At 51.2% G+C, this 72,089-nt stretch overlaps 1 long non-coding RNA gene across 2 annotated transcripts; it reads right to left on the reverse strand.

The window, feature by feature from the left end:
• Positions 1-36,974: 36,974 nt before the first annotated feature.
• Positions 36,975-58,689, reverse strand: LOC144740854 (uncharacterized). 2 transcript variants are annotated; one of them, XR_013589801.1, is made up of 5 exons: positions 58,232-58,689; positions 51,171-51,243; positions 46,562-47,749; positions 44,949-45,021; positions 36,975-39,232 (listed from the first exon to the last, which is right to left on the reverse strand). It is a non-coding gene; the product is annotated as an uncharacterized LOC144740854 (long non-coding RNA). The 2 variants fall into 2 exon arrangements; XR_013589800.1 differs by lacking the exon at positions 58,232-58,689 and adding an exon at positions 57,422-57,600.
• Between the last annotated feature and the right edge of the window lie 13,400 nt (positions 58,690-72,089).

Genomic DNA, 72,089 nt, shown 5'->3' on the forward strand with positions numbered 1-72,089 from the left:
TGTCTCTCTCTCTCCCCGTGTCTCTCACTCCCTGGTCTCTCTCACTCCCCGTGTCTCTCTCACTCCCTGTGTCTCTCTCTCCCCGTGTCTCACTCCCCGTGTCTCTCTCCCCGTGTCTCACTCCCCGTGTCTCACTCCCCGTGTCTCTCCTCCCCGTGTCTCTCTCACTCCCCGTGTCTCTCTCACCGTGTCTCTCTCACTCCCCGTGTCTCTCTCCCCGTGTCTCACAGGGGGACTAGACAATCCAAAGATATGTGCTCTGTACATCATCCGTGGCCAGCTTGAAGGTTCGTAGACTTACCACACAGAGACCCACAGACTCACCCACCAGAGACCCACAGACTCACCACAGAGAGACCCACAGACTCATCACATAGCGACCCACAGCCTCACCACACAGACCCACAGACTCCCCACATAGAGACCCACAGACTCACCCACAGAGACCCCCAGACTCACCCCACAGCGACCCCCAGACCACCACACAGAGACCCCCAGACTCCCCACAGAGCGACCCCACAGACCACCACACAGAGACCCACAGACTCACCACCGAGAGACCCCCAGACTCATCCCATAGAGCCCCACAGCACCACACGAGACCCACAGACTCACCCACAGAGACCCACAGCCTCACCCAGAGAGACCCACAGACTCATCACAAGAGACCCACAGCCTCACCCACAGAGACCCACAGACTCACCACACCGAGACCCCCGACACCCCCGAGGACCCACAGATCTCACACAGAGACCCACAGACTCACCCACACAGAGACTCACAGACTCACCACAGAGACCCACAGACTCACCACACAGAGACCCACAGACCTCACACAGAGACCCACAGACTCACCCACGAGACCCCCAGCCACACCAAGAGACCCACCGACCACCACACAGAGACCCACAGACTCACCCACAGAGACCCCACCGCTCCACACAGAGACCCACAGATCACCACACCAGACCCACAGACTCCACCACAGAGACCCACAGACTCACCACCACAGACCCACAGACTCCCCACCCCAGCGCCCCACAGCACCTCACCCCACACCCCAGACCCACAGACTCACCACACAGAGACCCACAGACTCACCACACAGACCCCAGCCACCACACAGAGCCCCCCGACTCACCACACAGAGACCCACAGACTCACCACACACAGACCCACAGACTCACCACACAGAGACCCACAGACTCACCACACAGACACACAGACTCACCACACAGAGACCCACAGATTCACCACACAGAGACCCACAGACTCACCACACAGAGATCCACAGACTCACCACACACAGACCCACAGACTCACCACAGAGAGACCCACAGACTCATCACACAGACCCACAGACTCACCACACAGAGACCCACAGACTCACCACACACAGACCCACAGACTCACCACACAGAGACCCACAGACTCACCACGCAGAGACCCATAGACTCACCACGCAGAGACCCATAGACTCACCACAGAGACCCACAGACTCACCACAGAGAGACCCACAGACTCACCATGCAGAGACCCACAGACTCACCACACAGAGACCCACAGACTCACCACACAGAGACCCACAGACTCACCACACAGAGACCCACAGACTCACCACACAGAGACCCACAGACTCATCACACAGAGACCCATAGACTCACCACACAGACCCACAGACTCACCACACAGAGACCCATAGACTCACCACACACAGACCCACAGACTCACCACACAGAGACCCACAGACTCATCACACACAGACCCACAGACTCACCACAGAGAGACCCACAGACTCACCACACACAGACCCACAGACTCACCACACAGAGACCCACAGACTCATCACACAGACCCACAGACTCACCACACAGAGACCCACAGACTCACCACACAGAGACCCACAGACTCACCACACACAGACCCACAGACTCACCACAGAGAGACCCACAGACTCATCACACAGACCCACAGACTCACCACACAGAGACCCACAGACTCACCACGCAGAGACCCATAGACTCACCCACAGACTCACCACACAGAGACCCACAGACTCACCACACAGAGACCCACAGACTCACCACACAGAGACCCACAGACTCACCACACAGAGACCCACAGACTCACCACACAGAGACCCACAGACTCACCACACAGAACACACTCACCACACAGAGACCCACAGACTCACCACACAGAGACCCACAGACTCACCACACAGAGACCCACAGACTCACCACACAGAGACCCACAGACTCACCACACAGAGACCCACAGACTCATCACATAGAGACCCATAGACTCACCACACATACCCACAGACTCACCACACAGAGACCCATAGACTCACCACACACAGACCCACAGACTCACCACACAGAGACCCACAGACTCACCACGCAGAGACCCATAGACTCACCCACAGACTCACCACACAGAGACCCACAGACTCACCACACAGACCCACAGACTCACCACACAGAGACCCACAGACTCACCACAGAGAGACCCACAGACTCATCACACAGACCCACAGACTCACCACACAGAGACCCACAGACTCACCACGCAGAGACCCATAGACTCACCCACAGACTCACCACACAGAGACCCACAGACTCACCACACAGAGACCCACAGACTCACCACACAGAGACCCACAGACTCACCACACAGAGACCCACAGACTCACCACACAGAGACCCATAGACTCACCACACAGAGACCCACAGACTCACCACACAGAGACCCATAGACTCACCACACAGAGACCCACAGACTCACCACAGAGACCCACAGACTCACCACACAGAGACCCACAGACTCATCACACAGACCCACAGACTCACCACACACAGACCCACAGACTCACCACACAGACCCACAGACTCACCACAGAGAGACCCACAGACTCACCACGCAGAGACCCATAGACTCACCCACAGACTCACCACACAGAGACCCACAGACTCACCACACAGAGACCCACAGACTCACCACACAGAGACCCACAGACTCACCACAGAGAGACCCACAGACTCACCACACAGAGACCCACAGACTCACCACACAGAACACACTCACCACACAGAGACCCACAGACTCACCACACAGAGACCCACAGACTCACCACACAGAGACCCACAGACTCACCACGCAGAGACCCACAGACTCATCACACAGAGACCCATAGACTCACCACACAGACCCACAGACTCACCACACAGAGACCCATAGACTCACCACACACAGACCCACAGACTCACCACACAGAGACCCACAGACTCACCACGCAGAGACCCATAGACTCACCCACAGACTCACCACACAGACTCACCACACAGAGACCCACAGACTCACCACACAGAGACCCACAGACTCACCACAGAGTGACCCACAGACTCATCACACAGACCCACAGACTCACCACACAGAGACCCACAGACTCACCACGCAGATACCCATAGACTCACCCACAGACTCACCACACAGAGACCCACAGACTCACCACACAGAGACCCACAGACTCACCACAGAGAGACCCACAGACTCACCACACAGAGACCCACAGACTCACCACACAGAACACACTCACCACACAGAGACCCACAGACTCACCACACAGAGACCCACAGACTCACCACACAGAGACCCACAGACTCACCACACAGAGACCCACAGACTCACCACACAGAGACCCACAGACTCACCACACAGAGACCCACAGACTCACCACACAGAGACCCATAGACTCACCACACACAGACCCACAGACTCACCACACAGAGACCCACAGACTCACCACACAGAGACCCACAGACTCACCACACAGAACACACTCACCACACAGAGACCCACAGACTCACCACACAGAGACCCATAGACTCACCACACAGAGACCCACAGACTCACCACACAGAGACCCATAGACTCACCACACAGAGACCCACAGACTCACCACAGAGACCCACAGACTCACCACACAGAGACCCACAGACTCATCACACAGACCTACAGACTCACCACACAGAGACCCACAGACTCACCACACAGAGACCCACAGACTCACCACACACAGACCCACAGACTCACCACAGAGAGACCCACAGACTCATCACACAGACCCACAGACTCACCACACAGAGACCCACAGACTCACCACGCAGAGACCCATAGACTCACCCACAGACTCACCACACAGAGACCCACAGACTCACCACACAGAGACCCACAGACTCACCACAGAGAGACCCACAGACTCACCACACAGAGACCCACAGACTCACCACACAGAACACACTCACCACACAGAGACCCACAGACTCACCACACAGAGACCCACAGACTCACCACACAGAGACCCACAGACTCACCACACAGAGACCCACAGACTCACCACACAGAGACCCACAGACTCACCACAGAGAGACCCACAGACTCATCACACAGACCCACAGACTCACCACACAGAGACCCACAGACTCACCACGCAGAGACCCATAGACTCACCCACAGACTCACCACACAGAGACCCACAGACTCACCACACAGAGACCCACAGACTCACCACAGAGAGACCCACAGACTCACCACACAGAGACCCACAGACTCACCACACAGAACACACTCACCACACAGAGACCCACAGACTCACCACACAGAGACCCACAGACTCACCACACACAGACCCACAGACTCACCACACAGAGACCCACAGACTCACCACACAGAGACCCATAGACTCACCACACACAGACCCACAGACTCGCCACGCAGAGACCCACAGACTCACCACACAGAGACCCACAGACTCACCACACAGAACACACTCACCACACAGAGACCCACAGACTCACCACACAGAGACCCATAGACTCACCACACAGAGACCCACAGACTCACCACACAGAGACCCATAGACTCACCACACAGAGACCCACAGACTCACCACAGAGACCCACAGACTCACCACACAGAGACCCACAGACTCATCACACAGACCCACAGACTCACCACACAGAGACCCACAGACTCACCACACAGAGACCCACAGACTCACCACACACAGACCCACAGACTCACCACAGAGAGACCCACAGACTCATCACACAGACCCACAGACTCACCACACAGAGACCCACAGACTCACCACGCAGAGACCCATAGACTCACCCACAGACTCACCACACAGAGACCCACAGACTCACCACACAGAGACCCACAGACTCACCACAGAGAGACCCACAGACTCACCACACAGAGACCCACAGACTCACCACACAGAACACACTCACCACACAGAGACCCACAGACTCACCACACAGAGACCCACAGACTCACCACACAGAGACCCACAGACTCACCACACAGAGACCCATAGACTCACCACACAGAGACCCACAGACTCACCACACAGAGACCCACAGACTCACCACACAGAGACCCACAGACTCACCACACAGAGACCCACAGACTCACCACACAGAGACCCACAGACTCACCACACAGAGACCCATAGACTCACCACACAGAGACCCACAGATTCACCACACAGAGACCCACAGACTCACCACAGAGACCCATAGACTCACCACACAGAGACCCACAGACTCACCAATCCTAGCCACTGTGGTGTCAGGGTCCGGGGTGTAACCCACGACCTCCTGTAGACCAGGCGAGGTAGTCAACATCTCCTAGCCACAGTGGTGACCTGTATACCAGGCGAGGTAGTCAACATCTCCTAGCCACAGTGGTGACCTCCTGTAGACCAGGCGAGGTAGTCAACATCTCCTAGCCACTGTGGTGACCTGTAGACCAGGCGAGGTAGTCAACATCTCCTAGCCACTGTGGTGTCCTCCTGTAGACCAGGCGAGGTAGTCAACATCTCCTAGCCACTGTGGTGACCTGTAGACCAGGCGAGGTAGTCAACATCTCCTAGCCACAGTGGTGACCTCCTGTAGACCAGGCGAGGTAGTCAACATCTCCTAGCCACTGTGGTGTCCTCCTGTAGACCAGGCGAGGTAGTCAACATCTCCTAGCCACTGTGGTGACCTCCTGTAGACCAGGCGAGGTAGTCAACATCTCCTAGCCACAGTGGTGTCCTCCTGTAGACCAGGCGAGGTAGTCAACATCTCCTAGCCACCGTGGTGTCCTCCTGTAGACCAGGCGAGGTAGTCAACATCTCCTAGCCACTGTGGTGTCCTCCTGTAGACCAGGCGAGGTAGTCAACATCTCCTAGCCACTGTGTTGACCTCCTGTAGACCAGGCGAGGTAGTCAACATCTCCTAGCCACTGTGGTGACCTCCTGTAGACCAGGCGAGGTAGTCAACATCTCCTAGCCACAGTGGTGACCTCCTGTAGACCAGGCGAGGTAGTCAACATCTCCTAGCCACTGTGGTGACCTCCTGTAGACCAGGCGAGGTAGTCAACATCTCCTAGCCACTGTGGTGTCCTCCTGTAGACCAGGCGAGGTATTCAACATCTCCTAGCCACATTGGTGTCCTCCTGTAGACCAGGCGAGGTAGTCAACATCTCCTAGCCACTGTGGTGTCCTCCTGTAGACCAGGCGAGGTAGTCAACATCTCCTAGCCACTGTGGTGACCTCCTGTAGACCAGGCGAGGTAGTCAACATCTCCTAGCCACAGTGGTGACCTCCTGTAGACCAGGCGAGGTAGTCAACATCTCCCAGCCACTGTGGTGACCTCCTGTAGACCAGGCGAGGTAGTCAACATCTCCTAGCCACAGTGGTGACCTCCTGTAGACCAGGCGAGGTAGTCAACATCTCCTAGCCACTGTGGTGACCTCCTGTAGACCAGGCGAGGTAGTCAACATCTCCTAGCCACTGTGGTGTCCTCCTGTAGACCAGGCGAGGTATTCAACATCTCCTAGCCACAGTGGTGTCCTCCTGTAGACCAGGCGAGGTAGTCAACATCTCCTAGCCACTGTGGTGACCTCCTGTAGACCAGGCGAGGTAGTCAACATCTCCTAGCCACTGTGGTGTCCTCCTGTAGACCAGGCGAAGTAGTCAACATCTCCTAGCCACTGTGGTGACCTCCTGTAGACCAGGCGAGGTAGTCAACATCTCCTAGCCACTGTGGTGTCCTCCTGTAGACCAGGCGAGGTAGTCAACATCTCCTAGCCACTGTGGTGACCTCCTGTAGACCAGGCGAGGTAGTCAACATCTCCTAGCCACAGTGGTGACCTCCTGTAGACCAGGCGAGGTAGTCAACATCTCCTAGCCACTGTGGTGACCTCCTGTAGACCAGGCGAGGTAGTCAATATCTCCTAGCCACTGTGGTGACCTCCTGTAGACCAGGCGAGGTAGTCAACATCTCCTAGCCACTGTGGTGTCCTCCTGTAGACCAGGCGAGGTAGTCAACATCTCCTAGCCACTGTGGTGACCTCCTGTAGACCAGGCGAGGTAGTCAACATCTCCTAGCCACAGTGGTGACCTCCTGTAGACCAGGCGAGGTAGTCAACATCTCCTAGCCACTGTGGTGACCTCCTGTAGACCAGGCGAGGTAGTCAACATCTCCTAGCCACTGTGGTGACCTCCTGTAGACCAGGCGAGGTAGTCAACATCTCCTAGCCACTGTGGTGACCTCCTGTAGACCAGGCGAGGTAGTCAACATCTCCTAGCCACTGTGGTGACTTCCTGTAGACCAGGCGAGGTAGTCAACATCTCCTAGCCACTGTGGTGACTTCCTGTAGACCAGGCGAGGTAGTCAACATCTCCTAGCCACTGTGGTGACCTCCTGTAGACCAGGCGAGGTAGTCAACATCTCCTAGCCACTGTGGTGACCTCCTGTAGACCAGGCGAGGTAGTCAACATCTCGTCATCCCGCCCCCCCCCAGACGTCCCGCAACTGCCCCCTCACCCCGGTCTGCGCCCGCCCTCAAAACCGAACGAGGAGGAGGACATTGAAGAGGAGGAGGAGGAGGACGAGGACGAGGAGGAGGGGGGGGAGGAGGGGGGGGAGGAGGAGGAGCGCCGTGAGGAGGAGGAGGCGGAGGATGGAGGAGGAGGAGGGGGGGGGAGGGGGGCAGGAGGAGCTGGTTGACGGCAGGAAGTCGACGGCGGGGAGGAGGAAGAAGAGGGGGGGTGGGGAGGGGAAGGCGGAGGGGGGGCGAGGTGGGGGGGGAGGGGGGGGAGGGGGAGTGGGGGGGGGTGACCGGCAGAGACTCAAGTCGGGCCCGCGGGTGCCCGACCCGTACGCCGCGGACAACTCGAGCCTCATGTTCCCCATCCTGGTCGCCTTCGGGGTCTTCATCCCCACACTCTTCTGCCTCTGCAGGCTCTGAGGGCGGGGGCAGTGGCGGGGGTGATGGTGGTGTAGGAGGTGGTGGTGATGGTGGAGGTGGTGGTGGTAAAGGAGGTGATGGAGGTGATGGTGGAGGAGGTGTAGGAGGTGGAGGTGGTGGAGATGGTGGTGGTGAAGGAGAGGGAGGAGGAGGTGGTGTGGAGGAGGTGGTGGAGGTGGTGAAGGAGGTGATGGTGGTGATGGTGGAGGAGGTGGTGGTGGTGGTGGTGGTAGAGTAGGAGGAGGTGATGATGGTGGAGGTGGTGTAGGAGGTGGTGATGATGGTGGATTTATAATGAAATGTGCTGTCTGCCATCTTAGGCGCACGTCTTTGCAGCCTCCGTGGCTGGGACGTTGGTGGTTGTTTGTGGTGGTGCTGGTGACGATGATGGTGGTGGTGGTGGTTGTTTGTGGTGGTGGTGGTGGTGACGATGATGGTGGTGGTTGTTTGTGGTGGTGGTGCTGGTGACGATGATCTGTATATTATGATTACATAGGTAACACTGTGCGTGCGTGTGTGCGCGTGTCATTTGTACACAATCGTGTACACTCTGTGTGTGTGTACGCACCTGTGTGTGTGTACCTGTGTGTGTGTGTACGCACCCTGTGTGTGTGTACCCTGTGTGTGTACCTGTGTGTGTGTGTACTTGTGTGTACACACGTGTGCACCTGTGTGTGTGTAGGAGTCTGTGTGTGTGTCTGGGGTGTGTGTGTGTCTGTGTGTGTGTGTATCTCTGTGTGTAGGAGTCTGGGTGTTTCTGTGTGTGTGAGTACACACCTCTGTCTGTGTGTGTGTGTGTACACACATCTGTGTGTGTTTACATACCTGTGTGTGTAGGAGTCTGGGTGTGTGTGTGTGTGTGTACACACCTGTCTGTGTGTGTACACACACCTGTCTGTGTGTGTGTGTGTAGGAGTCTGTCTGGGTGTGTGTGTGTGTACACACCTGTCTGTGTGTGTGTGTAGGAGTCTGTCTGGGTGTGTGTGTGTGTGTGTACACACCTGTCTGTGTGTGTGTGTAGGAGTCTGTCTGGGTGTGTGTGTGTGGTACACACCTGTCTGTGTGTGTGTGTAGGAGTCTGTCTGGGTGTGTGTGTGTGTACACACCTGTCTGTGTGTGTGTGTAGGAGTCTGTCTGGGTGTGTGTGTGTAGGAGTCTGTCTGGGTGTGTGTGTGTACACACCTGTCTGTGTGTGTGTGTAGGAGTCTGTCTGGGTGTGTGTGTGTGTGTACACACCTGTCTGTGTGTGTGTGTAGGAGTCTGTCTGGGTGTGTGTGTGTGTGTGTACACACCTGTCTGTGTGTGTGTGTAGGAGTCTGTCTGTGTGTGTGTGTACACACCTGTCTGTGTGTGTGTAGGAGTCTGTCTGGGTGTGTGTGTGTGTGTGTACACACCTGTCTGTGTGTGTGTGTAGGAGTCTGTCTGGGTGTGTGTGTGTGGTACACACCTGTCTGTGTGTGTGTGTAGGAGTCTGTCTGGGTGTGTGTGTGTGTGTACACACCTGTCTGTGTGTGTGTGTAGGAGTCTGTCTGGGTGTGTGTGTGTGTGTACACACCTGTCTGTGTGTGTGTGTGTAGGAGTCTGTCTGGGTGTGTGTGTGTACACACCTGTCTGGGTGTGTGTGTGTGTGTGTGAGAGAAGCCGCGTAAGTACCTGGCTGTGAGTACTCGCAATCGAAAGCGGCGGCGGTGGGGGCGGTGGGGTGATTGGCGCGGGGAGTTAAATCAAAATGGCGGACGCGTTCTCTTGTGGCCTCTTGAGATTTGAGATTAAAATGTGTCCCTGGAGTGGCCCCCCGAGTCTCTCTCTCCCAGACAGCGGTGCCGTGTCCGTGTCGTGTCCGTGCCGTGTTCCTACACCCGTCTGACGCGAGCTGGTCCAGCATCTCACCACGCAGAGACCCACAGACTCACCACACAGAGACCCACAGACTCACCACACAGAGACCCACAGACTCATCACAGAGAGACCCACAGACTCACCACACAGAGACCCACAGACTCACCACACAGAGACCCACAGACTCACCACAGAGAGACCCACAGACTCACCACACAGAGACCCACAGACTCACCACACAGAGACCCACAGACTCACCACACAGAGACCCACAGACTCACCACACAGACTCACCACACAGAGACCCACAGACTCACCACTCAGATACCCACAGACTCACCCAATTTTCAGACTCAAAGCAAAATTTTGTAAGAAAAAGTTAATTCCTCTTTGTTTAGCATCGCTATGCTATAGATTACGATAAAGGTTTCACATTTCACGATGACATTTTGACGTTCCAAAAAGAAAAACGGAATACCTTTTTTTTGCCCAAAAAAAATCGGCATTCTAAGCCATACCGTTTTTGGCCAAAATTGGGTTAGGGATAGGGGTTAGGGTCAGTAGATAGGGTTAGGGGTTAGGAGTTCGGGTTAGGGCTTAAGGTTAGGGGTTAGCCGTAGGGCTTTAGAGTTCGCGGTTTGGGTTAGGGGCATACTAAACCTATGCCGGTTTTGGCCAAAGTTTCACAGCTATTTATTACGTGAAAAAGTAAAAAAAAATGTGCATACTAACCTAGGCCGTTTTTGTCCAAAATTGGGCAAACTTTCACAGCTTTATTTTTCGACTAAAGTTAATTCCTCCATTGTATTTAGCCTTAGTATGCTATGTATTAGATTAAAAGTGGAACATTTCACTATGAAATGTCCAAACATAAAATCGGCATACTAAACCTACGTCGTTTTTTGGCCAAATTGTCGCAATTTTCAAAGCTTTACTTTTCAACAAGAAGTGCATTGCCTGGTTGTGTTTAGCCTTAGTACAGTATATGCTATTTGTTACATTACAAGCTCCACATTTTACGATTACATTTTCACGTCTCAACAAGAAATCTGCATACCAACCTATGCAGTTCTTTTGTCAAATGCGCCAAATTTCCATAGATTTATTTTTCAACAGCAAGTTGTGCATTCCTGCATTGTGTTTGCTGGAGTATGCTACATTCTACTTACAACATTGAACATTTCATGATGAAATGTTCACCTCAGGAAGACAATCGGCACGCCTTCTTTGGCCAAAAAGCAAATTGGCATACTCCCCTATGCCGTCCTTGGACAAAATTGTGTTAGAGTTAGGGGTTAGAGTTAGGGTTAGGGGTTAGGATTAAGGGTTAGGGGTAGGATTAGTGGTTAGGGGTAGGATTAGGGGTTAGGGTTACGGGTTAGGATTAGGGGTTAGGATTAAGGGTTAAGGGTAGGATTAGGGGTTAGGGTTAAGGGTTAAGGGTAGGATTAGGGGTTAGGGTTAAGGGTTAAGGGTAGGATTAGGGGTTAGGGTTAAGGGTTGGGGTTACGGGTTAGGGGTAGGATTATGGGTTAGGGTTAAGGGGTAGGATTAGGGGTTAGGGTTAAGCGTTGGGTTAGGATTAAGGGGTAGGGGTATGATTAGGGGTTAAGGGTTGGGGTTACGGGTTAGGATTAGGGGTTAAGGGTTGGGGTAGGATTATGGATTAGGGTTTGGGGTTAGGGCTCGATTATTCTGACCCTCTCTGGCACATCTGGCAGGCGTCATGACGGGTCCTGCAAAACGCGACCTTGTCTGCCCAGCGCTCACCGAAATGCGTTGGCTTCCTGTTACCCAACTCATCCATTAGAAGGTTGCACTCATTACAGACAAAGCGCACTTGCCACACATGAACCCCAATACCTTGCTGGTATCATCACAGAGCATCAACCATCACGCAAACTCTGGTCATTTTCGCAGCAGCTTGTGCCAAGTCATCGAATGAAGACGGTCTCTGCATTGCACGCGTTCAGATGCACTTGTGAGCCGTCTGGAATGTTCTTCCGATATTAGGAAGTCACTGGAGCAACACATTATTTATTTATTTACATTGAAAATACTTTGTCTCTGGAACTGCTTTTTGTGCTGAGTTTGTTGTCCTTCCCCCGCACCTCCGATGCGCTTGGTTGGCTCTGTATGGTGTGAAAGAAGTTCAACACACACACCAACATGGACACTCGCTAAATGACCTAACCAACATGGACACTCGCTAAATAACCTAACCAACATGGACACTCGCTAAATAACCTAACCAACATGGACACTCACTAAATGACCTAACCAACATGGACACTCGCTAAATGACCTAACCAACATGGACACTCGCTAAATAACCTAACCAACATGGACACTCGATAAATAACCTAACCAACATGGACACTCGCTAAATGACCTAACCAACATGGACACTCGCTAAATAACCTAACCAACATGGACACTCGCTAAATGACCTAACCAACATGGACACTCGCTAAATAACCTAACCAACATGGACACTCGCTAAATGACCTAACCAACATGGACACTCGCTAAATGACCTAACCAACATGGACACTCGCTAAATAACCTAACCAACATGGACACTCGCTAAATAACCTAACCAACATGGACACTCGCTAAATGACCTAACCAACATGGACACTTGCTAAATAACCTAACCAACATGGACACTCACTAAATGACCTAACCAACATGGACACTCGCTAAATGACCTAACCAACATGGACACTCGCTAAATAACCTAACCAACATGGACACTCGCTAAATAACCTAACCAACATGGACACTCGCTAAATAACCTAACCAACATGGACACTCACTAAATGACCTAACCAACATGGACACTCGCTAAATGACCTAACCAACATGGACACTCGCTAAATAACCTAACCAACATGGACACTCGCTAAATAACTTAACCAACATGGACACTCGCTAAATGACCTAACCATCATGGACACTCGCTAAATAACATAACCAACATGGACACTCGCTAAATAACCTAACCAACATGGACACTCGCTAAATAACATAACCAACATGGACACTCGCTAAATAACCTAACCAACATGGACACTCGCTAAATAACCTAACCAACATGGACACTCGCTAAATATACGCACCAACATGGACACTCGCTAAATAACCTAACCATCATGGACACTCGCTAAATAACCTAACCAACATGGACACTCGCTAAATAACCTAACCAACATGGACACTCGCTAAATAACCTAACCAACATGGACACTCGCTAAATAACCTAACCAACATGGACACTCGCTAAATATACGAACCAACATGGACACTCGCTAAATAACCTAACCAACATGGACACTCGCTAAATAACCTAACCATCATGGACACTCGCTAAATATACGAACCAACATGGACACTCGCTAAATAACCTAACCAACATGGACACTCGCTAAATAACCTAACCAACATGGACACTCGCTAAATATACGAACCATCATGGACACTCGCTAAATATACGAACCAACATGGACACTCGCTAAATAACCTAACCATCATGGACACTCGCTAAATAACCTAACCAACATGGACACTCGCTAAATAACCTAACCAACATGGACACTCGCTAAATAACCTAACCAACATGGACACTCGCTAAATAACCTAACCATCATGGACACTCGCTAAACAACTTAACCAACATGGACACTCGCTAAATGACCTAACCAACATGGACACTCGCTAAACAACTTAACCAACATGGACACTCGCTAAATGACCTAACCATCATGGACACTCGCTAAACAACTTAACCAACATGGACACTCGCTAAATGACCTAACCATCATGGACACTCGCTAAACAACTTAACCAACATGGACACTCGCTAAATGACCTAACCAACATGGACACTCGCTAAACAACTTAACCAACATGGACACTCGCTAAATGACCTAACCAACATGGACACTCGCTAAACAACTTAACCAACATGGACACTCGCTAAATGACCTAACCATCATGGACACTCGCTAAACAACTTAACCAACATGGACACTCGCTAAATGACCTAACCATCATGGACACTCGCTAAATAACCTAACCAACATGGACACTCGCTAAATAACCTAACCAACATGGACACTCGCTAAATAACCTAACCATCATGGACACTCGCTAAACAACTTAACCAACATGGACACTCGCTAAATGACCTAACCAACATGGACACTCGCTAAACAACTTAACCAACATGGACACTCGCTAAATGACCTAACCATCATGGACACTCGCTAAACAACTTAACCAACATGGACACTCGCTAAATGACCTAACCATCATGGACACTCGCTAAACAACTTAACCAACATGGACACTCGCTAAATGACCTAACCAACATGGACACTCGCTAAACAACTTAACCAACATGGACACTCGCTAAATGACCTAACCAACATGGACACTCGCTAAACAACTTAACCAACATGGACACTCGCTAAATGACCTAACCATCATGGACACTCGCTAAACAACTTAACCAACATGGACACTCGCTAAATGACCTAACCAACATGGACACTCGCTAAACAACTTAACCAACATGGACACTCGCTAAATGACCTAACCAACATGGACACTCGCTAAACAACTTAACCAACATGGACACTCGCTAAATGACCTAACCATCATGGACACTCGCTAAACAACTTAACCAACATGGTGCTGTAGCGCCACCGTGTGGTCACGTGGTACCACTGCAGCGCCTGGCGCGTTGACAGCAGCAGTGGCGCTGTGCGGCGTCTTCACGGCTTCATCGCCGCCAACCCGCTTGGGACTCACGCCAGGACGCAGCAGCAGCAGCGACTCACAACTGCGGGAACGCGCGGGGTGACGCCTGACAGCGGCAACTGCTGGCGAACTGTGTTGGCCTACACTGCACATGTCCACCACATAGCAGACTTCACCACGAATTGAATGCTTGTGGTAGTAAATCTTGACTTGTGGTACTGCACTTGTCCACCAGATGGCAAACGTAACACGTCAAGCGCCGGGAAAAAAACTAAACTCTGCGGCCGATTTGCATTGCAATTCTTTATTTCTTCACCGATTTTCAAGTAACAAACTACTGCATTAACATCCCAAGCTGTCCCATACGTTTACACCGTTGCATATTTGGTGAACATCGGTGCTGAAATAGTGAAACACACTGCATTCCCAAACAGTGCGCTTCAAATCGGCAACAATCACAGCCATCATTGACTTCAATGCAAAATGCCGCCCCGGTTCCACAAGTCACACAACAAGCAAGTGGCGTGTGCCCTTCGACTCTACCCGACAGAGTCGCGCCATATACAATTCAACCATCTCGCTGAGACGCGTTTAAAGGCATATCAATTGGGGTTTGGGATTAGTCTTCTTGGTTCTTTCGGTAAAGTCACGTAGAAGGGAAGTAATAAAATAAGAAAAATAAAACATAATAAAACAATTCTCACGACGTTTCGGCCACAACAGCAAGCAGCCGGCGACAGCGTCATTCAGACGTCATTCAGACGCTGTCGCCTCGACAGACCTGGTTTCACCTGAGGACGGCTGCTTGCGTTGTGGCCGAAACGTCGTGAGAATTGTTTTATTATGTTTTATTTATATTATTTTATTACTTCCCTTCTACGTGACTTTACCGAAAGAACCAAGAAGATGAATCCCTGCAGTCACGAAAGCTTTAAATCGAAAGTTTGGGATTAGGTTTAGGAATTAGGTTAGGGGTTAGAATTAGGGTTACGGGTTAGGGTTATGATTAGGGTGTGGGTTAGAGTTATGGTTAGGGGTTTAGGGTAGGGTTAGGGGTTCAGTTTAGGGTTAGGGGCTAGAGTTTAGGAGTTAGGGTTAGGGTTGGGGTAGTAAGGATTAGGGCACCTATGCAGTTTTATGCCAAAATCATCCAAATTTTCATAGCTACATTTTCCAAGAAAAAGTGAATTCCTCCCTTTTGTTTAGCATTAGTATGCTATATATTGCATTAAAAGTAGGATATTTCACCGTGAACATTTCATGTAAAAAAGAACCAAATCGGCATACTAACCTATGCCGTTTTTGGCCAATATTGGCCACATTTTTACAGCTTTCTTTTTCAACAAAAGTGAATTCCTCCCTTTTGTTTAGCATTAGTATGCTATATATTGCATTAAAAGTAGGATATTTCACCGTGAACATTTCATGTAAAAAAGAACCAAATCGGCATACTAACCTATGCCGTTTTTGGCCAATATTGGCCACATTTTTACAGCTTTCTTTTTCAACAAAAGTGAATTCCTCCCTTTTGTTTAGCATTAGTATGCTATATATTGCATTAAAAGTAGGATATTTCACCGTGAACATTTCATGTAAAAAAGAACCAAATCGGCATACTAACCTATGCCGTTTTTGGCCAATATTGGCCACATTTTTACAGCTTTCTTTTTCAACAAAAGTGAATTCCTCCCTTTTGTTTAGCATTAGTATGCTATATATTGCATTAAAAGTAGGATATTTCACCATGAACATTTCATGTAAACAAGTATAACCCGTAAAAACAAAGTTTTTCACTATAAATCCTTTATATGCGTGGCGGCTAGAGTCCTCTCGTCCTCTGGCTTGAGATGGCTGCCACCTATGGGTCAGATGATCGCATGGTAGCATTAAGCAATTGGTCATTAAATATAATATTTTTGTCCTAAGAAATGTAACATTTTGGAAAATTTATTTCACGATAATTAATTGTCACGCACAACGAGTCTGTGTGGAAAATGTCAGCTCGATTGGATCACGAGAAGTGGGTTGAAAAACGACCGAAATATTTGCACAGTCGTAAGCGCACAAGCAAGCAAGCGTACTTGAAATAAAGGATTTAAAATATATATTCGCCTGTGGAGGACGCGGGGATCGATCCCGCAACCTTTGGCATGGGAAGCGAGGGTGCTACCAACTGCGCTACTCCACCAGGGCCTGTGGAGGTGTCACGCTCTGGGCTCCTAAACTGTGACGTTCAGCCAAAGCCATGAATGAGTTCTATTTGAATAAATGTAAAATAAAAAAATTTTGCCTAAAAAGTGTAAAATTTTGGGATTTTTTTTCACGAACATTAATTGTCACGTACAACGAGTCTGTGTGGAAAATGTCAGCTCGATTGGATCACGGGAAGGGGGTTAAAAAACGACCGCAAGATTTACACGGTCCAAAGCAAGCAAGTGAACATAATATAAAGGATTTAAAAAGAAGCAAATCGGCATACTAACCTATGCCGTTTTTGGCCAATATTGGCCACATTTTTACAGCTTTCTTTTTCAACAAAAGTGCAATCCTCGGAGTTGTTTAGCCTTATATATCCGATATATTACGTACAAAAGTTGGAAATTTCACCATGAAATTTTCAAGTAAAAAAAAGAAAATCGGCATACTAATCTACGCCGTTTTTGGCCAATAGTGGCCAAACTTTCACAGCTTCATTTTTGGACAATAGTTCATTCCTCTATTGTATTTATCCTTATTATGCTATGTATTAGATTAAAAGGGGAACATTTCACGATGAAATGTTTACGTCCCACAAACAGAAAATCGGCATACTAACCTATGCCGTTTTTGGCCAATATTGGCCAAATTTGTACAGTTTTATTTTTGGACAAAAGTTCATTCATCCATTGTATTTACCCTTAGTATGCTATGCATTAGATTAAAAGTGGAACATTTTAGGACTAAATGTTCACGTCCCAAAAAAAACGACATACTAACCTCTGCTGTTTATGGCCAAAATGAGCCAAATTCCCATAGCTTTATTTTACAACAACAAGTGCATTCCTCCATTGTGTTTAGTGTTAGGGGTTAGGGTTAGGGGTTATGGTTATGGGTTAGGGTTAGGGTATGTACGGTATATACGGTGTGAAAGAAGTTCAACATACACACGAACATGGACACTCGTTAAATAACCTAACCATCATGGACACTCGCTAAATAACCTAACCATCATGGACACTCACTAAATAACCTAACCATCATGGACACTCACTAAATAACCTAACCAACATGGACACTCGCTAAATAACCTAACCAACATGGACACTCGCTAAATAACCTAACCATCATGGACACTCGCTAAATAACCTAACTATCATGGACACTCGCTAAATAACCTAACCAACATGGACACTCGCTAAATAACCTAACCATCATGGACACTCGCTAAATGACCTAACCATCATGATTTAAAGATTTCGTGACTGCAGGGATTCATCTTCTTGGTTCTTTCGGTAAAGTCACGTAGAAGGGAAATCATAAAATAATAAAAATTAAACATAATAAAATACAATTCTCAGGACGTTTCGGCCACGACGCAAACAGCCGTCCTCAGGTGAAGAACAGGTCTGTCGGAAAGACAGCGTCTGAATGAGCACCACCAGGCTTGGCAGCGTATATTTAAGCTGGGTTGGAGGGGGAAGGGCGCCTTGACAAATAAATTTGCATATCAAGAGGAATTTAGCATATTTATTGGAAATGCAGATATGGGATTAGTCACTACTTGTGGAATGCGTAGGTGGGGGGGGGTCAAAGTCATATTATGCCCGTGCATTATGCAGTATGCAGGATTAGCAGCAACAAAGGGAGGGAGTAGGGGTAGCATTAATAAAGGGAAGGAATGTTAATAGTATGGAGCTGCAGCAGCTAAACCACCACGTAAAAAAAACTAAAATATAAACTACATCAGTATCATCAATACACTAATTATACTCTCCAATAAGCTGAGCTACTAACAGTAAGTCATACATTACAATTGTATGTCGCAAAAAATATAATATGCCTCCAGCTAAACGTTTTTCTCTTACATCACACGGGTCTACCCCGTACTATATACTGCCATAGACAAACCCAACATTAAATTATATACTGTATTACTATACACCACCTTAGACTATACCTTGTAATATTACACTATGTATTATTCTACCTACCCTACTGTATACCACACTGCTGTATATTCACTATACAATTACGATACTATATATTACTTTATACATTGTATAAAACATTACACTTTTATACTATTTATTATTATACAATCTGTTATACACTATACCATTGACCGTCGCGTGAAAGGTACTAAGAGGAAACAACGAAATATGTCAATGGGAGGACATCCTCCACGGAACTCAATAACAAAATACAAACGTGGACGTCCACTTTTCTGATGTTATCTTCAAACAGGCCCTCATCCTCCTTCACGACAAACTGCACTCCATTGCTGGGAAATACTTCACGTCTATGGGACCACCAACACCCTACAGGGACAACCTGCATGCCCTTGCTCAAGAGATACTACGTGAAATATGCTATTATGCTTGACAGATTCTTACATTTATTTAGGAAAATTAACCAAAGCTGATGGATGCACAAATAGAAGCCTACACGGAAATCTTGGAAGACATTGAGACTACAAATCGAGTCATTTCTATCCTTGATGCACCTGCCAGTACTGGGAAGACCTTTGTTTTAAAACTGCTCCTCGCAAAGGCTCGCCAGAGAGAGAGAATTGCTCTAGCTGTGGCATCATCGGGGATTGCTGTGTAAGTCGATGTGTGAGTCGATGTGTGTCAGTCGCTGTGTGTGTGTGTCTATGTGTGTCAGTTGATGTGTGTATGTGTAGTATTCTTGAATGAGGCAGAGACTTCGTAGAGGCCACACGCTTTTATTCCAATAACACTAGTCCTCCGGACTCACTGGGGGAACAGCCCAACCACACAACCTAGGGAGGTACAGCCTCCGGCTCTCTTCTCCTTACTCCCCTTCCCTAGCCTACAGCTACCCAGTTACTCTCCTTCCCTAGCCTATAGCTACTCAGCCCACTCAGTCCCAGCGGGGCGGCATCCTCGAGGCTTGGGGTCCAGGATCTCCGGCCGCACCTCCTTCAGCTTCTCCTGAGATTGACCCCCTCCGCTCTCCGGGAGCCGTCTTATATCTCCTCCCTCTGAGGGGCGGGGGTGTCTCGGGGCCCTGGCTCTCGCCAGCCCCCTCCCCTCAGAGCGGTTCCAACCACCTCTCGTCCCTGCCGGTCCGGACCGGTCCAGACCAGTACGTACCTCTCCCCTAGCTTGTGTGACCTGTGTGACCTGTGTCAACCTTGGTGTCAACCTTGACCACGACATCACCCCCCCCTACACAGCACGCAGCCGTCCCGGCTGCATCACTATCCACATCCCAACCCTAACTCGCGAACCAGGAATTCTGAACACGACAAGAACAATGCGTGAGCCTCAACACAACAGTAACAACAACAGAACAGCAACCACAACCGTCCCCAATAATTTACCCCAACCCCCCTGTACACAAGAACACCGCGGACACACCACACCAACGAACAAGGTGACTCGAACACCCAGGCTCCGCGAGGAGGCAGTGTGTCTGCGACAGGTCTCAGGAGAGCCTGAGACCCTTCGAACGAGTCCGTGTGGCGGGTCCATCGCCAGAGGCCAGCGTTCCTTGCGGAGGGTCAGGAGGGCCCAAATGACGGGCGTCCGGCACGTCCCGAGGCCCCGGGGACAAAGCCCGCGAGCCGTCTTCCTGCTGGACAGGCGGCCGGCTCGCTTCCCACTCCTCCGGTGAGGCCACCCTAGGTGGACTCACACCTGCAGCATCCGAAAGAGTGGCAGGGGGTGTCGGAACAACAAGGGGGTCGCGAGGCCCTTCCCCCAACCTGCCGGACACGTCACGCGGCCGGCCCCTGCGAGATGAAGATGTGTGAGTGCGTGGTGTGACATAGGGCTTCAGGCGCGAGGGGTGCACGTACCAAGAACGCCGTCCGCACGCGACCCTAACACACTGGTCCCGAACGACCCGAATAATGTCGACCGGCCCCCGCCAGGGCCGCAGCAATTTCGATGACGTTGACAGCGGCACCTGCGGGCAGTGCAGCCACGCCTTATCCCCTACCGCCCATTTATACCCCGTAACCCGGCGATCATACAGACGCTCATTGGCCCGTTGCCTTGCCCTGGAATTTTCCTGCGCGGCCACCCTCGCCTCGACCAACTTCCGAATATTGAACTGAGCGTGTTCGGACAGTTTCGAGCGAGACGCCGCCGACTGGACCCGCAATTGCACCTCCATGGGGGGGTCGACATCCCTGCCGTACATTAAGTAGAAGGGCGAATAGCCCGTGGCCGCGTGAGGCGCCAACCTATATGCGGCCAGAACTCCGGGAATCCTCAGGTCCCAATCCAACTGTGTGTCGTCTACCTGATGACACAACATAGAGGTAATGGTCCGGTGTAGACGTTCGACCATACCATCGGTCTGCGGGTGGTAGGGGGAAGTCCGGACCTTCTGCGTGCACAAAAGGTCACAAACCTCCCGCAGAAGATTGGACGAAAAGTTCTTTCCCTGGTCGGTTAGCAGCCGTTCCGGGGCGCCCTTATCCAGGACGTAGCCCTGGAGAAACGCCTCCGCAATGGCTGCCGCCGACTGGTTGGGGAGGGGCCAGGCCATAGGCCAACGGGTGAAATATTCAACCCCAACCAGCAGGTACTTATTACCCCGAGCGGTGACAGGGAAGGGACCCAGAATGTCAAGGGCCACCAGCTCGTTAACCCGGGACACCTGAATGGACTGAAGGGGTGGGCAAGCCGCCCTAGCCGGGTGTTTCCGCCGCGCACACTGCGTGCAACTATTCAAAAGGTCGGCGACATCGCGCGCCATTCCCGGCCAAAAAAAATCCAATTGCAGTGTAGCGAGCGTTTTGTGAATACCCAAATGCAGGATGCGTTCGTGCGCCGCCCACACGGCCCTGCCCCGCAGAGCGGTGGGGACGACGATTTTGTAACGCCCCGAGCTGGCGTCCCATGACATGAGGAGACCCTCCCGCAAGCTGACAGTACCTACCTTTCCCTGACAATCTCCCCCTCTCTCCGCACGACGGCGTAACCTGAGGAGGGAATTGTCTTCCATCTGGAACCGTCCCCATTCGTCCAGAGGCAGATCGAGGAGCGAGTCGCGAGCGACCAACACCTGTGAGTCCCCCTCGGTGACAGGTTCCCCATCGACCACCCCTGCTGCCGCCGCCAAGGGGGAAGCCGGAGCGGTACTCGTGGCCGATTTGCATCTCCCCGAACCCATAAAACACGCGCACCCATCACCCGGAGGGAGGCGTGACAAGCCATCCGCGTTTGAATGTTGTGTCCCCTTCCGGTACACCACCGTGAACGTGTAGTCCTGTAGGACCTCAAGCCAACGTGACAGCTGGCCGGACGGCTGGTCTATTTTCAACGCATACTGTAGCGCGGCGTGATCTGAACGAACCGTAAAATGCCTACCGTATAGGTACGGTCGATATTGTTGAACAAACACGACAATCGCGAGCAGTTCACGGCGGGTGACGCAATAACGTTGTTCTGCCGGAGACAGGACTCTACTGCCGTAGGCAACGACCCGTTCGACCCCGTTGACCACCTGCGAAAGCACCGCGCCGATGCCGGTATTGCTGGCATCGGTGTCCAGGATGAAGGGCAATGTGAAATCGGGATAGCATAAGGGAGGAGCTCGGACAAGGGCATCGCGAAGCGCCCTGAACGCCCTGTCTTCCTCTTCCCCCCAATGGAATTTAGCCCCCTTAGCCGTCAGAGCATGAAGGGGTTTGGCGATCGTCGCAAACCCCTCAACAAACCGGCGGTAATAGGACGCAAAGCCTATAAAGCTGCGGACTTCCCCCACAGACGTGGGCGTGGGCCACGTTCTTACACAGTCAGTTTTAGCAGGATCGGTGGCTATACCCGTAGAACTGACAACGTGGCCGAGGTACCGCACCGATTCACGCAACAGAAAACATTTCTGAGGCTTAAATTTAAGGTTAGCCGATCGCACTCTGAGAAATACAGCCCGCAGTCTGTCCAGATGTTCCTCAAACGTACGGCTGAAAATAATCACGTCGTCCAGATATATAAGACAAGAGTCCCACTGCAGGCCAGCGAGGACCAGTTCCATCAATCTCTGGAACGTCGCTGGAGCTGAGTGCAATCCCATGGGCAACCGATTGAACTGATAAAGGCCCTGTGGCGTACGAAACGCGGTCTTAGGTTTGGAAGCGTCATCCAAGGGCAGTTGCCAAAACCCCGACAAAAGGTCCAAGGTTGAAAAATACCGTGCCCCCGCCAAGGCATCGAGCGACTCGTCCATGCGAGGGAGCGGATACGCGTCCGCCAGCGAAACCTTGTTAAGCTTCCGAAAATCCACACAAAACCTCAAACTGCCATCATGTTTTTTAACAAGCACAATCGGCGCACCCCATGGGCTGTTGGAGGGAGCCACAATGTCAGCGGCAAGCATGTCATTCACTGCCAACCGGACATGTTCCTTCTCTGCCGGACTCAATCGGAACGGATTTTGCCGAATGGGAGCGGAATCTCCCGTATCAATGTGGTGTTTCAATAGATTAGTGCACCCAACATCGAATTTGTGTTTGCTAAAAACATCGGGAAATTCACGAAGCAACATGCGCAGCTTTAATCTTTGTGACTCTGAAAGATTTTCAGCCCCTGAACAGAGAGAATCCATCCATGCCTCATCGACACCCACCTGCGTCCCGAACGCCGGTGCCTCACCGACATGAGCCGCGACGGAGTCAGTGTGCAGCGGCAGCGACGCATGTGCAATGACAGCCCCTCGGTGCACGACCTTCGTCCGCAACCCCGCATTCAGCACCTGAATGAAGGGCTGTCCATCTCTAGGCACAAGCGTTTGTGCACCCACCAGGTCCAACCCTCGCTCGGTCGTATTGGAAGGAGACAACAAAACCCCCGACGTAGCGTCTGCCTCCAGTGGTTTGCGTAACTGAAGCGGTATTAGCATCTGCGCACCCGGCGGAATCCGCACGGTTTCAGACGCCATAGCCGGAACAGTCGTGCAAGCTGTGCGCAGCCGGTTTGGTGAGGGCAGAAACGCCATCCGGCGGCCCGAAGGAAGCTCGATGCAGCCTTTGTCAATTAAAATTTTGATGGGCATCCTCCCCAAGAAGTCCGTACCCAACAAACAGGGAACGGCCAAGGCATCGGAAACCAAAACGGGACCAGATAATTTAATGTCGCCAATACAAATTTGTGCAGTTATTTGGCCAATAATCCCCAGGGAACCCCCATTCGCCGCAAAGCAAGGGACGGAGAACGGGGTGAGTGCCTGACATCTCTTTGGTAACACGTTGTATATGAGGTCTGAAATTATAGTAGCCGAAGCTCCCGTATCGACCAGCAATCGAAATTGAATTCCCTCAATATCCCCGAGAATAACCGACGAGCCCGTCGCCGCGGCCACGACCCTGTGGGCCAACTCGGACCACTGAACAGCGCGAAGTGGCCCCCGAACATCAGCCGCGTTCCGCTCCCCCCCCCTCAACGCAACGCGATTTAGTGGCGCGCCGATTGGCGGTGTATGCGGTGTATGAGATGCGGGCAGGGACCGTGTGCGTGAGGTGTCGCGACATGCCTGGGGTTCTTGTGGAGCGGCCGGTGGACGGGCGGACGATGGTGGACGACCCGGAGCTCGGCGCCGGGGTGCTGGGCAACCCGATGCCAGGTGACCCAGCTGGCCACAGTTGTAGCACGTGACGCGAGCCCACGCCCGCGGGGATCCGTGTCTCCTCCGGGTTTCCCCTTGGCGAGGCCGGTCGGCCCCCCTCCAACTGGCGGCCCGCTGCGACGCGAAGGCCTGGGTATCCGGGACCTCGTCAACTCTTGCAGCGGCGCACGCCGCCACCTGCCCATCCCGCTGGAGGAGCAACTCTGTGTGTAAGTAATGTGCCGCCCCCAGCGAGGAAAGGTTAGCTTCATCTTTGACGTGGACGGCAATCCTCAGTTCCCGAGCCAGCAGCAGCAACTTCTCAAGCACTATGGAGTCCAGGCCCACATCGTCCATTCGAGGATAGGCCGCTTGAGCCAACGCCATCAGTGCACTCTGATAGGCGAGGGGTGTCTCGTCCGCCTCCCTCCTCCGACTGGCGAAACGATGTCTTGTTTCGGATGGAGGTCCATACACTAAGGCCATCCGATTGAGGGCCTCCTGCAAGGTGGAGCGCTCCCTCCGTGGAATAAGGAGGAACGTGGCCAAGGCCACGTCGTCCAAGGCGGAAGGCAGGGCTCGGAGAGCGATGTCGGCAGACCACCCAGCCGTCTCGGCATTTGCCACGAAACGGCGTGAAAAAGCAGCCCAGTCCCCCCCCTTTGCCGCGAAAACCTGCAGCGAAGGCAAGCGCTGTTGCAGCGCCGGGATGTAGTCCCCCCTTGAAGACAGCAGCGTCCCAAGTGCAGTATTTGAAGCATCTTCCGGCGGCAAAATATCCGACCAAATCGGCGGGCACCTACCCGAAAACTCTGCTTCTCCCGATGTAAGGCCGCCGATGCCGGATGTGACGCGAGTCACCTGTGCCCCATGACCTCCTGGGCGGGTGACGTCATTTCCCCCGGAAGCGGTGACCCCCCCGGCGGAAGTGACGTCATCTCCGGCGGCCGCATTCCCAGCGGAAGTGACGTTTCCCCCTCCGGAGGCGATGTCAAAATTTTGCGCGGGAATGGCGCGTTTCTCGGCGGGAACCCGTCCCATCCTCCGGCCTGGTTCTCCACCCGGTGCTCCCGCTCCCCCCAGCGTGAGTTCGTCGAGGATGGAGGCAGCGGCATGGAGGAGATCGGCCAGCCGGGCATGGGCCGACTGGATCGCCCATCCCGACGTCGGCGGACTCCTGGAGGGCCCCGGAGAACCCGAGCCCGCCCCTGCAGACCCGTCCCCCGGAAATGGCGCTCCCGACTCCGGCTCAGCGTCGCCCTCGACGTCCTTCTCCTGGCCCCTGGTGAGCGCTTTCTGTCTTGTTTCCATGTTGGCGAGGTTCGTTGGCCGCTTCTAACACCAGTTGTAGTATTCTTGAATGAGGCAGAGACTTCGTAGAGGCCACACGCTTTTATTCCAATAACACTAGTCCTCCGGACTCACTGGGGGAACAGCCCAACCACACAACCTAGGGAGGTACAGCCTCCGGCTCTCTTCTCCTTACTCCCCTTCCCTAGCCTACAGCTACCCAGTTACTCTCCTTCCCTAGCCTATAGCTACTCAGCCCACTCAGTCCCAGCGGGGCGGCATCCTCGAGGCTTGGGGTCCAGGATCTCCGGCCGCACCTCCTTCAGCTTCTCCTGAGATTGACCCCCTCCGCTCTCCGGGAGCCGTCTTATATCTCCTCCCTCTGAGGGGCGGGGGTGTCTCGGGGCCCTGGCTCTCGCCAGCCCCCTCCCCTCAGAGCGGTTCCAACCACCTCTCGTCCCTGCCGGTCCGGACCGGTCCAGACCAGTACGTACCTCTCCCCTAGCTTGTGTGACCTGTGTGACCTGTGTCAACCTTGGTGTCAACCTTGACCACGACATATGTACGTCGATGTGTATGTGTGTTAGTCCATGTGTGTGTTAGTCCATGTTTGTGTAAGCCAATGTGTTTGTGTGAGTCGATATGTGTAACTCCATGTGTGGATATAAAGTCCATGTCTGTGCGAGTCCGTATGTGTGTGTAGGCCAATGTGTGTGTGTCTATGTGTCGAGGAGTAATATGGGGATGTGACGTCATGCTCGCTGTCCAGTGCGATGACGTCATGGGATGTGACGTTATGCTTGCTGGGCGAGGCAATGACGTCATGTCTCCTCTAGGTACTTAAGGGGGACCCCGTGACGAAAGTAGGGTCACTTTGGGAGCCCGGGATAGAGAGCGGTTGAAGAGCCAGCCAGGGGTAGAGCTCAGGGAGTCTGGAGACAAGCCGGCCGTAGTGATAAAAGAAGGTGCTGCTCTCCCTGGTCGGTGTTGGCTGAACCCCCGATCCGACTCGAGGGAGAGAGCCCTGGAGCTAGCCGAGCCAGGAGCAGAGTGAAGGTTCGTGTGAAGGACCCCTACCCCTGGGGAAGTTACCCGAAACGCTTAATAAATAACTGGCGCAAGCCAGTTATTTATTAAGATTTGTATGCGAGTCCATGTGTGTGTGTAAATCGATGTGTGTTCGAGTCGCTGTAGGTGTGTACGTCGATTTGTGTGTAACTCCATGTGTATCTAAAGCGAATGTCTGTGTGTGTCGATGTGTTTGTGTGTGTGGGTCGATGTTTGTGTCTAAGTCCATGTGTGTCTTTTTCGCCCGGGCAACGCCGGGTACTTCCCGCGAGTACTCTTATATAAGCGCACTTCATCTATCTGTGATGAACGCTGCACTTTCCATCGTTTATATGCAGGGGGCGCTGCAAACCTACACGCTCCCTGCATGAACGACGGAGACACAGGGACAGACGTTAGATCGCGTTGGAATCGATCTGTAGACGGGCGGTCTTTTCGCACGGCCAGCTCTGTGTCGCCTCATCTCCATCCCACGATCCCAACCAGGTGAAAGTCCGCATCGAACCGAACCCCAGTAAGGCCATCTAGTTAACTGGAGAAAATTCAAATGAAATGTCGTTTTCAACGAAGTGTTCCAGATGTAAAATGATATCAGCTTTTATTGAAGAAACACAATTCAAAACAATACAATTCAAAGTTGTTTAATTTTAAAACTTCAAAACGGAGCATCGGGTGCTTGCGTGGATGGATCGTTCGTGTGCAATTTTTTCGTGACTTTCCTGGCCCAAGGCCGTAAATCGTTGCGAGGGGCACCGCAGGCGGTGAGGCTTGCTTCACCCCATGGTTGTCAACATCCAGACGTTAATCAGCAAGGACCATTTCTTGTCCGAGTTCGCCAACATATAAGACGTCATGCAAAATTCTCATGTGTTAAATAAGATGCATTACAATTCCTTATAAGGGAAACAAGCACTAACTGATTATTAATGTAGCATAATCACAATAGAACACATTCCAAATGATTACTAATCTACAACTCGCATCGTAACAATAGCCTTATTACTAATCAAGTATATAATTACAATAACCCCCCCCCTCAAATCTTTGCACCTGATGAGTTAATGAGTTAATGATGACGTCACCCTGCTGCTGCTCTATATAAGAACGGGAGACACAGCAGAGCCTCACCATTCTGGCGAATTGCCCGATGAGGGCCCCGACCGCGGCTGGTTTGTATCTACTGTGTCTCTGCTGGTGTCGTGTCTAGTCTCGGCTCCCTGGTTGCCTGGCCAGTGGCAGCCTCGCAGGCCCGCGGGGCCATGGCGACCAAGCGATCCGGGGTGGTGAGCCAAGAGGCGGAGGATGGTGCGATGAGACGGCCTGGAGGAGGGAGACCCGCAGAGGAGAGGGACGAGGCGCGAGCGTCGACCTCGAGGCGAGCGGAGGACGCCTGGTGGCAGCGGGCGAGGAAGGGAGAGGAGCCGACGAGGAGTGGGATGGTGTCGGCCAGCCCAGGAGAGGAGGCGGAGGAAGCACCGAGCTCGGCGGGCCTGCAGGCGCAAGGTGCCCAAAGCGACGCTGTCCAGGCAAGTCCTGGACCTGTGGGGGCAGGGCGACCCCAGGAGCGCGCAGGGCGGTGGCGCGGAGGTTCGGCAGGGAACTTCACCCCGCTACACGCTAAGAGGCATAACTGCGTGCGGGTGTCCTTTAAGGAGGACGTGCCAGAGGAGGTCACGATCGACAGACCGAGGTTCGTGCGGTCAGTGATGGTCGAAACTCTGAAGGTGGATCCGGCAGATCTGTTTTGCTTGATAGCCTTGCCAGGTGGCAGGGCTTTTGACGTGAGCTTTAAGACAAGCAACTTACTGCAGCGTTTTATGACTTTGTTCGAGGAGAAGGCGGGGGAACGGCCACTGTCACTGCTGAAGCTCCAACTGCTCTCTGAGCTCGATACTAAAGTGGTCACCATATTTTTGTACAACGAAGCTCTGCCAGACCACGACGTCGAGGTGTGGCTGAGGCAGCACTGCCTGGTGCTTTCGGACAGTAAGCGGGTCCAAGACTCGTTAGGGATCTGGACGGGCGCCAGGCAATGGCGAGTGAGGTTGGGAACGGCAGAAGGGGCTCTGCAACACATCCCGAGCGCCCTGAACATTGGTGGCAATAGGGGCTACGTGGTGTATGCGGGGCAGCCGAAGCTCTGCAGGCGATGTGGGGGGAGTGGCCATCTGGCTGCAGCGTGCGAGGCACGGATATGTTACCGATGCAAGGCACGGGACCACGTTGTGGCAGAATGCTGCGCCCCGGCATTGTGCAACCTATGTGGGAATAAGGACCACCTGTACAGGGACTGCCCGCTGTCATACGCAAATAAGGTCCGCGCACATAGGAGCAGGGTGTCGGATGGAGAAGGGGAGGTGGCCGAGGACGGGCTGAAGCCAACGCAGCCCGGCGGGAAGATGGAGGACGGGGGTGGAGAGGTGGGCAGGCAGGGTACGCCACTGCAGGACGAGAGGGAGGAGGGGGAGATGACATCGGAGGAAGACGCGGATCCCACGGGGCGGCAGGTGGAGCACCCTGGGGACAAGGACGAGGAGCCCGTGGGAAAACCCCCCGACCCAGCGGTGGTTGACTGGGCGGAGGCGGTGGAGGCGGGGGAAGACGGAGAGGAGCAGCAGAGGGAGAGCACCAGGAGGGAGAAATTCAAGAGGGTGGTGAAAAGGAAGCAGAAAGCGCCGCGTGGCCCAGCGAGGTCGACCCGCAAACGGGACCTGGAGGCAACAGACTCCTCGATAGACGCGAGGTCGTCGGAAGATGGTGCTGTGGCGGCTAAGACCAACCAGGGAAGAGGGCTGCCCAAGGAGCCTAGGAGAGGGGAACAATTGCAGGGATTGGCTGACACAAACCTGTATGAACTGTTGGACGACGGGTCTGGGTAGGGAGAGACAATTCTGGGTATGGACCTTACCGTAGCATCAGTAAACGTGAGGGGAATGTGGGGCAGGGCTAGGAGGGGGGCCATTCTACATTATCTACGGTCCCTGAAAAAGGACGTTTACTTTTTACAGGAGTGCCACTTGCCATACTCCCTTGGTCGAGAGGATCTGGCTAGGGACTGGGAGGGACACTGCTTCTGGTCCGGAAGCAATGTTAATAGGTGCTCAGGAGTGGTCATCCTCCTAGGTAGAAAGAACATAGAGGTGCAGGAGGCCCGAGAAGTGGTCCCGGGACGACTCCACTATGTCGATGTTGCATATGGTGGGGCGGCGGTCCGGCTGATCAATGTGTACGCCCCCACAGGCTCTCCGGAACGTGTGGAGCTGCTAGAGAACGTGGCAGCCTTGCTGCTAACACGAAGACACATCGTCATGGGGGGTGATTTTAATTGCCCTCTAACCCTGGCGGACACGCGGCCAGTCGCCGGATGTCGAAAGTTGGACCCCTCCTCTAGGAGGCTGGGGGCTTTGGTTGGAGATTTTGATTTGATTGACGCTTACCGGTCGTTACACCCAAAGCGACCAGGGTTCACGTGGTCGAGTTGTTTGGGAACCGCACACTCGAGGATTGATTTCCTCTTTGTCTCTGCCAAGGTTAAAGTGGAGAGTGGAAAACGAACCTTTCTCTTTTTCTGACCATAAGATGATAGCGGGGGGGCTCAGAATCCCAGATGGGCTGAGGTTGGGAAGGGGAATCTGGCGCATGAACTCGGGACTGCTGGAGGACAAAAAGGTGGTGGAGGAATTTGTCAGGCAGTACGAGGAATGGAGGAGCCTGCGGTGCTGCTTTGGCACGATAGCTGAATGGTGGGGAATGGTGAAGGGGCGAATTAAGTCCTTTTTCCAGTCCCAGAGTAGAAGGAGGAGCGTAGGGGTTGAGTTGCGGGGATTGAATGAGAGATTGGAGGGAGCATATAAACTGATGGAACTGGGATTCCCCGTCATGGGAGAAATAAAGCAACTAAAAGATAGGATCTCTGCGGTGTGGGAGAAGCAGGCCGCGCAACTTGCATTCAGGGCTCGGGTGAAGGCGGTCGAGGAGGGTGAGCGTTGCACGCGTTTTTTCTTTAAGAAGTGCAGGAAAGCGGACAACACAATCCGAGAATTGGTTTGTCCCAGGTTAGGTAGACTCAAGAACACAGAGGGGATAACGGAGGCCGCCAGGGGTTACTACAAGGAATTGTACAGGAGCAGGCCGTCAGATGAGGGGGCGCGGACCACACTGCTAGGGGGGGTAGATAGGGTTATTGAGGCTCCAGAGGAGATAAACAAGCATATCCAGAGGGCAGAATTGGATGAGGTGGTGGGGGGATTACGTCGGCACAGTGCACCAGGTTTAGATGGGATACCGGCCGAATTCTATGTTACGTTTTGGAGTACCCTCAGGGACGACATGTGGCAGATGTATAAGGAAATTACGGAGGAAGGCCCTGTGCCAGATTCAATGACTAGAGGGGTCATAACCCTTATATACAAGGGGAAGGGGGAGCGCAGCGACCTCGGGAGCTGGCGCCCGATCACCCTGCTGAACACCGATTATAAAATCCTGGCCAAAGTTATCGCGGCGCGCCTGGGGAAGGTGGTGGGGGAGGTGGTGGGGTCGGACCAGAAGTGTGCGGTTCCGGGCAGGCGGATATCCGATACCCTCGTTCTGTTGAGGGAGGTTGTGGAAACCACTGTGGAGAGGGGTAATTCATTGGGTCTACTCAGTTTGGATCAGGAGAAGGCATTTGATAGCATCTCGCACGATTATTTGTTCGCGGTTTTGAGGCAAATGGGGGTGGGGAAACAGCTTATAGACTGGATAGGGAAGCTATATCATAAGCTCACAGGTAGCCTGCTAATAAATGGAGTCCTCTCGGAAGGGTTTCCAATTGGGTCCGGTGTGCGGCAGGGGTGCCCGATGTCGCCGGTGTTATTCATAATGTGCGTGGAGCCTTTTTCCCAGGCTGTCAGGGGAAGTCGGCTGATTAGAGGGGTGAGCATGCCAGGGTGTGCGGAACCAGCAAAAATTGCAACGTATATGGACGATGTTGTCATTTTCTGTGGGAATGTTGCTTCAGTATGGGAGGCCCTAAGACTTGCGGATAGATTATTTTTGGCCTCAGGATTAAAGGTGAATGTAAGCAAAAGTGAGCTGCTGATATTCGGTGACCCCAGGTTATTTGAGGGCCGCCCGCCAGGTATAACGGTCCAGGGTGAGGGTATCAAAATCTTAGGAGTCACGTTCTATAGGGAGGACTCGGCGACTAAGAATTGGCGGGGAAAAGAGTGCATGGTGAGAGGGAGGCTGGCTGGTTGGGCAGACAGGCGCCTTTCAATGGAAGGTAGAGTGTTAGTTTTGAGGGTGGAAATCCTCCCGGTACTCATCTACCTGGCTTACGTGTTCCCGCCAGGGGCGCAAATGGCAAAAAGGTTGGAGCGCCTGTTTTTCAAGTTCATCTGGGGGGGAGGGATGGACCGAGTGAAGAGAGAAACAATGTACAAACGTGCTGAGAACGGTGGGAGGGGGGCCCCGAATGTCGTGTGCATCCTTAACACGATTTTTGTTTGTAATACGCTGCGACTATATTTCTCCAATGGGCTCCAGGTGAAAGCCTCATATTATGTTCGGTATAGACTGGCGTGGCTCCTGAGACGGCTAAGCATGGCGTCGTTGCCGCGCAGCACCCCCCTGGCTTGGCCTCAGGGGTGGTTGTGCACCACGGTAAATGAATACATCGCGAAGTATGAGCCGGACCGGACGCGGGGGTCGTGGGTTCCCAGGGAAGTCCTGGCGGAAATGTCGAAAAAGGAGGTCTGCACAGAGGTGCCGGGTGCTCGGGGTACCCGGGCACGACAAATTTGGGAAAACGTAGCATCGGCAGCCCTGACCAAAAGGCAGCGGGACTTATCCTGGCTGGCCGCATGGGACAGGCTGGAGTGCAGACTATTTATGTGCTCCCGCAGATTGGCCCGCTCACCTGATTGCCCGAGAGGCTGCGGCCTGGGAGAGAGCGCTGCTCATGCCCTCGTACAGTGCCCATTTGCCCAGGAGGTGTGGGAGTTAAGCCGACCCCTGCTGTCCCATTTTTGCCCCGTAAAGGCCACAGCGCCTAATATGATTTGGGGGATGTTCAGGCAGAGAGCGGGTGGGGTCTGGGCTCAGGCATGGGCCGTCATAGGTGCCGTGAAAGAGGCCCTGTGGATGGCGCGCCAGAAACTGATTAAGGGCGCCTATATGTCGCCTCCCGAGGTGTGCCGACTGGCCAGGGGGCTGTTGGAGAGGGTGGTGGAGGTGGAGCGGGCGACAGCGGGCGGAGCAGCCACGGGCGCGAAGTGGCGGTGGCCGCTGCCCAAGTGCGGGATGGGCTAATTCGAAACGACCCCCCCCCCCCCCTTTCGAGAATGAGTGGATGAACGCACCCCCCCCCCCTTTTTTTTGCGACGGTGAATTTTTTGTTTTTTTTGAGTGAAGGGGGGAACTTGATCGCGGCGTAGCTCGGTGCGTCGGCAGTGAAGGGGATCCCCTGTTCCCGTTACGTTTGTGTGGTTTTTCCGGTCCTTTTGGCTGTACAAAGCAGAGGCCTGCTCCTGCTTGAAAGGAAATAAAAACCTTAAATCGCAATTACCAGCGAAACGTCGTACTCAAATTGTAAATGTTGTGGTTTCACGCTTCAACACACCGGTGGGCTAAAGCAGTGAACTATTTGTCTTTTGTCAACGTGACACTTTTTTTACTGATTGGCCGTGTCGGGTGGTGGAGGGTTACGACACATTTATAAATAACGCGATCTAAACCCAAAAATCGTTGATTATGAACAATATTGGTCGCGAAAGCCTACGTGTTAAACTGACTAACCTCTATGGGGAGGATACTTTTCTTAAAACCAGAAAATTGGAGAAGCTCCGCATTAAGCGGATGAAATTGATATCTTCATTGGCGTTCCTCAAAAGGTGCAGAGATTCGAAGGTAATACCAAACGCAGTTAAAATAACACATCACATAAAGTCTTCTAAAGCTAACAAAATACTACACAAAGCTAGCGAATTATTATTAATAGAGAGAATACAACACAACAGGAGTGAATTATCCAGCATTTCTGAATCGCTAAAGCATTTACATTTAAATATAAGCAATAGTGTGTCCATGCATGATTGGAATATAATCGATACTATAACACAACAATCGGCTGATAATGTGTTTAATCTAACAAATGCTAACCAAATTAACAAATTTTCTAGACTTTACAATAAACAAATCCCTATTAAAAACGAACAATTTAAAAACAAAACCGTAATGAACTTGACTAACACTAATTTAACCACTGACATGATTTCTGTCCTTTCTAAAGGCCTTAACTTTGCCGTTACCCCACGCACAATTCCAGTGGATGAGATAATTGCTGAGGTAGAATCAGCAGTAAGACTTCTTCCACATAATGAGGCAGAGATGACTAGACACGAGGTTGCCAAAATAATTGAGAATAGTAAAATACCGAAAGTAAATATTAGCTCGAACGAGGCAAAAGCCTTAAGAGAGCTTCGTCTAAATAAAGATATTCAAATCCTAGCAGCAAATAAGGGCCGCACTACTGTAGTGATGTCACGAGCCGATTATGATAATAAAATTAAAGATTTATTAGAGGAAAGTACCTACATTAAAATTAAACGAGATCCAACTAATACTCTGGAACGTAAGACTACTGCAATCATTGCAAATTCATTAATCCCAAAAATGAGCAATTCCTAATTAAGCCAAGGGCTTCAAAACCACCTAGACTGTATGGGCTACCAAAGATCCATAAAATCGGCATCCCTTTACGACCCATAGTCAGTACAATTGGCTCTGCCACATATAAATTAGCAAAATATGTAACTAAACAAATACAGCCCTACATCGGTAGGACATCATCATTCATAAGAAATTCAGAACATCTTGTGAATATGATCAAAGATATTAAGCTTAACCCTAATGATATTTTGGTGAGTTTTGATGTGATTTCGCTATTCACTAAGGTTCAAGTGAGCGAGTCGCTTAAATTACTTGATACACTGGTAAAGAATACAGATTTACCAAAAGATATTCCGAAACTCGCTGACCATTGTTTAAATAACACTTACTTCTTATGGAGAGGTGAATTCTTTAAACAAAGGGAGGGAGCAGCAATGGGCTCTCCTTTATCTCCTGCTATAGCAAATTTGTACATGGAAAACTTTGAAACCAGAGCACTTGCCTCGAGCACATTAAAACCATCCTTTTGGTTTAGATATGTGGATGACACTTTGGTTGTCTGGCCACATGGTAAAGATACACTTAACGATTTTCTAAATCATCTCAATGCACAAAACCCGGCCATTCAGTTCACCATGGAAATGGAGGTGAATAACACACTCCCGTTCCTGGATATTTTACTTGGGCATGGCCTAAATGGTAAAATAACACACAGCGTTTACAGAAAGCAAACGCACACTGATGCCTATCTGAATGCGAAATCGCATCATCACCCAGCTCAGAAATCCTCTCTAATCAAGACGCTCATACATCGGGCTAAAACAGTGTCAGATGATGAAAGTCTAGTGAGAGAGATTAAACATGTTAAAGAAGCACTAAGACAGAATGGCTACAATAATGCTCAAATTAACAGAGCACTAAATGCCAAATCACGATCGCAAAGCAACACTGCTGAAAGCGATCAGATTATTAAAACAATAAAAATACCATTTATCTCAGGAGTAACTGACAAATTAGCCCGTGTTTTGCAAAAGCAAAACATTACAGTAAGATTTGGTACAGTACACAAAATTCAACAATTAGTAACGTGCACTAAAGACGAATTACCTAAATTATCAACAGAAGGTGTATATCGGATTAATTGTGTATGTGGCAGATGCTATATTGGACAGACAGGGCGTAACGTTAGTGTAAGACTAAAAGAACACCAGAGAAATATTAAACTATTGCAAACACAACTGTCGGCAGTGGCAGAACATGCTTGTCAACAGGGACACTCAATTGATTTTGACAACGTTGAAGTGTTGTGTAAAACTAGTTACTACTGGCAAAGACTAATTAGAGAATCCATTGAGATTGAGAGAAACAGAAATAACTTTAATCGCTCAGACAGCTACAGGCTTAGTGCGGCCTGGAAGCGTATTATTAAATAAGATGCATTACAATTCCTTATAAGGGAAACAAGCACTAACTGATTATTAATGTAGCATAATCACAATAGAACACATTCCAAATGATTACTAATCTACAACTCGCATCGTAACAATAGCCTTATTACTAATCAAGTATATAATTACAATAACCCCCCCCCTCAAATCTTTGCACCTGATGAGTTAATGATGACGTCACCCTGCTGCTGCTCTATATAAGAACGGGAGACACAGCATAGCCTCACCATTCTGGCGAATTGCCCGATGATGCTGGATGCAATTACCAGCGAAACGTCGTACTCAAATTGTAAATGTTGTGGTTTCACGCTTCAACACACCGGTGGGCTAAAGCAGTGAACTATTTGTCTTTTGTCAACGTGACACTTTTTTTACTGATTGGCCGTGTCGGGTGGTGGAGGGTTACGACACATTTATAAATAACGCGATCTAAACCCAAAAATCGTTGATTATGAACAATATTGGTCGCGAAAGCCTACGTGTTAAACTGAGTAAGGAGTATTTCTCGTCCTAGTCAGACAAAATCTACGTCAACACGTAATGCAAAATAATAATTCGTGTTGTAGAGAATGTACCTCCTCTACGTGTAAATTTTGAGTGGTATGACTTGTAACAGATGAATGATCCGAGTGTGCTCCCTATTTCAAAGACAATGAGTTGCTCCAGAGGGAGATGCTTCCTGAAAACACAAAAGTACCCTTTGACCTGTATCACAAGAACAATGAGTCTCACCTGAGTGATCTGTACAGGTTACTTGCAAAACACAAACTGCGTCCTAACATGACTTATTCAATGTTTGACCCTTGTAGAGAAAATGTTACATGTATGCACACCATCAGACAAGTATTCATTTTAAATTCGTGACAGGCATATTAACAAAATTGAATTACTGCACTGAAATATAATGCATTAGGTTACATCCTATTAACAAGAAGCTAATGAAAAAAAATACGCACCGTCTGCTTAACAGTGTATGTACAACATACTAATGCACCATTCAAAACGAGTCGGCCATTGCATGCTGGCATCTGGGTAAAAATTTAGCAAATTCTAAACATTACCTACAAACTCCACAACTGAGATTCCACATCAACCATCGCCCCCTACTGACAGGCTCTTGTCCACATGCAGGCCGGTGCAGGACCACCACCTTGTGCCACACAGGGGCAGCTGCTACTTGGGGATGCTTTTAGAGTGTTTGAAAAGAGATACGATACAAAACTCCGAATTGCCGAGGCGATTAAGCAAGCACAATATAAATGCAATTGATAACAGTGAATGCTTGGGAGCTTATTAGCTCTCGCTCCTGGTTAGAGATCTACCCAACACACAGGTCCACAAAGACTGGCCGCTCTTACCCTGCAGGTTGAACCTAGGAACTGAGTGTTCAACTTCACATTCTTGTCATTAAAGGCCTGTGACAAAGGTGCATCTATTGGAGCGGCATCGTCTAAGGCAGTGGTTCTTAACCTTGTTGGAGGTACTGAACCCCACCAGTTTCATATGCGCATTCACAGAACCCTTCTTAATTGGAAAAAAAAAATATTTTTTCAAATTCAAAACATAGGAACATGTTTTACTGGTGCACAATCATGAGTCAGGTGTGTGTCTTAACCTCCGCCGAACCCGAGACTGACTCACCGAACCCCTGGGGTTCGATCGAACCCAGGTTAAGAACCACTGGTCTAAGGCTTACGCATCTCCCGGGTCTCCATTTGACTTTGTATTGTCTCGGAGGAAGTCCACCCACACCTCCACTTCCACAAACTGCTGGGAGTTGCCTCACTCTGCCTCAGTCAGAATTCTCCTCCAGCTTCACGTTGCCTCCATCGATGAGAAGGTCCAATTTTGGAGTTGAATCTTCATCTTCACATTTCACCTTCACCTCTTCATATTTCACCTCGATTTCTTTAAAAGTGTCCAAGCTGAGATTTTCTTCTGGTTCTTGTTTGATGAGGGGTGGGCTCATTGCAGCACTTTGACTTTCACAAGCTGATTTCACACTCCATTCCTGGTGGATCTTCTGATGCTTGTGTGTTCTCTGGTGTCTTTGAAGATGTGGTGACCATGCAAAAGCCTTCTCACACACACTGCACTTGAAGGGTTTCTCTCCCGTGTGTGTTCTCTGGTGTGTTATAAGAGCAGATGACTGTGCAAACGCCTTCCCACACACACTGCACTTGAAGGGTTTCTCTCCCGTGTGTGTTCTCTGGTGTTTTACAAGAGTAGATGACTGTGCAAACGCCTTCCCACACACACTGCACTTGAAGGGTTTTTCTCCCGTGTGTGTTCTCTGGTGTGCTACAAGATGAGCTGAAAGTGCAAACGTCTTCCCACACACACTGCACTTGAAGGGTTTCTCTCCCATATATGTTCTCTGGTGTGCTACAAGAGCAGATGAACGTGCAAACGCCTTCCCACACACACTGCACTTGAAGGGTTTCTCTCCCGTGTGTGTTCTCTGGTGTGTTACAAGAGCAGATGACTGTGCAAACGCCTTCCCACACACACTGCACTTGAAGGGTTTCTCTCCCGTGTGTGTTCTCTGGTGTTTTACAAGAGTAGATGACTGTGCAAACGCCTTACCACACACACTGCACTTGAAGGGTTTTTCTCCCATGTGTGTTCTCTGGTGTGCTACAAGATGAGCTGAAAGTGCAAACGTCTTCCCACACACACTGCACTTGAAGGGTTTCTCTCCCATATGTGTTCTCTGGTGTGCTACAAGAGCAGATGAACGTGCAAACACCTTCCCACACACACTGCAATTGAAGGGTTTCTCTCCCGTGTGTGTTCTCTGGTGTGTTACAAGAGCAGATGACTGTGCAAACGCCTTCCCACACACACTGCACTTGAAGGGTTTCTCTCCCGTGTGTGTTCTCTGGTGTTTTACAAGAGTAGATAACTGTGCAAACGCCTTCCCACACACACTGCACTTGAAGGGTTTCTCTCCCGTGTGAGTTCTCTGGTGCTGTGTCAAATGTGCAGGACAATCCGTGCTGTATGCACACCGGTCGCATTGATGCCTTTTTGCACCGAGCTGCGCCGACTGCCTTTGCTCCATGAGACCAATTCTGCAGAGGCAGCGACAGCTGCAGACAGAAAAAGAAGAATATCCACACCATCTACACGTCAGTATCGAGGCACAGAGGAATGCATATACACAGTCACACGTGACTTACACGTCTATACTTATTCATATATTTATGATATAGTAAAAAAAAGTGTCCCAAATTCATCACACGGGCTGTTATGGCACACAATGAGAGGGCAAATGGTCATAAACATGCCTGGAAGCCATCGTATCTTCAAAATGAACGTTAACCCAAAACTCAGCACACAATTTCAACTGTCTGGCTTCAAAATAAATGTTTATGAAAGCTAAATTCAGCTGACATAGCAAAGGGTGTTGAAAATAATACTATTTGTGTCATGCACAAATGCATAAATTAATGTTCAATCGCAACTTAGAGGTGTGAAGCCAGGCACAGATGTCCTTAATTGCTGGGATGAGCAGTTCTGACTTCAGCTGCTGCACGTGTGTGCTGTGATCACTTCCTGACTCCATTCTTACAAAGAGTTCCAGAGGAAAACTAAAATAAACTACCGTTTTGATATAACCTCTGGGCTCAATAGAGTTAATAGACTTTACTGCAAATACAAACTTGACACTGTCACACACTCAGAGGTGGAGCCAGGATTTTCAGGTAGGGGGGGAAACCCCTCCAGCAATGAAAAATTACAGGAGTTGTTAGTAAGTAAGGAGTTGTTAGTGAGAAAGGACTTGTCCCTTGCTTTTCATTCGACGCGTGTGATCGTCATCGCGCTCGCTGAACGTGTTGATGCCTTCAGGAAAGAAAAATAGACTTTTTGGCTTCTCGGAGTTTCAATACAAATCCGTGTGAAGAACGGGTACAACTGCCATCTTAAATATAAAGCAGAACTTACACCTGTTTGTTTGTGTGCAGCAGCAAAAAGTCTCCAACGCTGAGCTCTGGCGTCATGAAATTTTCACAGCTTATGCTGTCTGGAATTTCGAAGCGAACGCCGCGTCATTCCCTTCCCGAGTGGCAAAAATCGACCTGACGTAGCAGTGGGTGCAGGTTGAATTGAGGGAAAACATCCGATTTAGGAAAATTGAAGTGTTTCGGCTTCTTTCTTGCAAGCATCAATTTTTTCAGGGTTTTTCAGTGAATTATGAGGGAATATTAAATTAATCCAAGACAAGAATCCAAGTCCCGGGCGAAGCCGGGTAGTGAAGCTAGTTACTAATAAACCCCAATGATCCTATCGGGGGGGCACGTGCCACCCCACCCCCACTGGCTCCACCACTGTCACACACTGGCATGGTTCACAGGTGGTGGTGTGTCCAGACCCACGCCTGGCCACCTTCACCTGCTCAGTATTAATGCTTCCTCACTCCACCAAGTAATTCATTGAGGATCAACCAACACAGCCGAGGCTGCGTGTCTCTCTGTGGTGAGATATTAACTACCTGTCCTGGCATACAGGAAGTCGTGGGTTCGATCCCGACCCTGACGCCTGCTGTATATTTGTAGTTTACGTGTCTCTCTCTCTCTCCCCGTGGTCGCGTGGATTTCCTTCCCGATCCTCGGGTTACCCCTCCACATGTAGAGTGAACACCGCCACGCGTCTAGAGTGAACACCGCCACGCGTCTAGAGTGAACACCGCCACGCGTCTAGAGTGAACACCGCCACGCGTCTAGAGTGAACACCGCCACGCGTCTAGAGTGAACACCGCCACGCGTCTAGAGTGAACACCACCACGCGTCTAGAGTGAACACCGCCACGCGTCTAGAGTGAACACCACCACGCGTCTAGAGTGAACACCGCCACGTGTCTAGAGTGAACACCGCCACGCGTCTAGAGTGAACACCGCCACGCGTCCAGAGTGAACACGGCCACGCGTCTAGAGTGAACACCGCCACGCGTCCAGAGTGAACACGGCCACGCGTCTAGAGTGAACACCGCCACGTGTCTAGAGTGAACACCGCCACGCGTCTAGAGTGAACACCGCCACGCGTCTAGAATGAACACCGCCACGTGTCTAGAGTGAACACCGCCACGCGTCTAGAGTGAACACCACCACGCGTCTAGAGTGAACACCGCCACGCGTCTAGAGTGAACACCGCCACGCGTCTAGAGTGAACACCGCCACGCGTCTAGAGTGAACACCGCCACGCGTCCAGAGTGAACACGGCCACGCGTCTAGAGTGAACACCGCCACGTGTCTAGAGTGAACACCACCACGCGTCTAGAGTGAACACCGCCACGTGTCTAGAGTGAACACCGCCACGTGTCTAGAGTGAACACGGCCACGCGTCTAGAGTGAACACCACCACGCGTCTAGAGTGAACACCGCCACGCGTCTAGAGTGAACACCACCACGCGTCTAGAGTGAACACCGCCACGTGTCTAGAGTGAACACCGCCACGCGTCTAGAGTGAACACCGCCACGTGTCTAGAGTGAACACCGCCACGCGTCTAGAGTGAACACCGCCACGCGTCCAGAGTGAACACGGCCACGCGTCTAAAGTGAACACCGCCACGCGTCCAGAGTGAACACGGCCACGCGTCTAGAGTGAACACCGCCACGTGTCTAGAGTGAACACCGCCACGCGTCTAGAGTGAACACCGCCACGCGTCTAGAGTGAACACCGCCACGTGTCTAGAGTGAACACCGCCACGCGTCTAGAGTGAACACCGCCACGCGTCTAGAGTGAACACCGCCACGCGTCTAGAGTGAACACCGCCACGCGTCTAGAGTGAACACCGCCACGCGTCTAGAGTGAACACCGCCACGCGTCCAGAGTGAACACGGCCACGCGTCTAGAGTGAACACCGCCACGTGTCTAGAGTGAACACCGCCACGTGTCTAGAGTGAACACCGCCACGTGTCTAGAGTGAACACCGCCACGTGTCTAGAGTGAACACCACCACGTGTCTAGAGTGAACACGGCCACGCGTCTAGAGTGAACACCGCCACGTGTCTAGAGTGAACACCGCCACGCGTCTAGAGTGAACACCGCCACGCGTCCAGAGTGAACACGGCCACGCGTCTAGAGTGAACACCGCCACGCGTCCAGAGTGAACACGGCCACGCGTCTAGAGTGAACACCGCCACGTGTCTAGAGTGAACACCGCCACGCGTCTAGAGTGAACACCGCCACGCGTCTAGAGTGAACACCGCCACGTGTCTAGAGTGAACACCGCCACGCGTCTAGAGTGAACACCGCCACGCGTCTAGAGTGAACACCGCCACGCGTCTAGAGTGAACACCGCCACGCGTCTAGAGTGAACACCGCCACGCGTCTAGAGTGAACACCGCCACGCGTCCAGAGTGAACACGGCCACGCGTCTAGAGTGAACACCGCCACGTGTCTAGAGTGAACACCGCCACGTGTCTAGAGTGAACACCGCCACGTGTCTAGAGTGAACACCGCCACGTGTCTAGAGTGAACACCACCACGTGTCTAGAGTGAACACGGCCACGCGTCTAGAGTGAACACCGCCACGCGTCTAGAGTGAACACCGCCACGCGTCTAGAGTGAACACCGCCACGCGTCTAGAGTGAACACCGCCACGCGTCTAGAGTGAACACCGCCACGCGTCCAGAGTGAACACCGCCACGCGTCCAGAGTGAACACCGCCACGCGTCCAGAGTGAACACCGCCACGCGTCTAGAGTGAACACCGCCACGCGTCTAGAGTGAACACCGCCACGCGTCTAGAGTGAACACCACCACGCGTCTAGAGTGAACACCGCCACGCGTCTAGAGTGAACACCGCCACGCGTCTAGAGTGAACACCGCCACGCGTCTAGAGTGAACACCGCCACGCGTCCAGAGTGAACACGGCCACTCGTCTAGAGTGAACACCGCCACGCGTCCAGAGTGAACACGGCCACGCGTCTAGAGTGAACACCGCCACGTGTCTAGAGTGAACACCGCCACGCGTCTAGAGTGAACACCGCCACGCGTCTAGAGTGAACACCGCCACGTGTCTAGAGTGAACACCGCCACGCGTCTAGAGTGAACACCGCCACGCGTCTAGAGTGAACACCGCCACGCGTCTAGAGTGAACACCGCCACGCGTCTAGAGTGAACACCGCCACGCGTCTAGAGTGAACACCGCCACGCGTCCAGAGTGAACACGGCCACGCGTCTAGAGTGAACACCGCCACGTGTCTAGAGTGAACACCGCCACGTGTCTAGAGTGAACACCGCCACGTGTCTAGAGTGAACACCGCCACGTGTCTAGAGTGAACACCACCACGTGTCTAGAGTGAACACGGCCACGCGTCTAGAGTGAACACCGCCACGTGTCTAGAGTGAACACCGCCACGCGTCTAGAGTGAACACCGCCACGCGTCCAGAGTGAACACGGCCACGCGTCTAGAGTGAACACCGCCACGCGTCCAGAGTGAACACGGCCACGCGTCCAGAGTGAACACCGCCACGTGTCTAGAGTGAACACCGCCACGCGTCTAGAGTGAACACCGCCACGCGTCTAGAGTGAACACCGCCACGTGTCTAGAGTGAACACCGCCACGCGTCTAGAGTGAACACCGCCACGCGTCTAGAGTGAACACCGCCACGCGTCTAGAGTGAACACCGCCACGCGTCTAGAGTGAACACCGCCACGCGTCTAGAGTGAACACCGCCACGCGTCCAGAGTGAACACGGCCACGCGTCTAGAGTGAACACCGCCACGTGTCTAGAGTGAACACCGCCACGTGTCTAGAGTGAACACCGCCACGTGTCTAGAGTGAACACCGCCACGTGTCTAGAGTGAACACCACCACGTGTCTAGAGTGAACACGGCCACGCGTCTAGAGTGAACACCGCCACGCGTCTAGAGTGAACACCGCCACGCGTCTAGAGTGAACACCGCCACGCGTCTAGAGTGAACACCGCCACGCGTCTAGAGTGAACACCGCCACGCGTCCAGAGTGAACACGGCCACGCGTCTAGAGTGAACACCGCCACGCGTCTAGAGTGAACACCGCCACGCGTCTAGAGTGAACACCGCCACGCGTCTAGAGTGAACACCGCCACGCGTCTAGAGTGAACACCACCACGCGTCTAGAGTGAACACCGCCACGCGTCTAGAGTGAACACCGCCACGCGTCTAGAGTGAACACCGCCACGCGTCTAGAGTGAACACCGCCACGCGTCCAGAGTGAACACGGCCACGCGTCTAGAGTGAACACGGCCACGTGTCTAGAGTGAACACCACCACGCGTCTAGAGTGAACACCGCCACGTGTCTAGAGTGAACACCGCCACGTGTCTAGAGTGAACACCGCCACGTGTCTAGAGTGAACACCGCCACGTGTCTAGAGTGAACACCACCACGTGTCTAGAGTGAACACCGCCACGCGTCTAGAGTGAACACGGCCACGTGTCTAGAGTGAACACCGCCACGCGTCTAGAGTGAACACCACCACGCGTCCAGAGTGAACACCGCCACGCGTCTAGAGTGAACACGGCCACGTGTCTAGAGTGAACACGGCCACGTGTCTAGAGTGAACACCGCCACGCGTCTAGAGTGAACACCGCCACGCGTCTAGAGTGAACACCGCCACGCGTCTAGAGTGAACACCGCCACGCGTCTAGAGTGAACACCGCCACGCGTCTAGAGTGAACACCACCACGCGTCTAGAGTGAACACCGCCACGTGTCTAGAGTGAACACCACCACGCGTCTAGAGTGAACACCACCACGCGTCTAGAGTGAACACCGCCACGCGTCCAGAGTGAACACCACCACGCTGTTGACGAGCCTCACCTTGTTGTTATTGTTGTTGTGGGCAGGTCGCTTCTGGAAACAAGAGCGGTACAGCAACTCAAGCGGGCGTGGCCTGGTAAAAAATGAAAAAAAACTGTGAATATTTAAAACAAAACAAAGTTACAAAGTAGCGAGCCAGGTGAAGGGAAATTAAAACTTAAGCAAGATACTCTTTGGTTCTTTCGGTAAAGTCACATAGAATAAATAAATACATTATGTAATAGCATACGACGTTTCAACTGCAACACAAGCAATCATCATCAGGTACAAATGAAAGAGAAAAAAAACCTATTAAACTTAGAGTCAGCTAACATAACAGTCAACACCCTACCTGGTTGATAATGTTCTTCCAAAGATTGCTCAATTTGAGAGAGAGACACGGAGACACAGACAGACACATAAGCAGAGAGAGAGACACACAGACACACAGAGAGAGACACACATAGACACACAGAGAGAGACACACATAGGCACACAGAGAAACAACGCCTCTGTGTTGAGGCCTTAAATAGAGAGAGAGGGGGGGGTAGAGAAACTAGCACGTCAATGCAAGGCCGTAGCCATGGAGTCAACATTGGGGGGGACCAAATCTTCCACGGGTCTGGGGTCCCCCCCCCAGAAAAATATCTAAATTAGAAAACTAATTTCCTGCCATTTCCTCCCTAAAATATTTTTAAAAGTTCACTAGCACATGGCATGGACACAATAATGTCTAATAGTGTATTGTAATACCTTTCTTGTTTCATAGTATGCAATGGCAGAGATTAGGGATTCATAAAGTACAACGCAATCCTATAAACAGGAATCTATGCATTGTTATATGAAGACAAGTCCAGATTTCGTGGCCAAGGTTTAGCAAATGGTTGTCTTTATTAACAGAGCATCGCAATTATTATTTACAAATTTTTTTACAGAAACATATTGGGGGGGCATATTTGATTATTATACTTATTATAACATATTATAACATTATATTAATATATATTAATATAATAATTATAACATATTATACTTATTATAACATTATAATTAATAAATATTATAACATAATATTATACTTATTATAACATGTTATAATGACGGCCTTGTGTCAATGAGAGACTTGGAGGTTTGGTGACTGCACAGAGAGAGAGAGACACTTCATGTAATGCAACACAGAGAGTCGGTCAACACACCAACTAACGTACTCTTAGGTTTTTTCGGTAAAGTCACCACGTAGGTAAAAAATGAAATTAAAATTAATAAAAGTAAAAACAAAATAATAAAATTATAATAAATCACGCCTCACTTGATGCAGAAAATTATAGTCTACATTATAGACTGCCAGTACACTCACCCAGCTTAATAACCAGGCTACAGTCTACATTATAGACTGCCAGTACGTGCACGTGTGTGCACACACGTGCACTTCTGTGTGCACGCACGTGCGTGCGCGTGCGCGTGTGTGCACGTGCGTGCGTGCGCGTGTGTGCACGTGCGTGCACACACACGCACGTGCGCGCACACATGAGTCAGGTGTGTGTCTTAACCTCCGCCGAACCCCTGAGACTGACTCACCGAACCCCAGGGGTTCGATCGAACCCCAGGTTAAGAACCACTGGTCTAAGGCTTACGCATCTCCCGAGTCTCCATTTGACTTTGTATTGTCTCGGAGGAAGTCCACCCACACCTCCACTTCCACAAACTGCTGGGAGTCGCCTCGCTCTGCCTCACAGTCAGAATTCTCCTCCTGCTTCACGTTGTCTCCATCGATGTGAAGGTCCGATTTGGGAGTTGAATCGTCATCTTCACATTTTACCTTCACTTCTTGGCTCTTCACCATCACGTCTTCACATTTCACCTTCACCTCTTCATATTTCACCTCGATTTCTTTAAAAGTGTCCAAGCTGAGATTTTCTTCCGGTTCTTGTTTGATGAGGGATGGGCTCATTGAGGCACTTTGACATTCACAAGCTGATTTCAGACTCCACTCCTTGTGGATCTTCTGATGCTTGTGTGTTCTCTGGTGTCTTTGAAGATTTCGTGAAAGTGTAAACGCCTTCTCACACACACTGCGCTTGAAGGGTTTCTCTCCCGTGTGTGTTCTCTTGTGTGTTACAAGATGAGCTGAACATGCAAACGCCTTCCCACACACACTGCACTTGAAGGGTTTCTCTCCCGTGTGTGTTCTCTTGTGTCTTACAAGAGCAGATGAATCTGAAAACGCCTTCCCACACACACTGCACTTGAAGGGTTTCTCTCCCGTGTGTGTTCTCTTGTGTCTTACAAGAGCAGATGAATCTGAAAACGTCTTCCCACATACACTGCACTTGAAGGGTTTCTCTCCCGTGTGTGTTCTCTTGTGTGTTACAAGATAAGATGAATCTGAAAACGCCTTCCCACACACACTGCACTTGAAGGGTTTCTCTCCCGTGTGTGTTCTCTGGTGTGCTACAAGAGCAGATGAACGTGCAAACACCTTCCCACACACACTGCACTTGAAGGGTTTCTCTCCCGTGTGTGTTTTCTGGTGTATTACAAGAGTAGATGAACATGCAAACGCCTTCCCACATACACTGCACTTGAAGGGTTTCTCTCCCGTGTGTGTTCTCTTGTGTGTTACAAGAGTAGATAACTGTGCAAACGCCTTCCCACACACACTGCACTTGAAGGGTTTCTCTCCTGTGTGAGTTCTCTGGTGCCGTGTCAAATTTCCAGGACAATCCGTGCTGTATGCACACCGGTCGCATTGATGCCTTTTTGCACCGAGCTGCGCCGAGTGCCTTTGCTCCATGAGACAAATTCTGCAGAGGAAGCGACAACTGCAGACAGAAAAAAGAGAATATCCACACCATCTACACGTCAGTATCGATGCACAGAGGAATGCATATACAGTCACACATGACTTACACATCTATACTTATTCATATATTCATGATATAGTGAAAAAGTGTTCCAAATTCATCACACGGGCTGTTATGGCACACAATGAGAGGTCAAGTGGTTAGAAACGTGCCTGGAAGCCCTCGTATCTTCAAAATGAACGTTAACCCAAAACTCAGAGCACACAATTTCAGCTGTTTTGCTTCAAAATAAATGTTTATGAAAGCTAAATTCAGCTGACATAGCAAAGGGTGTTTAAAATAATACTATTTGTGTCATGCACAAATGCATAAATTAATGTTCAATCGCAACTTAGAGATGTGAAGCCAGGCACAGATGTCCTTGATTGCTGGGATGACTTTACTGCAAATACAAACTTGACACTGTCACACACTCAGAGGTGGAGCCAGGATTTTCAGGTGGGGGGGGGAAACCCCTCCAGCAATGAAAAATTACAGGAGTTGTTAGTAAGTAAGGAGTTGTTAGTGAGAAAGGAGTTGTTAGTAAGAAAGGACTTGTCCCTTGCTTTTCATTCGACGCGTGTGATCGTCATCGCGCTCGCTGAACGTGTTGATGCCTTCAGGAAAGAAAAATAGACTTTTGTATTTTGGGGGGGGGGGGGGGGGGAATGACCATGACGTATGTGGCATCAACCCACATCACACCTGAGCTAAGCGCTCTGCAATGCTTACCCCCCTACCACATGGCTCTTCGCGCGCCGTACTTCTACAGCTGTTCACAGCGTGCCGGGAGATTTTAGGTGGCGCTTCGCTCCTGCCCGATAAAGTCAATGGCTTCTCGGAGTTTCAATACAAATCCGTGTGAAGAACGGGTACAACTGCCATCTTAAATATAAAGCAGAACTTACATCTGTTTGTTTGTGTGCAGCAGCAAAAACTCTCCAATTCCAGGCTTTGGCGTCATGAAATTTTCACAGCTTTTGCTGTCTGGAATTTCGAAGTGAACGCGACTGTTTTCAGCTCGCCACGTCATTCCCTTCCCGAGTTGCCAAAATCGACATTACGTAGAAGTGGGTTAAGGTAAAATTTCCTTCAGTGAAAAACATCCGAATTAGTTAAATTGATTTCTTTCAGCTTTTCTTTCTTACAAGAATCACTTTTTCAGGGTTTTTCAGTGAAATATGAGGGAATATTAAATTAATCCAAGACAAGAATCCAAGTCCCGGGCAAAGCCGGGTAGTGAAGCTAGTTACTAATAAACCCCAATGATCGTTGGGGGGGCACGTGCCACCCCACCCCCACTGGCTCCACCACTGTCACACACTGGCATGGTTCACAGGTGGTGGTGTGTCCAGACCCACGCCTGGCCACCTTCACCTGCTCAGTATTAATGCTTCCTCACTCCACCAAGTAATTCATTGAGGATCAACCACCACAGCCGAGGCTGCGTGTCTCTCTGTGGTGAGATGTTAACTACCTGTCCTGGCATACAGGAAGTCGTGGGTTCCATCCTGACCCTGACGCCTGCTGTATATTTGTAGTTTACGTGTCTCTCTCTCTCTCCCCGTGGTCGCATGGATTTCCTTCCCGATCCCCGGGTTTCCCCTCCACATGTAGAGAGTGAACACCGCCACGCGTCTAGAGTGAACACCACCACGCGTCTAGAGCGAACACCACCACGCGTCTAGAGCGAACACCACCACGCGTCTAGAGTGAACACCGCCACGCGTCTAGAGCGAACACCGCCACGCGTCTAGAGCGAACACCACCACGCGTCTAGAGTGAACACCACCACGCGTCTAGAGTGAACACCGCCACGCGTCTAGAGTGAACACCGCCACGCGTCTAGAGCGAACACCACCACGCGTCTAGAGTGAACACCACCACGCGTCTAGAGCGAACACCACCACGCGTCTAGAGTGAACACCACCACGCGTCTAGAGTGAACACCGCCACGCGTCTAGAGTGAACACCGCCACGCATCTAGAATGAACACCACCACGCGTCTAGAGTGAACACCACCACGCGTCTAGAGTGAACACCGCCACGCGTCTAGAGTGAAAACCGCCACGCGTCTAGAGTGAACACCACCACGCGTCTAGAGTGAACACCACCACGCGTCTAGAGTGAACACCGCCACGTGTCTAGAGTGAACACCGCCACGCGTCCAGAGTGAACACGGCCACGCGTCTAGAGTGAACACCGCCACGTGTCTAGAGTGAACACCGCCACGTGTCTAGAGTGAACACCACCACGCGTCTAGAATGAACACCACCACGCGTCTAGAGTGAACACCACCACGCGTCTAGAGTGAACACCGCCACGCGTCTAGAGTGAACACCGCCATGTGTCTAGAATGAACACCACCACGCGTCTAGAGTGAACACCGCCACGTGTCTAGAGTGAACACCGCCACGCGTCTAGAGTGAACACCGCCACGCGTCCAGAGTGAACACGGCCACGCGTCTAGAGTGAACACCGCCACGTGTCTAGAGTGAACACCGCCACGCGTCTAGAGTGAACACCGCCACGTGTCTAGAGTGAACACCGCCACGCGTCTAGAGTGAACACCGCCACGCGTCTAGAGTGAACACCGCCACGCGTCTAGAGTGAACACCACCACGCGTCTAGAGTGAACACCGCCACGCGTCTAGAGTGAACACCGCCACGCGTCTAGAGTGAACACCGCCACGCGTCCAGAGTGAACACGGCCACGCGTCTAGAGTGAACACCGCCACGTGTCTAGAGTGAACACCACCACGTGTCTAGAGTGAACACCGCCACGCGTCTAGAGTGAACACGGCCACGTGTCTAGAGTGAACACCGCCACGCGTCTAGAGTGAACACCGCCACGCGTCTAGAGTGAACACGGCCACGTGTCTAGAGTGAACACCACCACGTGTCTAGAGTGAACACCGCCACGCGTCTAGAGTGAACACGGCCACGTGTCCAGAGTGAACACCGCCACGTGTCTAGAGTGAACACCGCCACGTGTCTAGAGTGAACACCACCACGTGTCTAGAGTGAACACCGCCACGCGTCTAGAGTGAACACGGCCACGTGTCTAGAGTGAACACCGCCACGCGTCTAGAGTGAACACCACCACGCGTCCAGAGTGAACACCGCCACGCGTCTAGAGTGAACACGGCCACGTGTCTAGAGTGAACACGGCCACGTGTCTAGAGTGAACACCGCCACGCGTCTAGAGTGAACACCGCCACGCGTCTAGAGTGAACACCACCACGCGTCTAGAGTGAACACCGCCACGCGTCTAGAGTGAACACCGCCACGCGTCTAGAGTGAACACCACCACGCGTCTAGAGTGAACACCGCCACGTGTCTAGAGTGAACACCACCACGCGTCTAGAGTGAACACCACCACGCTGTTGACGAGCCTCACCTTGTTGTTATTGTTGTTGTGGGCAGGTCGCTTCTGGAAACAAGAGCGGTACAGCAGCTCAAGCGGGCGTGGCCTGGTAAAAAATGAAAAAAAACTGTGAATATTTAAAACAAAACAAAGTTACAAAGTAGCGAGCCAGGTGAAGGGAAATTAAAACTTAAGCAAGATACTCTTTGGTTCTTTCGGTAAAGTCACATAGAATAAATAAATACATTATGTAATAGCATACGACGTTTCAACTGCAACACAAGCAATCATCATCAGGTACAAATGAAAGAGAAAAAAAACCTATTAAACTTAGAGTCAGCTAACATAACAGTCAACACCCTACCTGGTTGATAATGTTCTTCCAAAGATTGCTCAATTTGAGAGAGAGACACGGAGACACAGACAGACACATAAGCAGAGAGAGAGACACACAGACACACAGAGAGAGACACACATAGACACACAGAGAGAGACACACAGACACACAGAGAGAGATGACACAGAGAGACACACAGAGAGAGACACACATCGACACACAGAGAGAGATGACACAGAGACACAGAGAGAGAGACACACATCGACACACAGAGAGAGATGACACAGAGACACACAGAGAGAGACACACATAGGCACACAGAGAAACAACGCCTCTGTGTTGAGGCCTTAAATAGAGAGAGAGGGGGGGGTAGAGAAACTAGCACGTCAATGCAAGGCCGTAGCCATGGAGTCAACATTGGGGGGGACCAAATCTTCCACGGGTCTGGGGTCCCCCCCCCAGAAAAATATCTAAATTAGAAAACTAATTTCCTGCCATTTCCTCCCTAAAATATTTTTAAAAGTTCACTAGCACATGGCATGGACACAATAATGTCTAATAGTGTATTGTAATACCTTTCTTGTTTCATAGTATGCAATGGCAGAGATTAGGGATTCATAAAGTACAACGCAATCCTATAAACAGGAATCTATGCATTGTTATATGAAGACAAGTCCAGATTTCGTGGCCAAGGTTTAGCAAATGGTTGTCTTTATTAACAGAGCATCGCAATTATTATTTACAAATTTTTTTACAGAAACATATTGGGGGGGCATATTTGATTATTATACTTATTATAACATATTATAACATTATATTAATATATATGAATATAATAATTATAACATATTATACTTATTATAACATTATAATTAATAAATATTATAACATAATATTATACTTATTATAACATGTTATAATGACGGCCTTGTGTCAATGAGAGACTTGGAGGTTTGGTGACTGCACAGAGAGAGAGAGACACTTCATGTAATGCAACACAGAGAGTCGGTCAACACACCAACTCACGTACTCTTAGGTTTTTTCGGTAAAGTCACCACGTAGGTAAAAATTAAATTAAAATTAATAAAAGTAAAAATAGAAATAAAATAATAAAATAATAAATCACGCCTCACTTGATGCAGCAAATTACAGTCTACATTATAGACTGTCAGTACACTCACCCAGCTTAATAACCAGGCTACAGTCTACATTATAGACTGCCAGTACACTCACCCAGCTTAATAACCAGGCTACAGTCTACATTATAGACTGCCAGTACACTCACCCAGCTTAATAACCAGGCTACAGTCTACATTATAGACTGCCAGTACACTCACCCAGCTTAATAACCAGGCTACAGTCTACATTATAGAATGCCAGTACACTCACCCAGCTTAATAACCAGGCTACAGTCTACATTATAGACTGCCAGTACACTCACCCAGCTTAATAACCAGGCTACAGTCTACATTATAGACTGCCAGTACACTCACCCAGCTTAATAACCAGGCTACAGTCTACATTATAGACTGCCAGTACACTCACCCAGCTTAATAACCAGGCTACAGTCTACATTATAGACTGCCAGTACACTCACCCAGCTTAATAACCAGGCTACAGTCTACATTATAGACTGCCAGTACACTCACCCAGCTTAATAACCAGGCTACAGTCTACATTATAGACTGCCAGTACACTCACCCAGCTTAATAACCAGGATACAGTCTACATTATAGACTGCCAGTACACTCACCCAGCTTAATAACCAGGCTACAGTCTACATTATAGACTGCCAGTACACTCACCCAGCTTAATAACCAGGCTACAGTCTACATTATAGACTGCCAGTACACTCACCCAGCTTAATAACCAGGATACAGTCTACATTATAGACTGCCAGTACACTCACCCAGCTTAATAACCAGGCTATAGTCTACATTATAGACTGCCAGTACACTCACCCAGCTTAATAACCAGGCTATAGTCTACATTATAGACTGCCAGTACACTCACCCAGCTTAATAACCAGGATACAGTCTACATTATAGACTGCCAGTACACTCACCCAGCTTAATAACCAGGCTATAGTCTACATTATAGACTGCCAGTACACTCACCCAGCTTAATAACCAGGCTACAGTCTACATTATAGACTGCCAGTACACTCACCCAGCTTAATAACCAGGCTACAGTCTACATTATAGACTGCCAGTACACTCACCCAGCTTAATAACCAGGCTACAGTCTACATTATAGACTGCCAGTACACTCACCCAGCTTAATAACCAGGCTACAGTCTACATTATTGACTGCCAGTACACTCACCCAGCTTAATAACCAGGATACAGTCTACATTATAGACTGCCAGTGCACTCACCCAGCTTAATAACCAGGCTACAGTCTACATTATAGACTGCCAGTACACTCACCCAGCTTAATAACCAGGCTACAGTCTACATTATAGACTGCCAGTACACTCACCCAGCTTAATAACCAGGCTACAGTCTACATTATAGACTGCCAGTACACTCACCCAGCTTAATAACCAGGCTACAGTCTACATTATAGACTGCCAGTACACTCACCCAGCTTAATAACCAGGCTACAGTCTACATTATAGACTGCCAGTACACTCACCCAGCTTAATAACCAGGCTACAGTCTACATTATAGACTGCCAGTACACTCACCCAGCTTAATAACCAGGCTACAGTCTACATTATAGACTGCCAGTACACTCACCCAGCTTAATAACCAGGCTACAGTCTACATTATAGACTGCCAGTACACTCACCCAGCTTAATAACCAGGATACAGTCTACATTATAGACTGCCAGTACACTCACCCAGCTTAATAACCAGGCTACAGTCTACATTATAGACTGCCAGTACACTCACCCAGCTTAATAACCAGGCTACAGTCTACATTATAGACTGCCAGTACACTCACCCAGCTTAATAACCAGGCTACAGTCTAAATTATAGACTGCCAGTACACTCACCCAGCTTAATAACCAGGCTACAGTCTACATTATAGACTGCCAGTACACTCACCCAGCTTAATAACCAGGCTACAGTCTACATTATAGACTGCCAGTACACTCACCCAGCTTAATAACCAGGCTACAGTCTACATTATAGACTGCCAGTACACTCACCCAGCTTAATAACCAGGCTACAGTCGACATTATAGACTGCCAGTACACTCACCCAGCTTAATAACCAGGCTACAGTCTACATTATAGACTGCCAGTACACTCACCCAGCTTAATAACCAGGCTACAGTCTACATTATAGACTGCCAGTACACTCACCCAGCTTAATAACCAGGCTACAGTCTACATTATAGACTGCCAGTACACTCACCCAGCTTAATAACCAGGCTACAGTCTACATTATAGACTGCCAGTACACTCACCCAGCTTAATAACCAGGCTACAGTCTACATTATAGACTGCCAGTACACTCACCCAGCTTAATAACCAGGCTACAGTCTACATTATAGACTGCCAGTACACTCACCCAGCTTAATAACCAGGCTACAGTCGACATTATAGACTGCCAGTACACTCACCCAGCTTAATAACCAGGCTACAGTCGACATTATAGACTGCCAGTACACTCACCCAGCTTAATAACCAGGCTACAGTCTACATTATAGACTGCCAGTACACTCACCCAGCTTAATAACCAGGCTACAGTCTACATTATAGACTGCCAGTACACTCACCCAGCTTAATAACCAGGCTACAGTCTACATTATAGACTGCCAGTACACTCACCCAGCTTAATAACCAGGCTACAGTCTACATTATAGACTGCCAGTACACTCACCCAGCTTAATAACCAGGCTACAGTCGACATTATAGACTGCCAGTACACTCACCCAGCTTAATAACCAGGCTACAGTCGACATTATAAACTGCCAGTACACTCACCCAGCTTAATAACCAGGCTACAGTCTACATTATAGACTGCCAGTACACTCACCCAGCTTAATAACCAGGCTACAGTCTACATTATACCCTGCCAGTACACTCACCCAGCTTAATAACCAGGCTACAGTCTACATTATAGACTGCCAGTACACTCACCCAGCTTAATAACCAGGCTACAGTCTACATTATAGACTGCCAGTACACTCACCCAGCTTAATAACCAGGCTACAGTCTACATTATAGACTGCCAGTACACTCACCCAGCTTAATAACCAGGCTACAGTCGACATTATAGACTGCCAGTACACTCACCCAGCTTAATAACCAGGCTACAGTCGACATTATAGACTGCCAGTACACTCACCCAGCTTAATAACCAGGCTACAGTCTACATTATAGACTGCCAGTACACTCACCCAGCTTAATAACCAGGCTACAGGCTACATTATAGACTGCCAGTACACTCACCCAGCTTAATAACCAGGCTACAGTCGACATTATAGACTGCCAGTACACTCACCCAGCTTAATAACCAGGCTACAGTCGACATTATAGACTGCCAGTACACTCACCCAGCTTAATAACCAGGCTACAGTCTACATTATAGACTGCCAGTACACTCACCCAGCTTAATAACCAGGCTACAGTCTACATTATAGACTGCCAGTACACTCACCCAGCTTAATAACCAGGCTACAGTCTACATTATAGACTGCCAGTAAACTCACCCAGCTTAATAACCAGGCTACAGTCTACATTATAGACTGCCAGTACACTCACCCAGCTTAATAACCAGGTTACAGTCTACATTATAGACTGCCAGTACACTCACCCAGCTTAATAACCAGGCTACAGTCTACATTATAGACTGCCAGTACACTCACCCAGCTTAATAACCAGGCTACAGTCTACATTATAGACTGCCAGTACACTCACCCAGCTTAATAACCAGGCTACAGTCTACATTATAGACTGCCAGTACACTCACCCAGCTTAATAACCAGGCTGCAGTCTACATTATAGACTGCCAGTACACTCACCCAGCTTAATAACCTGGCTACAGTCTACATTATAGACTGCCAGTACACTCACCCAGCTTAATAACCTGGCTACAGTCTACATTATAGACTGCCAGTACACTCACCCAGCTTAATAACCTGGCTACAGTCTACATTATAGACTGCCAGTACACTCACCCAGCTTAATAACCAGGCTACAGTCTACATTATAGACTGCCAGTACACTCACCCAGCTTAATAACCTGGCTACAGTCTACATTATAGACTGCCAGTACACTCACCCAGCTTAATAACCAGGCTACAGTCTACATTATAGACTGCCAGTACACTCACCCAGCTTAATAACCAGGCTACAGTCTACATTATAGACTGCCAGTACACTCACCCAGCTTAATAACCAGGCTAGTCTACATTATAGACTTGTGTTGCCTCCGAAACGTCGCGATTTGTTTATATTTTATTTCTATTTTTACTTTTATGAATTTGTATTCATTTCTTACCTACATGGTGACTTCACCTAGAACTAACGCGTCGCCTGGCTGATCGCGTTCTTCCACAGGTTGCTAAACTATCTTGGTTCTTTCGGTAAAGTCACTTAGAATGGAAATAATAAAAATAAAAGGGAATATTATTTCATTATTTCCATTCTACGTGATATAAAACATAATTAAATTGTATAGTTTTATTGTTTTTATTTCTATTCTACGTGACTTCACCGAAAGAACCAAGAATATGAATCACTGCAGTCACGAAAGCTTTAAATCGAAATTGCTCAACTAAGCGAGAGAATTGAAGCGAACGCGACCAGGCGAGGGCAGGAGGCAAGGCCCCGCGTTGTAAAGTTCCAAAGTGGACATCGCTTCCATGCTCGCTGCTACTCAATTGACATCCCTACGAGAGAGAGAGCGAGGCTCTACCTCGGTAAACAACAACAACCACAACAACAACAATCACCACAACAACAACCACAACCGCGATGAGAATTTCTCACCTCAGATTTCAGTTCCCGCGCGGAGCGTCAACTTTCCGTTACCTCGTGACGTCACGCGGCAGCAGCAGGTGACATGACGTCACTTGTGGGGTACAAGACACCTCCCACAATGAGCGGCTCTGTAACTTACATAAATTATGTTAATGAGCCTGGCCCAATCGTGGAGGGATGGGCCGTTGGTGCCGAACCGGTCACAACGAACTCGTGACGTCTTTCACGAATAAATTATGTTAATGAGCCCCCTGTCAGTGGGTGTGGCTTTGCCCAAATAAGGATAGTGCTTGAATAGATAACGGAAGTGACCCAGGCAGAGGTGACGTCACGCTCCCTTGAGACCGGTTGGGGTGAAATCTTTGGTGACATGACGTCACTAGCAAGGTACACCTCCCCCTGGCGTTTCACGCCGATGAGGTCATGCTGAGTGGTGACGTCACGTAGCGGGATTAGAATTTAAGTTGATTAAGATTAATTTTCCATTGCTCCCTCCCTTGAACAGAGACCCCTTAGGTGTGTGAGCTCAGCTCAACAATGTGGACATTATTGTGTGTGTACACACACATGGACAGTGTGTGTGTACACACGTGTACATTGTGTGTGTGTGTACACTGTGTGTGTGTACACTGCGTGTGTACATTGTGTGTACACACTGTGTGTGTGTACATTGTGTGTACACTGTGTGTGTGTACACTGTGTGTGTGTACATTGTGTGTACACTGTGTGATGGCTGGGTGTATGGAATTTATGTGGTTGAGGAATTGGTCTAGAGCAGGCCGGCCATGTGGCCAGATGACAAAAGTGGCATCTACGTACCTCTTCCACAAGGTCGGGCGTAGAGTGGCAGTCTGGATGGCGTCAGTCTCAAATTTCTCCATGAAGACGTTGGCTACAACCGGAGATAGGGGGGAGCCCATTGGGGTGCCCTCAGTTTTCTTGTAGAAAGTTCCATTCCAGGTGAAGTATGTATTGGTTAAGCAGTGTCTCACCAGGGGGGGTACCCCAGCATTCAGGCTTTGATGAACCAAGTCTTCAATGATTGCGATGGTGTCAGGTACAGGAACTTTGGTGAATAAGGAAACCACATCAAAACTGACAAGCAGGTCGTCTGGGGACAGGGAAACGTCGTGAGAATTGTATTTTATTATGTTTAATTTTTATTATTTTATTATTTCCCTTCTACGTGACTTTACCGAAAGAACCAAGAAGATTTACTGTTTGTTTTCTATCTGATGACGATTGCTTGTGTTGCAATCGAAACGTCCTATTCTATTATTTAATTTATTTCCTTTCTACGTTACTTTACCGAAAGAACCAAGAAGATGAATCCCTGCTGCAGTCACGAAAGCTTTAAATCGAAATTCAAAACGCTATACCACAGAGCCCATGGCATTTCTGACAAACACCACCTGACTGGTGAATTAAGACATGTACATCGGGCCCTCAGGATGAACGGATACTCTGACCGTACTATCAGCCAAGCTGTCTCTCCCACCACACAGAAACAGCCACATGAAACTCCGACCAAAACCATCACGTTACCATACATAGCTGGCGTGACCAAAAAGATCTCCAAAATTCTAAACAAACATAAGATCCAAGTCCGATTCAGTACAGTGCATAAAATCCGTGATCTGATTCCATCTGTGAAGGATGTCGTTCCTGACTTACAGTATCCTGGAGTCTACAAATTGAGTTGCATTTGTGGTGATTGCTACATTGGAGAAACGAAACGTCATGTTTCTGATCGTGTCCGCGAGCACAAGTCAGATCTGAAACACGGCAGAACTGATTCTTCTGCCGTTGCCGATCATTGCTACAACTCGGTGGGCTCTCATGAAATTGTCTTTTCCGAGACCAAGGTTCTCTGCAAACCTCCCGGCTAACATCAAAGGTTTGTACACGAAGCCATACAAATATACAAACACAGACATAATTTCAACCGTGATGATGGGTACAAACTTAGTAATCATTGGAAAGATGTTATCAACCACGCAAAAAAGACTTAATTACAATTTTTTGGACCATCTTATCTGACAGGCACTATTTTACTTTACTTTACCGAGTGTTAACATCCCCAGTTATTTTTTAACAGTACTCTCTTCATTGTTCAGCCAGCATTGGTATTAACATGGGCAATTTCGTTATTTTGTCTATCATGTGTATTAGAGCTTCCCTCCCCCTCTCTGCCCATTGTGTTGGCGTGTGCGGCAGTTGGCCGCTTGCGCATAATCGCTCCATTGTGTTGGCGTGTGCAGTAATTAGCCGCTTGCGCACAATCGCTTGCACGCCGTCGCCCACCCTTTTGGCCTCGCCCCCCCTCCCTCCCGATACGTTCCATTCATTGGCTACCATAGTCTGATGAGCTCCCCCCTCCCTCTCCTCCCCCCCTCAACTCGCTTTTAAGGGATTACATCTTGAATCATTGCCTCACTTGATGCAGCTAATCTGGCTGTGACGGTCCCACCTGATGACGGAGACTTGTGTTGCCTCCGAAACGTCGTGATTTTTGATTTTATTTTATTTTATTTTAATTCATTTTGATGTTTTACCTACGTGACTTTACCGGAAAAAACCTAAGAAGAAATTTAACATGGTTGCTGCAGCGCCACCGTGTGGACACATAGTGCAACTGCAGCGCCTCAGCGCGCTAATTGTAGCAGTGGAACTGTTCGGTGTCTTCACGGCTTCATTGCAGCCAACCCGCTTGGGACAAACGCCAGAACGCCGCCGCAGCAGTAGCAGCGTGGGGGGGCTGGTCACGTGGGTGGGGGAGGGGTGGGGCTGGTCACGTGGGCTGGGGGAGGGGCGGGGCTGGTCACGTGGGCTGGGGGAGGGGCGGGGCTGGTCACGTGGGCTGGGGGAGGGGGAGGGGCGGGGCTGGTCACGTGGGTGGGGAGGGGCTGGTCACGTGGGCTGGGGGAGGGGCGGGGCTGGTCACGTGGGTGGGGGAGGGGCGGGGCTGGTCACGTGGGCTGGGGGAGGGGAGGGGCGGGGCTGGTCACGTGGGCTGGGGGAGGGGCGGGGCTGGTCACGTGGGTGGGTGGGGGGAGGGGCCGGTCACGTGGGTGGGTGGGGGGCTGGTCACGTGGGCGGGGGGGGGGAGGGGCTGGTCACGTGGGCGGGCGGGGGGGCTGGTCACGTGGGCGGGGGAGGGGAGGGGCTGGTCACGTGGGCGGGGGGGGGGGCTGGTCACGTGGGCGGGGGAGGGGAGGGGCTGGTCACGTGGGCGGGGGGAGGGGCTGGTCACGTGGGCGGGGGAGGGGAGGGGCTGGTGACGTGGGCATGGGCTGGTCACGTGGGCGGGGGGGGGGCTGGTCACGTGGGCGGGGGAGGGGCTGGTCACATGGGCGGGGGGGGGGAGTGGCTGGTCACGTGGGCGGGGGGGGGAGGGGCTGGTCACGTGGGCGGGGGAGGGGAGGGGCTGGTCACGTGGGCGGGGGGGGGGAGGGGCTGGTCACGTGGGTGGGGGGGGAGGGGCTGGTCACGTGGGTGGAAGGGGAGGGGCTGGTCACGTGGGCGGGGGAGGGGAGGGGCTGGTCACGTGGGCGGGGGGGGGAGGGGCTGGTCACGTGGGCGGGGGAGGGGCTGGTCACGTGGGCGGGGGAGGGGAGGGGCTGGTCACGTGGGCGGGGGAGGGGCTGGTCACGTGGGCGGGGGAGGGGCTGGTCACGTGGGTGGGGGAGGGGAGGGGCTGGTCACGTGGGCGGGGGAGGGGAGGGGCTGGTCACGTGGGCAGGGGGGGGCTGGTCACGTGGGCAGTGGGTGGAGGGGCTGGTCACGTGGGTGGGGGGGGCTGGTTGGGGCGCCCCCGTGTGTGGTGACGTCATCGCGCTCGGGTTGATTGAACCCGAGCGCTATGACAAGATTCTGATCTGACAACACAGAGAGTTTTTCTAGTTAGATTTTTGTTGCTATTTCTTTTATACCTGATGATGATTGCTTGTGTTGCAATCGAAACGTCGTAATATGTTATTTTAATTTATTATTTTATTTTTAGACGTGACTTAACCGAAAAGAACCAAATAATAATTCCTGCAGTCACGAAAGCTCCTAAATTAAGATTGAACCACTTCTACGGGGAAGTTTTAAGCTTATCCTTTTTCTTTCTGGCTATTTGTTCTCTCTGCCTGTGTCCTCTCTTTGGAATTTTCACACTTAAAATTCTAACTTAGCAAATTTTGAAACACGTAATCAACCAGGCTATGCGTTAATTGTGTGTTAACCAACTCTCTGTGTTGTATTACATCACATTTCGATATTTTGCTAGGTTATTTAATTTTCGTGTGCCTGTCTCCTAATTTTCAATTTTGCATTCCCGTTTTCAATTTTGCGTGCCCGTTCCACATTGTCATCTTACTTGCAACAGCAGTACGTTGCCGTACACTCATTGATATGCTAATTCTCTCTGCCCCCTCCCTCTCTCCGTCCCCGCCCCCCCCTCTCTATATTTAAGGGACCGTCACAGAAACGACCCCTCTCTTTGTGCCGATTTGTGTCCTCTCATGTGTGCCGTTGTGATGTCTGTCTGCTTGTATGTCTGTCTATAGTTTTCTAGTTAGATTTTTGTTGCTATTTCTTTTATACCTGATGATGATTGCTTGTGTTGCAATCGAAACGTCGTAATATGTTATTTTAATTTATTATTTTATTTTTAGACGTGACTTAACCGAAAAGAACCAAATAATAATTATCTACAAACTCCACAACTAAGATGCCACATCAACCATCGCCCCCTACTGACAGGCTCTTGTCCACACGCAGGCCCGTGCAGGGCCACCACCTTGTGCCACACAGGGGCAGCTGCTACTTGGGGATGCTCTTCGAGTGTTTGAGACGAGAAACGATACAAAACTCAGTGTTGCTGGGGCAATTAAGCGAGCACCATATAAATGCAATTATGATAACATAGTGAATGCTTGGGAGCTTATTGGATCTCGCTCCTGGTTAGAGATCTACGCAACCCACAGGTCCACAAAGACTGGCCGCTCTTACCCTGCAGGTTGAACCTAGGAACTGAGTGTTCAACTTCACATTCTTGTCATTAAAGGCCTGTGACAAGGGTGCATCTATTGGAGCGACATCGTCTCAAGCTTACGCATCTACAGGGTCTCCATTTCACTTTTTATTGTCTCGGGGGAAGTCCACCCACACCTCCACCTCCACACTGCTGAAAGTTGCCTCGCTCTGCCACAGTCAGAATTCTCACGACGTTTCGGCTACAACGCAAGCAGCCGTCCTCAGGTGAAGAATGAGACGCCGCCAAGCTTGGAGCGTATTTTGAAGCTGGAGCGTACATTTAAGGCCTAAAGGTTCAACCTCCATTTATCCAACGTTCCTCATCTTTGGACACCCAAAGGGCGACAGATCCCAACATCTTCAGGGGCTGGTCACTGTACTGGGTGGGCTACGCTAAGCTCACCATATACAGGGCAAGGAGGGTGGTCGTGGAGGGGAAACGTCCGGCCAGCAGCCTGGGCATCTTCCACACTCTGGTCAGTGCCAGGGTGTGTGGACTGAAATTCCAGCATGAAAAAATTGGAGAAGCTCCGCATCAAGCGGATTTCACAAGTAGTACTAGTCGCATTCCTGCATTTCCCATACATATGCTAAATTCCTCGCGAGCGGTGAGGGCGAGTGGTGAGGGCGAGTGGTGAGGGCGAGTGGTGAGGGCGAGTGGTGAGGGATAGGGGTGAGGATGAGCGTGAGTGGTGAGCGGTGAGCGGTGAGCGGTGAGGGAGATGGGTGAGTGGTGAGAGTGAGTGGTGAGGGAGAGGGGTGAGGATGAGCGTGGGTGGTGAGCGGTGAGGGGTGAGGGCGAGTGGTGAGGGAGATGGGTGAGTGGTGAGAGTGAGTGGTGAGGGAGAGGGGTGAGGATGAGCGTGGGTGGTGAGCGGTGAGGGGTGAGGGCGAGTGGTGAGGGAGATGGGTGAGTGGTGAGAGTGAGTGGTGAGGGAGAGGGGTGAGGGAGAGGGGTGAGGGAGAGTGGTGAGGGAGAGTGGTGAGGGAGAGTGGTGAGGGAGAGTGGTGAGGGAGAGGGGTGGGGGAGTGAAGAGGACGTGAAACTTTGATGAATTTACCTCAGCGTCGCGTGTTAATGCGTGCGCATATTTTTAACGCGAATTAAAAATGGCGTCCACCCTGCAGCGACGGCGTTGCTGCCCGTTGCCAGGGGCAACCGCCCTGGTCGGCGTCTCGCGCATGCGCAATGGCGTGCTTCGTCACGTGCCGGTCGGCAATAGTAAATAAATACATATAGAGAAACCGCACTAAATCGAAAATCGGACCGATTTCAAGGTGACGGACGAAAAAACGGAAATGCCTATTCCCACCGCGGGGCACGGGACGTGCCTCCTGTTGTGTTTATACCCCCTTTTTATATTAAGAATAATGAAGAAATTTTTTTTCTTCTATTTTTATTTAATAATGAAAACAACCCACTCCTCCTCACAAGCACACCAGGAATCCATGAAACATGGAGGGCCATTAAAACGGTAAGATTTCGGTCACAGAGAGGTCATAGACATCCAGATGGACAAAGATCGATGGACTAACCTCCCAAGACATCTGGATGTCTACAGATAAGGTGCAGAGTAAAGGATAACAACGGTTGCAACTCGCGTTTTCTTTAACGTTTTCCTTACCGAAAAGTAGAAACTTAACAAAAAGAATTAACCAACAAACAATAGGGGCTTGTTATTAGATATTCCCTTATATTACTCGTATTCACCGTATATATATATAATTTTGTATTGTATGTTTCTATCTACCTGACCAAAAAAAATAATAATTACGAATTCCAACAGTTAAGGAAGCGTAAGTGGCAACTTACACTTAACCTCAAGACATTAAACAAAATAACTCGAGTAAAACAGTGCGATCCCTGTATATAGATAGACAACAAACATCAATAAACTCTACGAAATACGTGTTAATAACCATGGTAAATCACAAACTGAATAATAATTATTAAGTGTTAGAACAACGGTCATCCAGAAGAATAGGAAGTCAAAATAGGTCAACCACGCACAACTTAAAGAATATGCATTCCATAGAACCAAAAATCTCCTCGGCCACCTTTGTCTTCCAACGATTTGGCACAAACACATACCAGCCTGAATACGTATTGGGGGTCTGGCCTCGGAATGCCCCACTCAGAGGGAGGGGTCAAAGGGTCGCGAGGGGGGGGGGGTCTGTGCTGGCATAGCTGGGACATCTGTTTCTCTCGTTGTTCCTCTCGCAAGAGATGCGCAGAGAGGGGAGTCACGTTTTGAGTTTTAAGCACAAGCGCACATCACGAATGAGCAGTCTGGTTCGAGTGGCGCTCACTCTCGCAACTCGGCTCGCAAGAGAGCTGGGGCAGATCGTGCCTCGAAGAGAGATGGAACGAGGAGGGGTCGTTCGAGTCGCAGAAGTCTGAGTTCAACCTGGGTCGAGGCTGGGTTCAGCCGTGCTCCGGCTGGCGGAGCGTCGTGAGGGAGCAAACGCCGATGCCGATAGCAGGTGTCGCTTCTCGCAGAACGAAGTTAAGTGCGAGTGAAGCTGGCAGCTGCACGAACAAAGGAAAGCACGGAGAAGAGAGAGTGACGAGTGACAAGCAATCGACCTATAGAAAGGGCGGAAACCATCAAGCGTCGACCAAGCGAGCATCGCAAATGACGAGCAGCAGCGGATGAGCAACAAGAGCCATCGTTCATCGCCAGGGCGCTCCAAGCCGGTGAGCGCGCAGAGCCGCTTCGTCCAGAGCCTGAGCCAACACAGCCTGAAGTAAGGGCGGGTGTCCGTGTGAAGTTGGCAGCGATCAAGGAGAGAGGGACAGCAGCAGCACGACTCGGGCATCACCGAGCATCGTGCCGACTCAACAATCATCCAGCAGTGGAGAAGCCTAGAGCTGCCACCAAGCGAGAGAGAGCGCCATCGAATGCGCCGTGTGTTTGATACACACACACCGACCAACACCCAGTGAGAACAGACAAGACGTCCAGCAGCGACGACGGAACCATCAAGCGCCAAGCAAGCAAGTTTCTTCAAGGAACATGGTGCCAACGCCGCTCAATCCAGCAGTGGAGAGAGGGCGCAGCACGGGCTCGCTGCGGCCACGCCCAAGCCAGAGAGAACCTCTCTGGCCACTGTTTGTATAATCCCTCCCCCACCCCACAAGCTAAAGACAAAACTCCCGGCTCTAATTTTTTTAAAATTAATATTACAAGGGGACAACGGGCACACAACACGCACACGAATAAGATTTTAAAAAGTTATCTTTGTGTTTCAAAAGGGGTTGCCATTTCAAGGTGGTGCGTTCAATATCAACTGATCGTGCAAAGCAGTTGCTGCCGTTGAGTTACATGAATAAGAAATGTTTTATTTTTCGATTTAAAGCTTTCGTGACTGCAAGGATTCATCTTCTTGGTTCTTTCGGTAAAGTCACGTAGAAGGGAAGTAATAAAATAATAAAAATAAAACATTCTCACGACGTTTCGGCCACAACGCAAGTAGCCGTCCTCAGGTGCCATAGACAAACCCAACATTAAACCCTCCCCGTAGAGACGGTTAAATTGCAGTCACGAAAGCTTTAAATCGAAATTTAACCGCCTCTACGGGGAGGGTTTAATGTTGGGTTTGTCTATGGCACCTGAGGACGGCTACTTGCGTTGTGGCCGAAACGTCGTGAGAATGTTTTATTTTTATTATTTTATTACTTCCCTTCTACGTGACTTTACCGAAAGAACCAAGAAGAAATGTTTTAGTCATTTATTTTCGTTAATTGCATAATCTTGCCGATTGAATCTATTGACGTATACTTTTGCCTTTGCATATTAGCAGAGGTGGACTCGAGTCAGACTCGAGTCATGAATTTGATGACTTGCGACTCGACTTGGAGTTGCATAACAATGACTTTGTCCCACCTCTGCATATTAGTGTCATATGTTTGTTTAGAATTAAAATTGCTTAACACCAAGTGTTCGAGTGCTTCTCTCCCAGTCCATGCAAAACTGTCTACCTGCGATGAGATATGAATTTGGAGACCTAACATAACATAAACACACTAAGATAATCAATAAATGTGTAATGCGGGTGTAATCGACCTTCGGGATGTGACGTCACGGGGAGGTGGAGTCATGTGACGTGGGAGGAAGGTTCGGGTCCTTAAGCGGTAAAACCGGAAGGAGAAGGGAGTTGGGTTGAGACTGGAAAAGGGTGAGACCACGCGGGCGAACCAAGGAGGGGTGGCACCGTCGGCCAGCGGTGGCCAACCCCGGAGACAGTAGTGGGCTACTGGAGGGAGTGAGGCTGCAGCGAGTACAGCCAGGGAGGCTGTGTAAGAGAGGCAGCGGTGAGGCTGCCAGGAGCTACGGGAGCGACAGAGAGAGAGACAGCAACGAGGCTGTCAGAGTCTACGGGAGTGACCCAGAGAGGGGGGCTGCAGCGAGTACAGCCGGAGGGGCTACGTGAGAGTAACAGCAGCGGGGCTGCTACGGGAGCGGCGGAGACCAACAGCGGAGCTGTTGGCGGTGACGAGAGAAACAGCGAAGTCGGCACCGTGTGGAAGGAGATAAATAAGGACAGCCGTGTGGGAAACAGAAACCGAACCAAATAAAGGACACCGAGCCAGACATCGTGGTCAAGTCTTTTATTACAAATGTTTAATCAAAGATAATCGGTTATCCTGATTGATACAACTCTGGATAACGAAGCTAAGGCATAATTATAATAACTGCATACATTAACATAATCACAAGCATTCGCATAAATTACTACGATTATCTCCGTGATAATCATAATTTATGTATATTATTACATACATTAACATAATTCATGCGAATTACGCATTTTTTTGAAACAAGAGCAGTACAGCAGCTCAAGCGGGTGTGGCCTGGTAAATAATGAAAAAAAAAACTGAATATTTAAAATAAAACAGTTACAAAGTAGCGAGCCAGGTGAAGAGAAATTGCAACTTAAGCAAGATACTGTTTGGTTCTTTCGGTAAAGTCACGTAGAAAAAAATAAATAAATTACATAATAGTTTTAGTTTCATTTATTTGGTATAGGCCCGTGAGCCATTCGGCTCTTGAATCGGGTGCAACCGCAACAAACAAACAAAAACATGAACGAGAAAACAAACCTAGTAAACTTAGAAATGTAATGCAATACAACACAGAGTCGGCTAACATAAGTCAACTCCCCAACTGGTTGATGACGTTCTTCCAAAGATTGCTCAATTTGAGAGACACGGAGACACGGACAGAGAGAGATGACAGAGAGAGAGACACACACACACATAGACACACAGAGAAAGATGACACAGACACACAGAGAGAGACAAAGATAAAGATCCCCCGTATAGCCTTAACAGACTGTAGGGGCAAGTGCTGTTAGCGAGCACCTATGAAGGCCAGAACGGTACACGAGGGGGTGGGTGGCCAGCACCACGCCCGACCGCCTTTGTCTCCCCAGTGGCGATTTTACACACCTCACCGGGTACTCATTTGAGGCTGAGTCGACCTACGTACACTCACTCACGGACGTACACTCACTCACACGGACACTCCACATGCAGCTGTGGTGCCACAGCGACGGGGCCGCTCTGCCGAGCCAGGGAGCCGCCCGGCTTCCCCCACCGCACTGCCCCCCATCACCCCCCCCACATAAGCACACATCCGCACGCATTCCCCCCCCCCCCCCCCCCATAGAGCTGGAAGGGAAGGTCACCTGATCGACCGGTTTTTATCCGAGAAACCCTCATCGGGATTAATTCTCACGGATTCCGGCGATCAGGGAATTGGATGACCTCCCCCGTGCTACGTGGCACCGCGGCGCTGCGGCCGGCCTTAATATGGTGTGGTCGCGGCGTGGGGCATTTGGCCACCGCGGTTGAGGCGCATTTCCCCCCACACAGGCGAGTATAGACGGGGCAGGCAGAGGGAATAAGTATTGTGATGGAGGAGCATCATTAGAAAACACGCAGCGCATCTGAACTGCATAATCAGGCACCCCTGCACCGGCAGCGGAGGGACGACGTAATTACGCTCGGGCACGCAGGCACCATTATTAGGGGAGTTAAAGGATGAGGCTATTAGTATGAATAACCTGGAGAGCGGGGTCACGCGGGCAGCCGTGCACAAATTCCCACGGCGCACCTTTGTCATGGACGCCGCCGCATGACCCTCGCTGATGGGGGCCTGCGTGAGAAAGGGATTAATTAGGATTTACGCACTCACTGATTAGCGGATCAAAAGCGCCCGGAACCGTCGTGCGCGGGCTCGAGGTGCACGAGCCCATTGTTCAGCGCAGCATCCCTTTGAGGTAGGGAGAATAAATAGGGGGGCGCAAGGGGGAAGGGGCTCTCTTCTCTCCAGGCCAGCGGACCAGCAGCAGCTCCAGCCAGCGACCCGGACGTCCGTGTGACGTATCGAGGTACCTCCGCGGGCGCCAAACAGTGAGTGGGGAGGTGAAGTAGGATAATAGCAGATAAATAGGGAATAGGTACCGGTTTAGTGGAATAGGCCAGCCTCGTCGACTCACCGATTCAACATTAGTTACCAGGTAATAAATCATTAATAGCGAAGCGTGGTCTCGCGTGATCTTGTCGTGCAGTGTGTGCGTGTGTGCGATACAGGTGCGCGATCCTAACGCGAGTGGTCAGTGTTGAGTGAGTGCCGTGCAGAGCTGCGTGCGTGAGTGCGCATACGTTCGTTACGTGGCGGATACGGATGCGCGTTGGTAACGTGCCGCACAGGGCTATAGATGGGCACACGCTCGCAGTGTGCGAGAGCTGTACGTAGCGGTGTAGAGAGGGGGAGTGGGGCGTTTGATTGATGATGCTGTGCACACGTATGCTCGCAGCGTGGGAGCGCGGCGCGAGGCTGTAACCGTAGGGGCGTCGCGTTTGAATGCCTGCGAAACCGTAGCGGGTAATAGGGAGGTGGGGTAACGTAAACGAAATAGGGGATGGAGGCGGGAGGGATCTCGGGGGCTAGCGACCCCCACACAGCGTCCCCCCGACTCCTCCATTGAGCTCATGCCCTCCAAGATGCGGGAGGTGCTGGTGGTGGTGGTGGATGAGGAGGTGGAGGTGGTAGGGGTGGTGGTGGTGGAGGTGGTGGTGGAGGTAGTATGGACGGTGATGGTGGAGGTGGAGGCAGTTGTAGTGGTGGTGGTGGCGACTAGCAGCACTTGCCCCTACACCGTTAGAGGCTACACGGCGGGGTGGGCGCGTGACCTCCGCCTTTTGTTCGCGACGCAGCTGAAGTCGTTCGTGGCCAAGGTGGTGGTGAACACGGACGGGCGACGGAGCAACATTATTGCGCCCTACAGGGTGACCGCACGTACACTCACGCACGCGCACACGCGCACACGCGCATGTACAGTCACGCGCACACGCGTACACGCGCATGTACAGTCACGCGCACACGCGTACACGCGCATGTACAGTCACGTACACGTACGTACGTAGCACGCGCGTGCACTCACGCACGCGAGTGCACGCACGCGCACGCGCACGCACGCGCACGCACGCACGCGAGTGCACGCACGCGAGTGCACGCACGCGAGTGCACGCACGCGAGTGCACGCACGCGCACGCACGCGCACTCACGCACGCGAGTGCACGCACGCACGCGAGTGCACGCACGCGAGTGCACGCACGCACGCGAGTGCACGCACGCGCACTCACGCACGCGAGTGCACTCACGCGCACTGCTACTATTACTAAACGTGTGGTGGTGGTGGTGGTGTCTCTGTGCTGTGCAGTGTCGCTGTACCCTAGGCTGCGACACGCGGCGGTGCGGCTGCCGCCGTGCGGGTGTGGTATGCTCGCAGCAACGCTGCGGCTGCGAGGACCACATGTGTAGGAACCGCAGCCACGCGGTGAGGCCAGTGCAGCTGCAGCTGCGGGGGCTGGGGGTGGTGATGGGGGCTGGGGGTGGTGATGGGGGCTGGGGGTGGTGATGGGGGCTGGGGGTGGTGATGGGGGCTGGGGGTGGTGATGGGGGCTGGGGGTGGTGATGGGGGCTGGGGGTGGTGATGGGGGCTGGGGGTGGTGATGGGGGCTGGGGGTGGTGATGGGGGCTGGGGGTGGTGATGGGGGCTGGGGGTGGTGATGGGGGCTGGGGGTGGTGATGGGGGCTGGGGGTGGTGATGGGGGCTGGGGGTGGTGATGGGGGCTGGGGGTGGTGATGGGGGCTGGGGGTGGTGATGGGGGCTGGGGGTGGTGATGGGGGCTGGGGGTGGTGATGGGGGCTGGGGGTGGTGATGGGGGCTGGGGGTGGTGATGGGGGCTGGGGGTGGTGATGGGGGCTGGGGGGTGGTGATGGGGGCTGGGGGTGGTGATGGGGGCTGGGGGTGGTGATGGGGGCTGGGGGTGGTGATGGGGGCTGGGGGTGGTGATGGGGGCTGGGGGTGGTGATGGGGGCTGGGGGTGGTGATGGGGGCTGGGGGTGGTGATGGGGGCTGGGGGTGGTGATGGGGGCTGGGGGTGGTGATGGGGGCTGGGGGTGGTGATGGGGGCTGGGGGTGGTGATGGGGGCTGGGGGTGGTGATGGGGGCTGGGGGTGGTGATGGGGGCTGGGGGTGGTGATGGGGGCTGGGGGTGGTGATGGGGGCTGGGGGTGGTGATGGGGGCTGGGGGTGGTGATGGGGGCTGGGGGTGGTGATGGGGGCTGGGGGTGGTGATGGGGGCTGGGGGTGGTGATGGGGGCTGGGGGTGGTGATGGGGGCTGGGGGTGGTGATGGGGGCTGGGGGTGGTGATGGGGGCTGGGGGTGGTGATGGGGGCTGGGGGTGGTGATGGGGGCTGGGGGTGGTGATGGGGGCTGGGGGTGGTGATGGGGGCTGGGGGTGGTGATGGGGGCTGGGGGTGGTGATGGGGGCTGGGGGTGGTGATGGGGGCTGGGGGTGGTGATGGGGGCTGGGGGTGGTGATGGGGGCTGGGGGTGGTGATGGGGGCTGGGGGTGGTGATGGGGGCTGGGGGTGGTGATGGGGGCTGGGGGTGGTGATGGGGGCTGGGGGTGGTGATGGGGGCTGGGGGTGGTGATGGGGGCTGGGGGTGGTGATGGGGGCTGGGGGTGGTGATGGGGGCTGGGGGTGGTGATGGGGGCTGGGGGTGGTGATGGGGGCTGGGGGTGGTGATGGGGGCTGGGGGTGGTGATGGGGGCTGGGGGTGGTGATGGGGGCTGGGGGTGGTGATGGGGGCTGGGGGTGGTGATGGGGGCTGGGGGTGGTGATGGGGGCTGGGGGTGGTGATGGGGGCTGGGGGTGGTGATGGGGGCTGGGGGTGGTGATGGGGGCTGGGGGTGGTGATGGGGGCTGGGGGTGGTGATGGGGGCTGGGGGTGGTGATGGGGGCTGGGGGTGGTGATGGGGGCTGGGGGTGGTGATGGGGGCTGGGGGTGGTGATGGGGGCTGGGGGTGGTGATGGGGGCTGGGGGTGGTGATGGGGGCTGGGGGTGGTGATGGGGGCTGGGGGTGGTGATGGGGGCTGGGGGTGGTGATGGGGGCTGGGGGTGGTGATGGGGGCTGGGGGTGGTGATGGGGGCTGGGGGTGGTGATGGGGGCTGGGGGTGGTGATGGGGGCTGGGGGTGGTGATGGGGGCTGGGGGTGGTGATGGGGGCTGGGGGTGGTGATGGGGGCTGGGGGTGGTGATGGGGGCTGGGGGTGGTGATGGGGGCTGGGGGTG

This window comes from Lampetra planeri, unplaced genomic scaffold (genome assembly GCF_965212315.1).
Source record: "Lampetra planeri unplaced genomic scaffold, kcLamPlan1.2.h2 scaffold_316, whole genome shotgun sequence".
NCBI lineage: Eukaryota > Metazoa > Chordata > Hyperoartia > Petromyzontiformes > Petromyzontidae > Lampetra > Lampetra planeri.